Source organism: Nymphaea colorata, chromosome 11 (assembly GCF_008831285.2).
Source record: "Nymphaea colorata isolate Beijing-Zhang1983 chromosome 11, ASM883128v2, whole genome shotgun sequence".
Lineage (NCBI taxonomy): Eukaryota > Viridiplantae > Streptophyta > Magnoliopsida > Nymphaeales > Nymphaeaceae > Nymphaea > Nymphaea colorata.
Genome location: NC_045148.1, coordinates 8,735,428 through 8,807,226, shown reverse-complemented (window position 1 = coordinate 8,807,226; position 71,799 = coordinate 8,735,428). Strand labels below are relative to the sequence as shown.

The 71,799-nt window shown below is 38.9% G+C and overlaps 6 protein-coding genes across 6 annotated transcripts; 4 read left to right on the top strand and 2 right to left on the bottom strand.

Moving 5' to 3' along the window:
* The first annotated feature begins 16,153 nt into the window (after positions 1-16,153).
* LOC116265066 (indole-3-acetic acid-amido synthetase GH3.6-like) lies at positions 16,154-19,488 on the top strand. The gene is made up of 3 exons (XM_031645604.2): positions 16,154-16,628; positions 16,976-17,904; positions 18,304-19,488. Exons 1-3 carry the CDS (start codon positions 16,303-16,305, stop codon positions 18,885-18,887), a joined length of 1,839 nt encoding a protein of 612 aa, XP_031501464.1. The 5' UTR covers positions 16,154-16,302; the 3' UTR covers positions 18,888-19,488.
* Positions 19,489-42,345: 22,857 nt separating this feature from the next.
* On the bottom strand, positions 42,346-43,263 carry LOC116264533 (uncharacterized). Its single transcript, XM_031644823.2, has one exon. The coding sequence runs from the start codon at positions 43,191-43,193 to the stop codon at positions 42,468-42,470; it is 726 nt and encodes a 241-aa protein (XP_031500683.1). The 5' UTR covers positions 43,194-43,263; the 3' UTR covers positions 42,346-42,467.
* Positions 43,264-45,912: 2,649 nt separating this feature from the next.
* LOC116264626 (aspartic proteinase nepenthesin-1-like) lies at positions 45,913-48,611 on the bottom strand. Its single transcript, XM_031644954.2, has 2 exons — positions 47,564-48,611; positions 45,913-46,332 (listed from the first exon to the last, which is right to left on the bottom strand). Exons 1-2 carry the CDS (start codon positions 48,580-48,582, stop codon positions 46,008-46,010), a joined length of 1,344 nt encoding a protein of 447 aa, XP_031500814.1. The 5' UTR covers positions 48,583-48,611; the 3' UTR covers positions 45,913-46,007.
* Positions 48,612-50,730: 2,119 nt separating this feature from the next.
* Positions 50,731-51,405, top strand: LOC116263535 (calcium-binding protein KIC-like). Its single transcript, XM_031643274.2, has one exon. It carries the CDS (start codon positions 50,860-50,862, stop codon positions 51,235-51,237), a length of 378 nt encoding a protein of 125 aa, XP_031499134.2. The 5' UTR covers positions 50,731-50,859; the 3' UTR covers positions 51,238-51,405.
* Positions 51,406-58,719: 7,314 nt separating this feature from the next.
* Positions 58,720-59,796, top strand: LOC116264618 (calcium-binding protein KIC-like). Its single transcript, XM_031644944.2, has one exon. The coding sequence runs from the start codon at positions 59,289-59,291 to the stop codon at positions 59,631-59,633; it is 345 nt and encodes a 114-aa protein (XP_031500804.1). The 5' UTR covers positions 58,720-59,288; the 3' UTR covers positions 59,634-59,796.
* A 7,956-nt stretch (positions 59,797-67,752) lies between these two features.
* Positions 67,753-71,004, top strand: LOC116263505 (probable NAD(P)H dehydrogenase (quinone) FQR1-like 1). The gene is made up of 4 exons (XM_031643235.2): positions 67,753-67,841; positions 69,937-70,030; positions 70,114-70,376; positions 70,511-71,004. Exons 1-4 carry the CDS (start codon positions 67,819-67,821, stop codon positions 70,740-70,742), a joined length of 612 nt encoding a protein of 203 aa, XP_031499095.1. The 5' UTR covers positions 67,753-67,818; the 3' UTR covers positions 70,743-71,004.
* Positions 71,005-71,799: the final 795 nt, after the last annotated feature.

Genomic DNA, 71,799 nt, shown 5'->3' with positions numbered 1-71,799 from the left:
GGAATGACTAGAAAGTTCACTGCTTTGTACACTAGTTGAAAGTAAAATTTATTAAAAAAGAATAAAGTTATTATAGGTGAAACATTAAGCTAATAAAGTTATATGATATGATTATAAGAATGTATAGACTATTGCAAAGATTTTGAGGCAATCAGATGGTCCCTTAGTAAAATTTTTATTTGTTCCATTATTGGATCTAGGAGTTTGTGGGACAACTGTCTTTTTATGTGACATGTTTATGTGAAATCATATGCATCTATCCATCGGGTTTTACGTTGGGAACCTAATGCATATTATGTTGTGATTATCCTATCCAGCAATCTATTCTATTTGGAAAAGGTGTGAAAAGCACAGAGTAGCTGGTCTTATACTAAGTGTAGCTTCTATTTGGATGGTGGTGTTCTGGATTTCCTTTCTAGTAGTTACATTTATTTCTTGTCTCTTGCACTGTTGAGCGTTTGTACAGCAGGTTTATGCCAATGCCTTTAGCTTAGTCCCTTTTCTCCTGTTTGGAAACTGAAATTTTAGATTGGATGAGTCGTCCAACTTGTGCAAACATGAAGACATAGAAAGCATTAATTAACGTATTTCTAACCAGGTGAAGATTCTAGATGCAATTCGGTTGGAACTTTATGATAGACGTACTTTAATAGTTATGTCTTCTATTCTTAACTCACTGGACATTGTATGTGCAAAAATGCTTAGATCTTTTGTATCATCCTGTCATGCCTCAGAATTATGCCACCATAGACCAGGAAAACTTCTCATCTTTTAGCATGTCTTTCTCCCTAGCGGCTTCATAACCATTATAGTTATTCCTGAGTGGTCTGCATTGTTTTCTGTAGAAGCTAATTGAGGCTAATATGTTAGAATTACTTAGAAATGTGGAGATACACTTTTGCCCTTTATTTTTTAAGACAACATTTTAGTAAATCTTCTGAAGATAATACCAGGCCATGTGATTATATTCAATAAAGGGGAGAGCAGCATCTGTATCATTGTAAAACACAACAATTCATCAGCATTGGAAGTAAGATGATGCAAGTCATTACCTTCTTCTGTTACTGGGTTGAGATATTCTTTGGGCTAATATTGTTGTTGGATGCTCATGTTCTTTTGTGAATTTATGGCAACCTTGATTGTTCTTCAGCAGAATATATGCATAAGTCTGGAAGAAAACTATTATGTATTGATGTGGTTATCATTGTCTTCTTCCTTGCTTAGGCATGGGAATTTTGGACAAATATGTAGAGAATTACTGGTTTTTCACTAGGACTATTACTTCTAGAATTTTATATCTTTTTTTTACCTTTCTTGATAAAGATGGGCCTACATGCTAGGATCTTTTCAATCATCTTCTTTTAGTGAAGTCTACTACCTCATGCTATGCTACTCAAGCACATAGATATTCTGCATGTGCACGTGAAGAGAGAGAGAGAGAGAGAGAGAGAGATTAGTAACTGCAACCACATGGTTCCTTTCTGCATAGGGTGGCAGTTAGTACTTGGCTTCTCCATGCGTGGGAACCCTTGATTGTCTTGTAGCTTTATGCATTGGCTGGAAATTAGTATTCGTCTCCTCCATGCCTGGGATAGAATCTAGAACAAACCCTTGATTGTCTTGTAGCGTTATGCATTGGCTGGAAATTAGTACTGGGCTTCTCCATGCCTGGGATAGAATCTAGAACAAACCCTTGATTGTCTTGTAGCTTTACGATAAGAAATCTGCTAACATGTAAATGTGGGTCTACATACATAAAAGTCACTTGTTGATGTTGTTTGTACTTGTATTTGTTGCTGTTGATTGCTTGGACCAACAGTGCCTAAATTCTGATGGTCCTGGCATCCATTGCCTGTGTAGGGTCATGCAAAGCATGTCTACCCGTGCATGTGCATTTCGACTGTCAGTGCCACAGGCTTCTGTATGATATCACTAGAATGTATCTGGCTATTCTTGTACAAATCTTTGGCCACGTTAGCGTCCTTCATGGTCAAAACTTGCTCTTATTCATCAGTGAAAACGGTTCACTGTGCTGCTGCATTTATCTGGTATGGTACATCTCAATGAATGAAATACTGGTCATTAAGGCCTGAAAAGGCTGTACCATTGGGTCGTCAGTCACTAGGATTAATGAATAGATATATTTGCTGTTTATGTAACCAACATGTAGAGGATAGACTAGAGATGTCAAAATCCAAGATCCCGTTATTGTGAGAACTTGCACCAAATAATATAAATAATCTCTTTCTCAAGCATCACTCAGAAGACTTATGTGAGAACAGCAAACAGTATTATTCAAGATACATTGCCCCGTATCTGTTAATGCGAGTATTGGGCTAAAGCAACTTGAGCGTGAAACTTCACTAGGGAATGTGCCAATCGATGGAATCATCTTCTAAAACATGCTTTTTACATTCACTTCCAGTGCGTTTGATTTCACGTGATCCTTAAACTAAGCTTCTTGTTTTTTACTTTAATTCAAAGAAAACATCTGCAAGTGCATGCCTATGGCTATGTGCATCTTTAATCACTGAGACATAGCTTCCTAACGGTCAGTGGTGAGAATCCAATGTTGACAGGAGTGGAAGGTTCTTGGAGAAAGAATGACAATCTTCTGGTACGGTTTGTCTATAATATAGTCAATATAAAATGTTCACATGAGATATGCCCAGAAAATATGAAATTTATTATCCACAACATTTTCACACGTACTGAACAGGTGAAAAATGTTGATATGGGATGAACTGAACTTATTTCGACTATGAAAGGATAAAAAATGCAAACTTTTTCACATGCTTAAAAAAATCTATGATCAATGGATTTGCTTCTTACTTCTCAGAGTACGGATGAACAAGTATAAACGGCTGATATGGGATAATAGAACTCGTTTTGACAGTGAAAGGAGACTGATTTTCACTTGCTTGGAAAATTCTGTAATCAATTGAGTTGCTTCTCAGAGTTATATTGTTCTTTAGTCCACTTGTTCAAATGTTCCACCAGACCCTCAAGTAAAAGAAAAGCAAGCTGGTCTAATTGAGTCCCCATATCGATTATCTTCCAACAGTGTCCACTTGTCTGTTTTGGTCGGTTCTATCCTTTCACTTGGATAAGCAGACAAAGCCTGTGTAAAGTATACTTGTAAGGAAAAAGATGCTATCCTTTCACCTTTACTTTTTCATTTTTTCTCTTGTTTATTTTTTCGTTCTTCCGTTTAATCATGAGGAAGGGGTACAATGATGGCCGTCGATTGTTGCACGATCAAGGACATGGAGAATCAAAATTCAGATGAAATTGTACAGCAGCAATAATGGTGCTAGTCACCTCCTTTCCCATGTCCCCATTTGACAGTTTATCAAGGTTCTGCATGCCATGCACACTTTGGCTGGGCTGATAGAACTGTCCGTGCTCTTTTCAAAAGGAGAGCAAGATTATATAATGTGATATGATAAATCACATTCTGAAGGTCATATAATTTGGAAGTTCGACCATTTAATTTTTGTGATGAATGGTCACCATCATAAGTGTTAATGGTGCTTCTTTTTGGTGTGCTCCACCATGCGACTACTTGCGTAGACGCCACCACTTGTGTAGAGAAAAGAATGGTTCGGATGAGACCACTTGATCGTGAAAACAAAAGAAACTCTTTAAGATTGTGATTTTCCAGCTGGCGGAATTTGCTTCCAATTTTTTTGTTTTTTATGAAATTGGTTGAATTTGAACCCTCTTTGTTGAGTGTACCTTCTCAATTCCAGTGCAATAGAGGAGGGCTCACAAGGGAGGGGACTCTTTATCACATTGGCTTGTGAACAGCGTGGCAACTATGAGATTCGAACAAGAGCTCACCTTCACTAACTGCATCGGACCTTTAGAAGGACTTTAAGTAATCAGTTTCAGCTTTAACCAATTCTGCCATCACCTTAGGGTGGTCTCGACTAGTTATGCAAGTCCACTTCAAACACCAAAAACACAAGTTAGTTGGTGTACTTGTATGGATGTGATAATGCATGTTAACCCTTGTTGATACCGGTCATGCTGGAGAGAGAGAGAGAGAGAGGGTGGAAGGTTCCCATCTCTTTTGTTATTGAATGTCAAAAAGCATATGCGGCCATGGATTTCAAGAGATGAAAGTACATGAATTTTTTGCTTTTTATTTTTTACTGTTTGTCTCCTGGCTTGAATGAATGAAGCCATGCGTTGATTGGAAGTGATGAGCATGAAGCCTTTGTTAGTTGGTATCTAATCTTATGGACGGTCTTATTGTTTCATAGACTGTCTTAATTTCGTAATGCATCTCTCTTAACTGTTTCTAATTAGTATTCTGCACTACCATCTTTATAATTTATATTATGCACACTGAAATAGGTGTACGTCTGCCATGTTCCCGCCCACTGCTCCACTCCCTTTTTTGAGTTTCATAAAGCAATGTGTGTGTGTGAGTGAGAGAGAGAGAGAGATTAAGCTTTGTGCTTTTGGAGGACAGAGAGAGTACCAGAGAAGGACACAATAATGCTGCCCTTTCTGTGGTGAGGGTTGCGTGGAGACATGATGCATCGTTATCATGTTTTGTGTACCATTGGACACCACAGGGGCGTAAAACCTATGGTCAGTGCGAAGCCACAGTCCAAACTCGACACGTATTCAAACACTAGTCAAACCGCTCTGACGCAACCCCTAGGTTCTCACACACATCAGTGGTCCACACCCCCTAAAAACACTCCAAGAAATATATTGCCATTGGGAAGTAGGTTCATGATAGCCCCATGTAGAAGCAGGAGGCTGCTGTTCCTTTGCTCTTATTTTAATAAGGATCCTTACTGTTCACTCTCTATTATGTTTTCCCCCTTTTGAGAACACATTAGATGCCCCCACCAGCATTTGGTCTCTTGGCCCCCTTTCATCATATGGCCAAAAGCGAAAAAACAGAACGGGAGGCCCCTAAAAAATGCCAATCTTTTCTCATTCATATGCCTGGAATCATATCTGAATGAAAAGAATAAGGGAACAGAAAAATTTTGATCCTTCACAGCAGCGTGTGGCCAAGCATGTGGGTGATGCTAGGTGACCCACCATCTAACAGAACGGGGGACACCGCAGGATGGGCAACAGGGGTCTACCGCCCTGTCTCTGGTCATATCTCTCCCAACTCCACTCTCTTGTGTTGGCTCTGAACTCAACATCTGCAAATCATCACAGTGCAGCAGATTAAGCTGAACAGTAACCGTTTTCAAATTAAACTCCCAGTTACTATAACCACAAGGCCAAGCCAAAATATGAAGTCTTCACATTCTTATTAAGTCATCTTAGTCTTTTACTTTCACATCAGCTTAATTTCCTCTCAGTTGCTTGCTTCATCCTCGACTACAATAATGTCGAAATTAGGTTTGATCTATAACGAATCCTGGCCCGCTGTATGCAAGAGGGAAAATAGAAAAACTTTCGATAAGAATAGTGACGTACACAGCTCTTGGAATAAAGCAGATGTTGCCATGCTATGTACTGTCCTTCGTATGGAACTAGAGATTAATGACATATCAAGTGTTCCCTTGGCCACCATTATGTGTGGCTAGCTGACTCAGTAGTGCCGTGCAGTAGTCAAGTCATGTCAACTCTTCCCGTTTCTTTTGCTGGGTACTGAAAAGGACTAGTCTGAACCACAACTTCTGACCCACATATCTCAAAGTTAATATGTCAGCGGCATTTCTGATGCCTTGCAGGTAATTTAGAACAGCTACAGCCAGGTGGACGGAGTTCTTTTCGGCAATCAATTTGCAGTAAAGTCTGTTCATGTGATCACATGGAAGTGGAATCACTCCAAGAGTTGGGTGAATAATCTTTCTGTCGATAGGGATTTGACCACAATCTAATGCCTCCTGTATACAGTTTGAGTCACATGGTTAATCTGCAAGGCAAAACATGGGGCTCTATGGAGTTTGATTTAGTTGGTCATCCATGGAACCGTTTGCAGCTTGGAGGCAGCTACGTGCATGCATGACAAAGTAAAGATTTTGTTCATCAGCATGGTTTTCCCTTAATAACAGAAAAGTGCATTTGAATTGAGAAAAAGACTTGAGAAAAATTCCACATCTTAAATGAATAATCGCAAGTTATTGAAATGTTCGCCCACAGCTCTGCTTTACTTGACATACTCATGCGGTCTATACATGAAATTTGAACAACTTAAATTATATTATCACGTCCAAAGTAAAACCGTATTTAGAGAGGGTCCACATTATCTCTTTAATTTGAACAGCTTGTGATTGAGTTTGGCTTAAAAGTTTGCCATCAGCTAATTTGCACTATGCTTTAATTACTCTTTTTACTTATCATGATTCGCAGTTGCTACGAAAGAGACCTCATTTGAGATAATATACATCCCTTCATTTGAGATAATATGCATCTCTTATTGCCTTGTGCATGCAGGAATCAACGCTTGGGTCTTTTTACCGTCTTGATATCAACTAAATTTGAAAAATTACCAATGTAATTCCCAATGAATGCCCATCATTTCATTCCCACGCCTGTGCCCATGTAATTGTTCCGTTATCACTGCTTACAAGATGCTTAAATGGACAATTAAATGGATCTGTCTGAGGGAAGAAATAGAGCGGTAGTTCATAAGTACTTTAGGGGAGAACTTAACGTTCCTAACAGTAATAACATGACGATATCTATATCTATTCTAGTTCAACTGGTTGCCATAATGTAGTCTTTGTTAGAGCTGTCCATGCATCACCCAATCTATTGTCTATCTTTTGTAAACACATTCCGGTCTTTATTAAACTATTATGTCTGTCTTTTGTAAACACAGTTCGCTCTTTATTAAACTCTATTGTCTATCTTTTGTAAACACAGCTCGGTCTTTATTAAACTCTCTCGATAGCTACCCACTACAAGTGTTGTTCCTAAATCATTCTTGCAATGTCGGCATCGATCAGGAGCACATTTTGACATTTAAAAGCCATGAAGTCACAATTCATAAAAGTGAAAGAAAAAGAAGGAGATAAAATAAGCCATGTTAAAAGCGCTAGTGTGATAGACACAATAAGTCACTCTGAGCAAACGGGATCCACAGACAAGGACTCAAAAAAGTACTGCTTCTTTTTGAGACCACACATAAATTCTCTTATTCACATGAAAACATAGTGGGGCATCCTGAAGAATGAGTACCGCAAATCATGAAATTTGGATCTGTCTGTGGTTGCTATCGCCATAATTGGAAGAAATCCCAGACAACGTGCAGCCTAGGATACTGTTGGTGAACAGGAATGGTGAACAAGTAGAAGAAATTAAACAAAAGTTTTTCTGGGAGAGCTAGCTTAATCTTAAACCAAATTGGCTTCAATTACTTACCACAAGCATGATTTGGTTTCCAACGGTAAAATTAGTAAATTCTTCTGCTCTATACCAAATCAACGTGTAGCAACCTTATAACCAATGCATTATTTCAGAGTTTAATTAATAATAATGATACATAACGATAATAATAAGCAATAGGATTTCAACTCTGAATTAACTTAGAATGGTGCACTAAGGGTTGCAAGTACCCGAATGATTTGCATAATTCTATACTATGGTGTTGTGATCCGAACTACGAGCTAATCCTCAAATACAAGAACACTTGCACATGCATGTGGACATGTTTCAGTCATGCTTGTTATGGTGGATAAATGGATGATCAGTTGATCATGTTCTTCGATGATTTTATTACTCATGCCATGTTACATCAAAGATTTGAAAGATTTGATCTGATATGCAAAAAAATCTAGTGTCGAGAACCTTATCGGATGCCTATCATATCGGTCCATATCAAAAACTGATGTGTTGTCAGTGGGATCCATCATCATTGTACGTCATACCTATTCCCTATCTCATTTTGATGTTGGCCATGGAAGTTCATGATGTATATACTCTTGGTTTTTGAGATCAATAGTTCAGCTGCTCAATTTTATGGAAGACTTTGAAACATTACACACACGAATTCCTCACAAGTTAGTATCTAAATGGAGAGATTAAATAAGAACTGAAGAACTGCATTCTATGCTGGTTAATCCATGTTATTTTAATGTAGTCTAATAAGGTAACATAAGCCATATAGGCATATAGGATGTTAAGATGCAATGCATTCTGTTTGTTTTACAAAGAAAGAAAGTTCAATTTGAAATAAAACTCTTGCTTGGTTGTTGCACTAACAGTTTATAATTCTTTAGCAAAGATTCATAGTGTTTTTATCAACTGACTTTTAATTTTGGTCATCCGAGAACATCTAGCACACGACATGATAGAATTCTCCTCTCTCTCTCTCTCTCTCTCTCTCTCTCTCTCTATATATATATATATATATATATATATATATATATATATATATATATATATATATATATATATATATATATATATATATATATATATATATATATATATATATATGCAATGCATTCTGTTTGTTTTACAAAGAAAGAAAGTTCAATTTGAAATAAAACTCTTGCTTGGTTGTTGCAGTAACAGTTCGTAATTCTTTAGCAAAGATTCATAGTGCTTTTATCAACTGACTTTTAATTTTAGTCATTCGAGAACATCTCCCACACGACAAGATAGAATTCTCCTCTCTCTCTCTCTCTCTCTCTCTCTCTCTCTCTCTTTCTATATATATAATTAGAAACTGCTCATCGCATTGCCCTCCATATATGAAGCCAGTGCCAGAGCACTCAATTAAAGAAGCAACAAATCGACGAGAAGGAGGTAGGAAACGTAGACACTTAACAACAATTCCAAGCTACTGCGCTGATAGGTAATTGTGTGAAAATCAGGATTCTATTGTCCGTTCAAGATACATGCCTTAGTAACCACTTCTTTACAGCTTCCAGTTTTTATTGCCATGCGTTTCTTTGTCCTGACAGCAGCAACTGCTGCTGTCGCCGTACTCATTAAGTTTTACTATTATTTTAACTATTCCTTTTTCTTCAAAAGAAAAGGAGAAAATCCAAACTCCAAATTGATCACCCACGCTAAGAATTTATCGCCTTTATGCTCTCTTTTCAACACAAAAGTTGAAGACTCGAATCTCTTACTTAAAACCAAAGGTCTAGGAAAGTTAGCGCGCTTTCTCAATAGTTTGCTGTTTTCACATGATTGTTATCCCACTGTTCCATGATTTAGTCATGCAATGCCACTTTTAAAAATGTTTTCGGTCACCTTATAATATTAATATAAGCATTACCATAAGATTTTAAATTAAACAAAAGTAACTACGTTAAGCCTGAAAAATTTTCATGCCCCCTGATTGCACTCATTAGATGTAGCTCCAATAGAGCGTGCGTCCGCTTACTTTAATTAAAGTTACATTAAGCAAATCGATTGGATTAGAAACTTTATATATATATATATATATATATATATATATATATATATATATATATATATATATATATATATATAAGAGTTTTCGTGTTAGCTTCCTATTGAGAGAGTAATTAAGGGAGAAAAGAAACTTGATTAGAATGGAAAAGCATGCATGTGACATGTCTTTCGTACAGCTAAGAAAGACACAAGATGGCTTTCAGGTCATAATTAAACCAACTTAGAAAAGTTAATAAAGAAACGAGCGCGATCTTCATTATGCCATCCTCTTGCAGGATCTTACCTTTCTTCCTCTGAATATTTTATACCAATTCCTACATGTTGCCAGCAGGCAAAGCACCGTCTCCCATGATACACGCTGAGGTGACAATAAATATTCTTATCAAAACCATGGCGGAAGTTGCATGGTTCCAGCAGTGGCTACACTGGGTATTAACCCTCAAGGCAGTCTTGCTCCCCTTCCCAATCTTACTCTAATAAAATAACTAGGCCATGTTATTGTGAGCCAGTCTTTTTTTTTTTTTTGAAGTGCGATAATTTCTATGTTAAAAGGCTCTGCTTTACAAGCTCTCTATCTCTCTCTCTCCATATATATATATATATATATATATATATATATATATATATATAGCCCTAGGGAATGAGTCAAATGAACATAATTATACTACTTGTTCAGACTTGAATCATTTACTGACAAACCTAACAGGGCTCGGCTCATGGCCCATAATTTCTGCTTAAGCTTTTGAGGTTTAATATTGAACGCTGTAATGCGTTTTAACAGTAACAAGACCCTTCTTTTTCATGGCATATTGCTCTAGCTAATCATACAAAAGATGCTTTAAATTAGTAGCAGGTATTGTACTTAAAGTTTATCTTCGCATAATTCTCTTTTAGTGCTGAACTTGTTTGCGTTTCACGCGTTGGGGTTGCTCCGCTCGGCCACTATGCTAAAGAAAGAGAAAATGGCTGATTGATGGTGAGTGATCAAACAAAGTCGAGTTTCTGTGCTAGTCTGGTTGTTTCAGTACATATACAGTTACCAGTTGAAAAAAGATAGTTAAAACTTTATGATCCACCTGATCAGATGCTATAACACGACGAAGGACAAGGCAAAGAAAGATGTCAAAGAATAAAGGTACACTGAACAGGAGGAAAGAAATTATATATATGCATATTAATTGCAGCTTATGTAAGTACCAGTGAGGGAATTTCTGTGCTGAAACGGATGCTTAATGCAGTCCTTGGAAAAACAAAAAAACAATGACATATTAACTTAATAACAAAGCTCCTGCGAAAGAATGTCTATAATCTACTTGGCAAGTTTCACTGTGATCGAAGCTTCGCCCATTTGGGGACTCTGGAGAAGAGGGTCCGTGGGAAATGGAGAAAAAATGGTGCGATCTCTGCGCGGGGGCTGAGCCGCCAGAGGTAGCTGGAAGCATGGTTGCCTGATGGAGAGAGTGCCCACTAGAAAAAGCCAATTGTACAACATTGTTTAACGCATGATCTACAGTAATGAGTTGAGAGTATGGGGGACAGGAAGAGATAGAACGGATATGGCGGCAAGCCAATCCTTGGGTTTGAATCCTCGTTCTTGGTGGTCAACCCTCTTTTTTGTGTCCCCTTGTTCACAACTTTCTCTCTCTAAACAACTACAGCACCAAGCACAAGGCACCAACTTGGTGTTTTCTGTCCACCTCTCCCTATATTAAGGATAGCTTCACATTAAAGGCGACGATAAGGTTGGACACGTTGAAGGCATTCATGGACAAGTTGAAGACATTGAGGGGGCCTTTGATAGTCTCTAATTTAAGATCCTTAGTGTTTGAAAACCATGGATTTAAGATCAAACCCTTCCTCTTTCGAATCTTAAATCCATCATTTTATAAATGTAAAAAATAAAATGAGGATCTAAGTGTGGAACCTAAGTCTGACCTAAAATCTTTAGTTAATGATCCATGGGTTTTATCGTGAATCTTTTGGCACATCATACCATATCAATCCACAAATCTAAGGATATCAAATGTCCCATGAAGAAAAAGAATCCAGCTCAAAATGGAAAACATGCAACAGACACAAGTTTTTTTTGTGTAATTTCAAAATTTCAACAGGAGGTGAAATAGAATTTTTCAAATCTTTTATTAGATTAAACTAACATTTTTGAAATTTGTATATAGTTTTTTTATTTTTTATTTTAATTTGAGGGGAAACAAGGCTCTGCTCCATTTCTGGATAAGCTATAGGGGTGTTATTGCCAATATTAGCAAGCTAAATTTTAAGAAAGAAGATAATTGCTATAAACCTTACAATCCAAAGATAAGGAAACTAAAGGTTCTACAGGTGTCATTGCCAATATTAACAAGCACTTAAGAAAAGACATAATTGTTGAAAACCCACTCAATCCAAAAAAAAAAGGAAACTGAGTGAACAAATTGTGATACACAGATAAAATATAATGAAACCTCAAGCAAATTAACATAAAAACTGAGACAGAAAATTTATTCTAGTGGACATAGATAATCTCTCTCTTTCTCTCTTCTCTCTCTTTCTCATCAAACCACTTAATTTCTTTCCTATTTCTACATTCTCCTTTTATGGTATCAGAGCATAAGATTCTTGGACGCACATAGGTGTCCACAGAGCTTTCTTGCAATGGTATAAAACACCAACTCCAGGCGAACATAATGATTCAAACCCAATCTAGATTTTAGGTCAGGCTGAGGAAATGTTTATATGATTCAACCACAAGGATTGGTTGGTCATCATTAACCTCACTATGTGCAAGCTTCAAAATGTACAATGTTTGAGAAGGGAAAGTGGTCACATCCTCAATGTATTGCAGTGCCTCCTTGAGCCGATCAAACGGCTTAGGGACCATGGTTGGGTCGGGCTTAACCTTGGGTGCCTCCGGCATGGTTTCAGTCATTGTTACAAAAAATATGTTTTATTAAAAAAAAGCGTATAAAATGTGAAAAACAAGTCAGTCGTATAAAACATGTTTTTTTTAAAACGTCAAAAAACAAAAAACACTTATAATACCCATATAATACCGGTATTATATGTTTTTTTTGTTTTTTACCATTAATTTCCTTTTTTGCCTTTTTTTTATTAATTTTTATTTTTTATAATTTTTAATATTTATTAAATGTTTTAAAGTTTTTCGTTTTATTTTTAAAATATATAACTTTGCCGTATTATATCCGTCTTTTTCTCCACTGTCTAACACTCGTACACATTTTTTGTGACAATAGAGTTTTAGCCTTAAAACACTTCCTTACTACTAACGCCGTCGCCGGAAAATGACGATGACAAGGACTAAGAAGAAGAAAAATACAGACAAGGAAGCAAAAGAGCCGGAGCTGCCGGTGAGAGAGAGTTAAGGAAGTGAGAGAGGTGAGGAATGGATGGTGTTGGTGCGGTGTGAAAGGGGTATTATAGGGGTGTCCTTTGGACTCAAGGGTGCCTGTACTCCACTGGAACAAATGGCTCATTCAAAAATTCCTTTATTTTTGAAAATTCAAACGATCTTTTTTTCTTGAGCACCCTCAAGCTCCCCTTTCTCGGGCTGTGACTTTTTCCTTTTTTTTTTTCCCGGCAATCGTTTGGTTCCCCGGCGACTCGCCGGCCGAGCTCATTGGGTGCGTTCGAATACGACACCGTCCGGGGCGAACCCACCGGATGTGGGTCCGATCCGATCCGCTTCGGGACACGCGGCGGAGCTCCTGCCTCGTCTCCCTTTTGTCTTTAGCTAGCTGGCGTTGCATCTCCTCGAATTCCGCCATGCCACGTGGCAGGTGGCCGGGAGACGGACGGCCCGGATTCGGGTCGGCCTGAGCTGTCGCAGGAATCGTGGACACACGAGCCCCAGTCGCGCGTGTGATCGGCGAGTTTTGTGGCCGCTCCCCTGGTCCCGATTTTCCTCCGAGGAATTGTTTTTTCGTGTTCACAGGAAGGGAGAAGGGTATAATATTCGACGAATTAATTGAAGTAGACCTTAATATAAAAGTATGGTCTTGGATCTCGCCCATTCATTTGGTCAGTCGCGGCCATTTTTTTACAGGTCCGGAGTCGGTCGGGTTCGGTCCAAGCCACGCTGGTCCTAGAATGTACAGCCTGGTCCTATTGACGACCTTGTCCAAAATGTCACAATATTATATCTACCTAGTAAAACATCTTTATAATATTGTGGAATTCGTTCAAACCTTTGGTTTTGGCAATATCTGGCAATAACCTGATATTTTCATCGGGTCACCAATTGTTTAAAGTCTAAATGTTGTATTTGGATATCGAAACCTGTCGGGTTGGGTGGCATAGGATGACCACGGCCTAGTTCAAACCTGAATGGCTCTTATCTTGATGGTATTGAAGAGTGTTAAGTTTTGGTTGAGATATCATTGATAGTTTAATATGCATCGATCTTTGTCTCTCACCCCTTTTTTTTTTAGGACGTCTATTTTTACAGCCATTCAATGCTCCAGCTTCTTACACACTAGAGGGTGGCGAAATTGTAGGGGAAAAAGCAAAAGAAGATGTAGTTAGATTTTAAAATTATGAAAGAGAAGCATAGTGAAAATTATGAGTATTTTTCATCTTTGTATAGAAGAGTGTTTGCAAACCTCTTGGAGGTATGCTATTCTTGGTGAAAGTGTGCTACAAGCTACAAGGGCTTGCTTTTGGATTTGATTTTGATAGCTTGTGCAGCATGCTTCATGCATATAGTAGTCTTCATTTGTCGTGTAAGATATGTACATGAAGTTGCACCAGAGGTTTGTGTTAGCAAAGCCGGTTTCTCTTCCAAAGGCTCAATTAGGTGGTGGCCTCAATGTTTATTCCTCAAGTACTAAAAAAATGGCAGTTCTTGCTTTAAGCCAAGCTTGACATTAACAAGTTCCACGAGTACCTTCTAGCTCAGCGTCTTGGAGATGGCATGAGAGTCGGTGACCCCGTTGCTTTTGTGAAGGGGAAGGAACTCAAAGTAGGCCACGGTTGAGATCAGGGTGTAGGACACATCCTTGGGGTCACACAAAGGGCTGAGGTTCAGCCCAAAGTAGCACTCGGAAGAGGCATACATGGTGCAAACCAGAGGGAGGCCATTGCCATCGCAGTACATCCCAACACTTGATTTCTATGGCAATGGCAAAACCTCCCTCTGGTTTGCACCATGTATGCCTCTTCCGAGTGCTACTTTGGGCTGAACCTCAGCCCTTCGTGTGTCCTACACCCTGATCCCAACCATGGCCTACTTTGAGTTCCTTCCCCTTCACAGAAGCAACGGTGTCACTGACTCTCATGCCATCTCCAAGACGCCGAGCGAGAAGGAACAGAAGGAACTCGTGGAACTTGTTAATCTGAAGCTTGGCCATTTCAGCCTATCATCAGTCTTAAAGCAAGAACTGCCACCTTTTAGTACTTGAGGAATAAACTTTGAGGCCAAGAATCCACTTAATTGAGCCTTAGGAAGAGAAACCGTCTTTGCTAACACAAGCCTCTGGTGCAACTTCATGTACATATATTACACGACAAATGAAGACCACAATTAGTAGATGCACCAAGCATGCTGCACAAGCTATCAAAATCAAATCCCAAGCCCTTGTAGCACACTTTCACCAAGAATAGCATGCCTCCAAGAGGTTTGCAAACACTCTACAGTTTGCAAAGACTCTTCTATACAAAACTCGCCGATCACACGCGCGACCGGGGCTCGTGTGTCCATGATTCCTGAGCCAGCTCAGGCCGACCCGAATCCCGGCCGTCCGTCTCCCGGTCAGCTTTGACCGTCACCGGCCACGTGGCATGGCGTGCTTCCAGGAGATGCAACGCCAGCTAGCTAAAGACATGACGGAGATGAGGCAGGGGCTCCGCCGCGTGTCCCGAAGCGGATCGGATCGGACCCACCTCCGGTGGGTCCGCCCCGCACGCTGTCGTATTCGAACCCACCGAATGAGCTCGGCCGGCGAGTCGCCGGGGAACCAAAAGATCGCCGGGAAAAAAAAAAAGAAAACAAGAAAAAGTCATCGTCCCCCGCCGCCGCGTAACGACAACCGCCCTCACGCCGATCGCCTTGCCTCCTTCGCCCACCTTGCCGCGGTGGGCTCAGCCAATCTCCCTGTTCCAGGTGTTCCGGAACCGTGAACTCCTTGGACTACTGAATCGTGACCCTCGGACCGATCCGAACCTTTGTGGACTGCCGGGCGAGACGGTTTCACTGACTCGGTGAGGAATTCCGAGCTTCGGAAATTTATTTTGGGAGCGATGACAGGGACAGTGAAAGAGTTTCACTCGTACACGTGCCCTCAGTGCAGGCGGTTGGAGTGTGGGCCCCAGGGACAGCTCAGCCGAACCCCAAGCGTGGGGCGTGCTCTAACCACCCGAGCCGACGTTTCCGGGAAATGTGGTCGCCGGCCGGTGGTCGGTCCACCGGTACAGTTACGGCGACAGCCGGTGGAGATTCGGGTCGGATCTATGGAGTCGGTTGGACCCGAAAACTTAGTTGATCTCACTGACAGGGACTGTGGCATCCCCATGATGGGGCCAAACCCGCCGTTGGGGCCCACGATTTGCTTATGCTCTTGGGACTGTGTGCCCCGGTGTTCCGATCCCAGACGGGTTTGCCGGTTTCCTTGTACGACGAGCACAGCCCGAGAAAGGGGAGCTTAAGAAAAAAAAAGATCGTTTGATTTTTTTAAAAATAAAGGAATTTTTAAATGAGCCATTGGTTCGAGTGGAGTACAGGCACCCTTGAGTCCAAAGGACACCGCTATATATACCCCTTTCACACCGCACCAACACCATCCATTCCTCACCTCTCTCACTTCCTTAACTCTCTCTCACCGGCAACTCCGGCTCTTTTGCTTCCTTGTCTGTATTTTTCTTCTTCTTCGTCCTTGTCATCGTCATTTTCCGGCGACGGCGTTAGTAGTAAGGAAGTGTTTTAAGGCTGAAACCATGCCGGAGGCACCAAAGGTTAAGCACGACCAAGCCATGGTCCCTAAGCCGTTTGATCGGCTCAAGGAGGCACTGCAATACATTGAGGATGTGACCAGCAACGCGGACCAGGTGCAGGAGCGGGTGCTGGGGGAGATCCTCTCCCGCAATGCCCATGTCGAGTACCTCCGTCGCTACGGCCTCGACGGCCGGACCGACCGGGAGAGCTTCAAGAAGCTTCTTCCCGTCATCGGCTACGACGATATACAGCCCGACATACACAGGATCGCCAATGGCGACAAGTCACCGATCCTCTCGGCCGACCCCGTGTCGGAATTTCTTACTAGGTGAGCTCAACCGGCCGCGCTGTAGAACCGTGTTTGATAAGAGAGTCTGGTTGCCGGCGGAGCGGAGGGTTGTTGTGAGATGCAGGGTGACCTCTTTTTCAAAGAAAAAGAAGAGGCGGACAGTGGAGTACTCCACTGTTGCATTTCCATTTTCCAGAAAAGGAAAAAGAAAAAAACAAAATCCCTGTGAGCGATCGGTTTGGCGCAGTGCGGATTGCCAGTTGCAGTTCTTCATGTGAAGCACCTTCTGGCATCATTATCACGCCTGCCAACAAATGTTTGATGCTTTTCCTGCTTGGGTTTTTCCTGATTTTGATGGGTTCTTCCGTTGTTTTCTGGAAATGCAGTTCAGGAACTTCGGGAGGAGAGAGGAAGCTGATGCCCACCATTGAGCAGGAGCTAGGGAGGCGGTCCCTGCTCTACAGTCTGCTGATGCCTGTGATGGACCAGTTTGTGCCGGGGCTTGACAAGGGCAAGGGCATGTACTTCCTCTTTGTGAAGTCTGAGGCCAGGACGCCAGGAGGCCTGGTGGCCCGCCCGGTGCTCACCAGCTACTACAGGAGCAAGTACTTCACCAACAGGCCCTTTGACCCATACACCAACTACACCAGCCCAAACGAGACCATCCTGTGCCCGGACTCCTTCCAGAGCATGTACTCCCAGCTCCTCTGCGGCCTCATCCTGCACAGAGAGGTCCTCCGGGTGGGCGCCGTCTTCGCCTCCGGCTTCATCCGGGCGATCAAGTTCCTGGAACAAAACTGGCCTCAACTCGTCGACGACATCCGGACGGGGAAGCTTGATGACCGGATCACGGATCCCTCCGTCCGCGCCGCCGTGGCCGAACTTCTCAAGCCGGACCCCAAGCTCGCCGACTTCGTCGAGCGCGAGTGCCGCAAGAACTCGTGGCAAGGGATCATTCCCAGGCTGTGGCCTAACACCAAGTACATAGACGTTATTGTGACGGGCACCATGTCGCAGTACATCCCAACACTTGATTTCTATGGCAATGGCCTCCCTCTGGTTTGCACCATGTATGCCTCTTCCGAGTGCTATTTTGGGCTGAACCTCAGCCCTTTGTGTGACCCCAAGGATGTGTCCTACACCCTGATCCCAACCATGGCCTACTTTGAGTTCCTTCCCGTTCACAGAAGCAACGGTGTCACCGACTCTCATGCCATCTCCAAGACGCTGAGCGAGAAGGAACAGAAGGAACTTGTGGAACTTGTTAATGTGAAGCTTGGCCATGAGTATGAGCTTGTGGTTACCACTTATGCAGGTGAGAACTGTTCTGGTTTAGTTTTGAATTTGTTGTTGCTTCCTTCAACTGTCTTGACAATGCCACCGTTGAAGTGGTCTTGACTCTTTTAACTTTATTGGACAAAACTTCGATATTTCTTTGTGCATTCCTCTTGAAATTTGAATGTTTAAATCTTCTTTTTCTCCTAGTGGTATTTCTTGTTTCTTTTTCACTTGTTTGATATTATTTCTTGAAGGATAAGATCGTTTAGGAAATTGTGCTTTTAGCTTTTGTACATAAAGAAGCAACGGTTGCCATTTCTGGAAGTAGTAAATGAGTTTGATTGGTGCTTTTGACACGGTTTTTTTTTTGCATTTCTAGTGGTTGCTTATTACAATGGTAGTTGATTGAGATGTTGATTTGATCATGTCGTTACAGGTCTCTATCGCTACAGAGTTGGTGATCTCTTGAGGGTCTCCGGCTTCAAGAACAAGGCTCCCCAATTCCAGTTCGTCTGCCGGAAAAATGTGGTTCTCAGCATCGATTCCGACAAGACCGATGAGGTCGAGCTCCAAAACGCGGTCAAGAATGCCGTGCACCACCTCGAGCCATTTGATGCCACCCTCGCCGAGTACACCAGCCATGCAGACACCAGCGCCATACCGGGTCACTATGTGCTGTTCTGGGAGCTCAAACACGGTGCAACTCCAATCCCCCCATGTATCTTTGAAGATTGCTGCCTCACCATAGAAGAGTCACTCAACAGTGTCTACCGGCAAGGCCGCGTCTCCGACAAGTCGATCGGCCCGCTCGAGATCAAGATCGTCGAGGCCGGGACCTTCGACAAGCTCATGGACTATGCCCTCAGCAATGGGGCCTCCATTAACCAGTACAAGACCCCAAGGTGTGTGAAGTTCAAACCCATAATTGAGCTGCTCAACTCTAGAGTCCTCTCTAGCTACTTCAGTCCCAAGTGCCCCAAATGGGCACCTGGCCACAAGCAATGGAACAACCACAATTAGTCTCTTTCTTGTGTCAATGTGTGTTTGTACAACACAATTGGAGTACTTTAGAAAGAGAAAAAAGAAGTTGCTTGCTACATTTAGTTAGGATCCCCACTTGTTGCCCTTCCTTTCTTTCACTTTCTCCATTGTGGTATTAGAAAATACTCTCGAATAGCTGTCACTTAACATGTTTAGTTCCACTGAGATATTGGCCATGTACAAAGCAGTTCCTTCAAGTCAAGAAAGGAATTTCCACACCTTGGTGTTTGACGATTGACCACCTCCTTCCTCACTCTTTGAATGCATTCAACTCTCTTTTCCAACTCTCTAGATAGAGAAAATTATAGAGGAGACAGAAGAGAGAAATAATAAAAAAGCAGTGACCAATACCCAAATGGCTTCTCAATTTAATCAACTTGGCAGCAGCGGAATAACTCAAGCAAGAACCAAGAAGCATCGGAGAGAAATCTTTCGCCTTACGTGTTCTTCCCGGAAACCCTGAGCTAAAACTTATGAAGCAGATTTTTCTAATGGGTCGACGTTTTTGGTTTTTCTGTCACATGGGCTTAGCCATATTGGCCAGTTTTTAAGAGTTGTTTTCTGGTAGGCCTAATGACTTCTCAATAGAGAGATCTCTCAGAAGTTATAATATTGTGAAAAGCGTGCTCCTGTTCAATGCTTAAAGAATTGACTTTGGCTATAGTGATCTGTTTGTGATCAAGTAAAAGATCAGAAGATTCCAATCTGAAAGTTAGCAAGGAGCTGGCCAACATAGCCTGATAAAGTATGGTCCACTTGACTATTATAATACAAGTCTACATCAAGAGATAAATCCACATATTTTATATAACAATAGATTCGAACGCCAGTTTGATTGGTCAAATTCTAGTCATGATATTTGAGATCTGAAGATTACAGATGCACGTAACTTCTACTGTACCCCTCCTCTTCTCTTCCCTGAAGCATGAACAAGGGCGTCAATTGTTAGGATAAATAGTTTCAAGCCATGGCTTCCTTCTTTCTGATAATTAGGATCCCATTTCCCATATGCTTTACTGTTGCAAATTCAAGCCATTTTCTACCAAAAAAGAACTCGATACATAAATATGAATTCTAATGCACCTTCTCTCTCAATTTATTATGATGCTCTGGTGATTTCATGGCTCCGAAATCCCAGGGCATTCTAATGCATCTCAAAAAGATTGATTCAACTTCAAAGAAGGCATCGCATCTCGTTCTTATGCAAAACTGCTCTTTGGATTTGTGAAAAACATACTCATCAAAAGCAGCACGATAATGATAAAGAAAACGCGATATTTGGGAAAAACATGCAGCAAGATGCTTACTAAATCTCAAGTTGGTGGTCTTTTTTTCATTTTTCTTGACGGTTAAGAGCAAAAAAAAAAAAAAGCATTTTTTGTCATTTCGAGATTTGAAACGCGCATTCCCGTTTTTGGGGCTAACATATAATATGCTCTTGTGCTCCATCTCCTTTTGTGCCAACCAAAGCTTCGTGGGAGTTGGGGTATTTTAGACATTTTCAAAACAATTTTTTTTTAAAACTTTTAACTTTTTCACTAGGCTTTCCTTTTCCTAACAAAGGGTATTCTGATCATTACATCATCTACATGTTTTTTTTAATGCACCAGACAGTGCATATAACCAGCAGTTTGTGAACTGAGATGCTTATATGGATCCTGACCTGACCAGTAGTGGAGCCTACGTAAGCTGGTGTGGGCAGTTGCCCACCTTAGCAACAAAATTTGTCTTATAATTATTTAGTTATTTATGTATGTTGTGCCCCATAAAAAATGAGAATTTATTCATGTATGTTGCCCCATAAAAAATAAAAGTTTCTACAACAGTAGCCATTACCCATCAGCTAAAAATTTCTAATTCTGCTACTGATCCTGACCCGCTTCAACCTATGAATAGTCATGAAGCAAGAACTGCCATTTTTTTTTCCCCACTTGAGGAATAAACTTTGCCAAGAGTCCACATAATTGAGCCTTGAGAAGAGGAACCTACTTCACGAACACAAACCAATCATGCAACTTCATGTACCTATCTTGCACGACAAAGCAAGCCCACAATTATTAGACGCACCAAGCATACTACATAAGCTACCAAAATAAAATGGAAAGGCCACAAGCCCTTGTAGTTCTTAACACACTTTTACCAAGAGGTTTGCAAACATTCTACAGATTCCGCTGTACAAAGATGAAATTTTATAATTTTCATGTTGGTGATTAAGAAATTGAGATGCCCATGAGTAGTTCTATAATGGATCGGATTTGAATTGGATAAACTCTTCTCTGTATCCATTTTTTTCGGATGTTCATATATTTGAAATAAGATATATATTTCAAACTATATTAGAACCGAGTCTGAATTTAATAAGATATTTGACTAGATGCGAATCCATAACAGATTGAATATTGAAAATTTTTGCCATTTGTTACACAGGAAACCACATTCAGATGAAGAGAGGACATTGTTGTTCAATAAATGATATAAAATCCCCAAGCCAAAAATAGTGGACTTAGAAATTTATCTCAGAGAAAGGCAATGTATGTAATTTTGTAGTTGAAAGGAACACAAATCACATTTTTTATAGCCACAGCTGGAGGCGAGCCACCCTATTATGCCAACTCGAACTTGGGTGAGGGTATGGCGCTCACCGAATTCGAACCTGTAACTGGCGTCACACCATTTGCTGGCTTCACCAGTCATGACAAATCCCTTCATACTTTTTAGTTAGACTGAGTTGCCTCCGCCATTATGGGCACTCAACTTACGCAGTAAGAAGAGTATGGAGACATTTTAGTATTTTTTAAAAATGCCTTCTTATAGTTTTTTTATTTTTTTTTTAATTTTTATTTTTGTAAAATTTTGTGCACCAGTATAACACATACAACCAGTTAGGCATTTTAGCTGGTAAAAGTAGACATAGAATCTAAAGGTTAAAGCCAGGTATACTTTCTAAGGAACAAAGAGGACCTCAAAAGAAGCTGTATTCTAATAACAAAAGTAACTCGAATGCAATGTCCTTAAAAAAAACAAAACTTTCAATATATATATATATATATATATGTGAAAATTGAATGACACTGCATTTTCAGAGTTACCCAACTTTTAACTAGGGCAGTCTGATGTAATATGATGGTTGGTTAAAAGAAAAATAAAGAGAAAAATGTGAGCATTTTCATTATCTAATATTAATTCACATCTTTTTTTCATTGTAAATGACCTTGGTTAGATGGTTGCTCATATATATATATATATAGTGAATGATGACTTTGAACTCATTTATGAGGATGGTTCATATTGTGATAAATGGTTGAGAGGAAAATAAAGACAAAAATATGTGAATTAATACTAGACGACAAAAATGTATGTCACTTTTTTTTTACTTGTTTTTTTTTCTCATCCGTTTATCATGACGGTTCAAACAACTCTAAAATGAACTCGGTGCCCTTAAAAATGTATAGTTTAATTTTCAAGTAATATGTAGGTATAATACCCTTACAAGTAACAACCTTACTTAAGGTGGAAGATCGGTTAGCAATGATCTGAACCATTAATTTAACTCACATGGATGGATGAAGATGAAATAAAAAAAAAAAAAAAGTAACAGTGTTTTTAGTGATCTAATATTCATTCACATCTTTTTTCATTCTTCATTTTTAATGAAAAAATTAATAGCAAAAAACTCTCCTGATGAGTTTAGCACCTACCAATTTATGTCAAAAGAGCCATTTCAATTACTTTAGAATTGTTGAGATTATGGTCGCTTAGATAACAAATCCATGATGGTTAGGCAGCCTGAATGAAAGGCTTTGTGAAGAGCCAAAGCTATATAAGAATCTATACCCACCATATCACATCCAAGAGAGTGAGAGGATTACAACCCATTATCTAGAAATGGGTTCAAAGGCCCCTTGTTCTTGTTGCCTCAGAGTCAGGGGCAGCGACAAGGTAGGGTCCTCAAGGGCCACGGCCCTACTTCAAAAAAAAAATAAAAATAAAAATTTACAAGTAAAATTTTAAAAAATTTCATTTGTTCTATATAAAAATTTTTAAAAATAATATTTATGTCAAAATTTAAAAATTTAATTTTACTCCTAGTAAACAACTTTTTGCTCTGTCCCTACGAAGGAGTCATGCACTGTGACTCTCATTCTTACCTCGGAGGTCATGGGCTGTGCACCACCGGGTTCAGTCCGTAAAGATAAAAAGAATCTTTTTACGAGGGGGCAACGGCAGAGTCTTCGATGATGAAGAATAAAAAAGAGAGAGAGAGATCCAGACAGGAAAGGCGCCGGACAGAGAGATAAACGTAGCTGTGGGCAGAGGAGGCAGGGATGTGGACGACTCGGTCCAATCAAGGGCAGGGGCAGCCTTTCGTCGTGTGAGTCACCGACCCCCACGCTCCTCATCTCTGCGACATAACACAGACGACTCCGTCAGGATTGTGTCCGCCGATCCCGAAACCATGAGCATCTTCTCTCAAAAGAGGGAGAGATCGAAAAGTATCCTTCATCACATCCTTTTTATTAAGAACGAACTTGTAAATTTGTTCCGTTAGCTTCATCGAGGTGTGCCAATACGTAGCAAGCTAAATTAAATCATGCGGATTTACAAATGTATAATAAGTATTAGTTATTAGTCAGGTGCATGAAACTCTTGTTGTTATCTTTCGAAGAAGACTTGATATTAAAAAGGAAATAACTTGATGTTTTCACATAAGAAATCCGGGGCGGATTTTCTCCTATTAAGTTACATTTTTTGTGTTTCTTGAGAACATCAGACTGAATAAGTCCCTAGAAATATATGCAGATCGACATTTCTCACTGGTTCCTAAAAATGCCGAATAAATTTCTCTTCTTGATATTCACAGTATTCGTTCGGAGCAGGTCATTTGTTATGTAGCATTTCATGGAGCTGGTCCAGCTAGTATCACATTTACTTGATCACATTTAATTAATCCTTCCTGCCTGCCTTTTGATATGAAATTAAAGTTATTCTTTCCTATTGCATTTTTTTTTACCTTTATTGTCATTATTGTTGCTGTTATTATTATTACTTTTGGTCAATGACATGGAATACGGCTTGTTTATTCTATAATTAAGTGGTCCTGCTATGTAGGAGATGCCAGCAAAGTACCAGATGGAAACTGCAAACGGGTCCGGTCAAATCCAGGTCCAAACTCTAGCATCAATTGGTTGGTGTTCTGATAAAGGGTCCCAAAGGTGGAGGTTTGGATAATAAATTTGGTACCCGTAGCCCATTTTGATCAGGACATTATTATAGCGAATTCTTTTAACGCCGTATTCTTTTCAAATCCACACCGGCACAAAATGATCGAGTCATCAACAAAGTTTCCCTCTTTGAGACGACGAAAAAAGGTTGTTTACGTCAACTTATAAAATGCGAATTAATTCCCAGCCTTTTCAGCAAAAATTATATTTTTGAATTCAGTAAAAAAAGAAATCGTGAAAAATAATAAATTATGAAAAAAATGTGAAAAGTAAAACATTTAAATTCCCGCGAGATTTACATTTTGGTTGGCAGGACAGTTTTTGTAACACCTTAAAAGTTTAGCTTTATAAATGAGGTTGTTAAGTGGTTGGTTGTCCTGTGATACATATATATATATATATATAAAGTTGAAACTGAAACTGCTAGAGTTCGAACCTGACATGCGAATGAGTAAAAGGTTAATTTTTTCCTTTTCAAGAAAAAGATCAACATTCTGGCACTAGCTATAAGATCTGTCCTTAAGATCTACAGGACAGATCTTATTAGGACCCGATCCAATGTAATTAGTTATCCAGGATCCGAATAGTATGCATCTCCTAAGGCTGCACATGCTAGCTTCTCATACCAAGTGTCATAACTGGGTTTGAAGTCTGCCAATCTTGGGCACACTTGGTTGTCAGCAAAATTAAACACCTCCCCATGTGAAATTTTTGGATCAGGTAGAACATTTAGTGCAAGTTGCAGTCAGCTTTTGAGCAGGCCACACTATTCTGATAATCAATCATAGTTGACAGGTGAGGATGACTAATTTAAATAGTCGGGTCTTAAATTCTATGCTGACTCCTATTATATATACAATTCATGTGCTATTAAACCGACCATTTGCCTGTATTTTATTAGGAAGCATGTGTGGGTGCCCATGAAGAGAAAAATTTAATCCCCACCTAAATCTTCAGTATCAAAGAACGTTGAAAGATGAAAGAGAGAATTTATACTTGCAAAAAGAATGAGAATTGACATATGGGTCACTCAAGTACGGGGTGCAAATCTTCTTTCTTTATCACTTGAGCTAAAAAAGGCATCTAAAGAAATAATAACCAAAACAGTGGTTATAAGATTTGGATATTGATACGGGGTACGGTTTCTCCGCGTAAAAAAATTAAAAAGAGAAGGGCAAAAAAGAATGGATACCTATTCTCCAAGTACAGCAATATCAAGAGTTGCAAGGAGCAAGAGCATCTATCTATCTTAGAGAATATATCCAGGCAGCCGCATCTTAAAAGTCAAAGCAAAGATTTTTCTGCAGTAAATGCACCCTAGAAAAGACAGTTGGTGATCATGGCCCTTTCTTTTGTTTTGGATTCTTAAGAAGCTGCTATGAAGGACAGATAAAGCTAATATTTGTAACATGTGAACTGATCTTTGTAAATCCAGAAGCTATGGGCACACAGTCTGCATAAGAGATGTATATCTGATTAAGCGTTTTACTGTCTATCCTAACAGAGTTCGGATCAAGCCATATATAGAAGTGGGTGGGTGTGTGTAAGTTGAGAGATCGGCTCTTCATTCAATTGCTAATAAAAGAATTTAAGTTCGCCAATTATCTAGTTTACAGCCATTGATTTTATAGTTCTAACAAGACATTTTAGTTCAAACAATGGAGGGACAATATCACAGTCCCTGCTAAAAAGACCATGTAGATCATCATCCTTACAGTATCATCGATGAGTCTAAACAGCCAGCATCTATGAGTTCCAGCCAATTCATGTACGGTACATGTTCCGCCCAAAGACAACCAAACATCTCTGTGGGTGCAAAAGAAAGGATATTTTGGGGTTGACATTGAACGAAAGTGGTAATGCTTCGGATCCATTCATTACAGAGAGAGATATATGAAAAAGTACATGAAAGATATATGTCTTTCAAATGTCAATTCTTTGTAAGAAATGGAGTTGCATGTTATGAGTTAGCAGTGACTAGCATGTGATTGGAAACAACAAGAAAAGAAAGAGAATATAGCGTTTGCGGCCTCCACTAATTGAGTTCAACTGTTAACAATCAAATGAATGAAAAAGAAAGAGAGAGAGGTGACACAAAAATTTCAAGATAGTGGCCACATCGATTATCTCACCTTAAGAGAAGTAAAATCCTCAACATTGAAAAGAGAAAAGAACCGAGAATGAGTGGTAGACATTGTTGTCAAGGCCGCAAACATTATCATGAGTGTTGTCTTCCTGTGTGCACAACTCTGAATTGCATATGAATCATAACTTTTTCATGATCAAACAAGCAACGGCATAGCAGTTCCTATCATGATCATAAACATCAGGCTGCCGAATTTTCAAGCTGGTTTTCACTTTTCAAAAGTCAATATATACAAAACAATCATGATATTTTAAGAATACCGAGCACCTCCTAAGTCAACATCTTATTGAGTTTTTTCCCATTTCTGAATTGAAAATTTACTAACAGTTTCTCAAGGAACACTTCCAATTTTTTTATCATGAAAATTTTCCCCTTGCTGGGAATATCCTGACCATAAATTGCCTCCCTCTTTTCTGAAGTATCCCTTTACATTTTCTTCTGATTTCTGCAAAACCCACTTTGATCGCTGGCAGCATGCAGTATAAGAGTAGGTGAAATGCTAGTTTCTTCCATCAGATGACACAGGCCCCCAACTCATTTCCTATGAGTTTTTGCAACAGTTTATGCCCATCAGATCTTGTCCCTCTTCATACAACAGTTTCAAAGCCAACCTTTTGTCCAGGTGTACAGCACTCAAGTGAGCTTGTGTACTGATCAAAACAAAGACAGTCATTATTTAAAAGTGGCGATAAGGTCCTCTAGAAAACAGGCTTATTTAATAATTCTGCTCAAAGCTTTGATTCTTCCTCCAACTTCCCGCTGTTGAATTTAACACATTGAGTATTTTCTGGGCATTGTCCCCGCAGTTGTAAATCTTTTGTTTGGATAGTGAATGAGCCCATGAAAATGAAAGCAAGTTTTCTAGGGGAACAGGGAAATTCAAAAAATAGATTTGCTAGGAACCGAGTGACATTTATCTTATCTGGTTCCACCATGTCAATTTTCATGTGTCTAACTTAGATGTGGTGGACCAAATCGATTCAATTTAGAAGCCATTCTCGTATAAAGACGCCCCATGTGGACAAGGGGAAGAATACTAATCTGAGTTCCATCTTTGAAGTTAAAAGCACGAGCAGCGGATCTGGGGATCTATTTCTTAGACCAGCCATGTGCTCGTGGGCCTCACCGGTGGAACCCATCTGCTGAACTGGGCTCCCACAAGGGCATAGTACTCCAGGTACTCGACCGGCCGAGTAATGAATCCCCTTTCAAGAGAAGAGGGGACAAACATGCACCTCCCATATGGCTGGAAAACTCTGGCAATCCAGAAAATTTGATGGTTCCCCTTTCTTTCGCAGAAAAAATGTTGTACAGTCATAAAATGGCTGCACAAGAAAACAAATCATCAGTTCATCACCTAGTGACAAAAGGCCCATATCAACAGCTTTAAAGCTCCCATTAGCAGGAAGAAAAGCCATTGTTCATAATTAATTTGGTGACATTTCCACTCACTGCCAAAATGTCAATGTGCGTTTATTTTCAATAAATTCCACATTAAACACAACACATGCAATGTCACAGAACACTTAGTGAATGAAATAGATGCTCCAAAATCTGGTCTCGGTGAGGGGGGTGGTGGTGGATTTCTCACCCAAGCAGTCGTACATACAAGGCTAAATTCAACCCCACTATCATCATCTTTCTTTGTCTCTTGAGGGTAACATATCCCACCAAGTACAGACAGGAAAAAAAGCCTTGCAAACAGATCAAATTGAAACAAGAGAAATGCACAAAAGTTTGTTTTTAATTCACTTAATTACATGGAAAACCAAATATCCGTAAAGCCAAGAAAGGTATGGATTAGATCCACACAACTGCAACATTTTGCATTCTTAGTTCAATGTGCTACACTCAGAAAGTGCAACTGGGTTAAGAGTCTTAGCCACTCAGTCAAGATGGAAAAACCCCATGGTTAGAACCCCACTCACAGAACTTATCCATGCTTTGGCCTATGCACAGTGAAACTACAATTAGGCCAAAAGACTTGGTCATTCTGTCAGGTTTGCAAACGATGATGGCCAGTACCCCCCAACCACAAGGCTTATACATCTTTGGTTTGTACACAGAGCTGACACACATAAAACATGAAGTGCAGCGGTTCCTCTGATGGCCGAAGCTGGACTCCACTACACCAAACACCCTTTAGGCTTAAATCATTGCATTATAGGTGCATCATGTACTATTCGATTCACTTCTCTTCCAATTCAGAATCGCCAAACTGAGCCCAGTCAGACTCCTAGAGTATGGAGAACTCTAAAGAATTTTATATATTAAACATACGCAGACAAGATTTACCGAGGCTTTATCACAAAAAATGAGGAACATTAAGGATAAGTTGCCATTTTTTTCTAACCATGAAGCCAAAGAACACTTGTCAGCTCCTTTAATCCCTCGGCCCCTCACCCACTTCAGCAGCTTTTTTTCTTTTTGGAATTCCTAATTTTTTGCACAACTTATTTTCTGTCTCTCAATACCTCCTAGAAATGATAATTGGTCCTAAGGTCCCATAGTAGTAACTCTCTTTAAGTGATGCCAAAAAATAACCCATAAAAGTAAGCCATCTTGTTTAGAAAACCTTTTTTGCTCCCTTTGGTTTTGCGAAGGCAGGGGCTGATTCATACCTGGTTCCACCTAGTTGTGTAGACTATATGCACTTGTTGGAAACAGGTACAAGACATAATTGTATGCAAAGGCTTAAGATTAAGTTTTAGGTTCATGAGTTACATATCCAATCCTGTTCAGAAGAAAATATAGAAGCTTAAATTAAATACTTGTGTGGTCACTGCAAACTTGCATAGGTTTATAAAAATAATGTCAAATGTACATTTCCACAAAGATGCATATGAATGAAAAGCAGCTTAATGTGTTCATGAAGTTTATCAAATTTTTAACTGCAACTCCTACTGAAGACATGGTATTCTGGAATTGTCGAAAAAAGCTTGTTTGGTTCTTACCTCTAAGAATAATATAAATTTAAACAGTTTGTGCTAGAGATAGTACCAATTTTCCAAGTACTAGGAATGGGATTTTAAACTTATTTTTGGTACTCTTTAGTAGTTCGTGATCCTAACTGTGTACCAGTTTCAAGTACTGTACACTTGATGCGGGATAGTATGTAGACTTGATAGAGGACATACGCCTGGATATGGGCCACCAAGTCCATAATATATGGGCCACCAAGTCAATAATTATGATCTGACTAGCTTTAACAGGACTTGGAGAACGCCATGAACCTTCCGGAATTTGTCATGTTTTGCATCGGTATAGAACACATGGGCAGGTTGTATGCTGCCCAGTATAGGAGAGACTAAACCACTGATACATACATGATTCAGATGGTAGGGCCATGACAAGCAGTAGCTGCCAATCTCAGGGTGGGACCTCTGCATCATTTTCGCCTATCAAGAAAGCCAATTGTCTTCAGTGGGACACACTGTCCTGCCAGGTGTTGTCTTTTCACAATAACAAACAATGTTCCTACTGTTAGTGGGTTGGACTTTCATGGGTGCCATCAAAATGAAAGAAAACTGAATGGACTGCCATGCAAGAACGCTAGGAGTTACTGCCAACGTTAATCTGCGATGACGTTCAATTATATGGTGTAGCTCTTCGTTGCAGGAGCTTTGAATAGAAGCCTAGACAACTGCTTAAACACCAATGTGGCACATGTTCCGATGGGAAGGCATACTTCAGGTGCCACTGTCTTTTCATATGAAATCAAGAATATGCAGTCAGCAGAGACATAAAGCAATCAGAAACATACTATCAGTAAATCAAGTAGGTCATATTTGCAGGGCTTCATTAACACAAAGTCAAGAAATTCCTCGACAGAATCGATTTTACTGAAAGTAGCTAATCAATCAATCAGGCACGTCTTCGAGAAAATGCTTCAATCAATTTTGTTCGGAACCAGCCAAAAATTTAATGCGCATTTATATAACATTAAATGGTATGTAATGCATGTTCTCCTAGCAAACTTGGATCATGTGTTTTTTTTTTCGAGGAAAGATACAAATTCTTTTGAGTGTTATGTTCTAGGGCCTTGATCTTGACACCTCTTCAAAAGCATATATTCATCGAGTAATTTTGATTCTTGACAAATTTAATCGCATGGTTAGCATTCATATGGATACCCTTAAAGAAAAAAATGAAAAATAACTACATATCTCAGTTGACGTAACCTAATCCCTGTTTCTGTCTGTATTTTATAAACGGTGGAAGATGCAAGGAAGCAACATCAGCAGAAATCATAAAATAGGAAGAAATAGGAGGTGGGGATCACCGAGTCCAAAACCGAAGCCCTTTCACGTGAACAGCACCAGGACTGTGGTGGTCATGGTCTCCTCCTGTTCCTTCCTCTCTCCCTCCCTCCTCACAAAATTTAACTCGTTTTCATATTGGGGAAGAAACTGTGCCCACGTGCCAAACCTCGCACTCCATCACGAGGGTGTCCCGTCTGTATCATGCCAGGTGGCGCCACCACCCGTGGGAATGTCACACTCGGGACCCACCGTTTCCTCGTTTCTCTTCCCCTGTTCGTCTGGATAAGCTTTGATTAATTTTCTTTTCGTTATATTTTCATGTTTAAGTTTATGTCATGGCTGATCGAATAGGCAAGCTGGTGAACAGCATCAGTTTGATTCTCGTCAATATTATTGTTTTGACATGAAGTATTTTATTTTTTACGTAGGTCTCGAAGCACCTTGAAAATATGCTGTAGACGATGTTCTATCCTACAGCCTTCTTTTAGTGCGTGAAGGGATGCAATGGTGGAGTTAGAAAAATTTATATGTTTTTATATAAAAAAAAGGTACTTATATATATAACAAAATAAATATTAAACCATTTTAATGTAAAAATAATAAAAAAATTGAGAAGTGGGCAAACTGTCCACACCAACCTATATCTGACTCGGCCACTAGGGCAATGAGTTTTGAGGTTCTTGGTGGTGGTGTGAGCAGTGCTTTGAATCCCTTTCAACAGATCAAATCTGTTTAGGTTTGCTTAGTTTATTGGATAAACAAATCTGAACCAAACTCCTTCTGCCGTTCACAAGATTTTTAACTCAAGTGCAGACCCGATCCCAACGCTGTACATCGCCAACAAAGCGGATCCAGGTTGAAGTCTCCGTTTCTAAACCTAGCCCCGCTCCAATCACAAACTTAGATTTCTTATTGGAAATGGATTTGATCGATCAGCGATTATGCTTCAATTAGTGTTATCATGCACCATTCGACTTAGGTACCATGTTTCACTGAAAACGTAGATGCATAATGCCCATTGAAATCGAACTAGAAACCTACCTTTTTACAGCACTTTTGCATTAATCTATACAATGGCAAAGGATATTAAAACAGCTTACTTGATTAAGCATGAGTCTCATTCTATGACCACTCATCTAGACCCATTTAGAACCCTACCCCCCATAGAAATTAAGGGAAGAAAATAAATGCTACACGATTTTGTGGCTTTGAATGAGATGACAGTCCTAATCACTAGCGAACTTGTCGAAATTTTGATGCAAACATGAAAACGGATCATTATAATTGGTTCTGTGATTTTGTCACTTAGCAATTAATATTTCCCATTGTAAATCATCTGTTGGTGCAATACTGGTAAAGTATTTCCTAAAGAGGATCGGTTCTTGGAACAATGATAAATAATGTTGGTGTTTTATTAATGGTTAACAACCTGTTATAAGAGTGTAGTTCAATGAAAGCAACTGGACAAATAAAACTTAAAAACTTCAATAAGTGATACTTTTTATAAACAGATCTTAGCAAAAACATCTAGATTGGAAGTATAAAATTGTAGTTTTCTTAGGCACTTAAGTTTCCCACTTTCTGTATTATTTTGCAGAAGTTCAGTCTAGGACTGTCAAGAAAATAGGGCTGCAAATGGATCTGATCTAGGGCAACAAAATGCATTAGAGGTCAGATCAGAACAAGGCCCTATAAGTTGAAATTTGACAAGAGACTCTAACCAGACCTGGACCACTTGCGACGCTACTTGAACCCACTGCAGACTAAGCCATGCATACTTTGTCGGTTCCGTAGGCCGCCAACTATGGGGCGCCACTTGGCCTACTTACCAGAGCATTTAATACTTCAAAACCCTAAGTTAAAGAAGCACAGAGAAGCTTTTATATATCTTGTCATCTTTTGTTTATGACAATAGTAGGTCAGCAAATTCATAAAAAGCTGGCCCATATGCAGCAACCCCCCATTAGGGCCATGAATGAGGTTGTGGTCTTGTCTTCCCAAGGAACAGCCAAAAACACTCATTTGATAGACAAGTTTTGCTATTTTAATAACCAACCTAGTTTGGCAAGCTTGTCCCTTCAAATGGTATTGCAAGATGCTTGGACAAGGATATCCAACATGATTTAGATGTCTACAAGTAGCTCTCTCTCTCTCTCTCTGACAAAAAAAGAGAAAAAAATAGACAAGGAAGCATATGTTCAATAATTAAAAAATTATTATATCTTTTGACCAAGGACACCAAAATCCTCAAAACCAGGACCAGTGAGGCCAAGGAAGACACCAATGCCCATGTCCCATGAGGAACCCTAGAAAGGACAAATGATTATGTTTCAGAAATGGATGCTTAGCATTTATGGATTTTTTTTTTTTTCTCACAAGATATGTACAAAGATGAAGACAGAAACCGACTCAGCAAAAATACTTTTAATTCTCTTGAAGAAGTTGTCCGTGCACCAAGTTGCTCCACAAACGAATCACAGGTCCAAGGTGGGACAGTGTTTGATCAAGTTGAATACGCAACAGGTCCAGTGCATTATGACCATGTCTCTCCATGTTTGAAATTATATAGCCTCACCAAGTATATACGTATGTAAATTTGGACTTGGGTCGGGCCTCATTTGATTAAGTTTATAGATGTTGGCTAATTGAAGCAGAGACCAGGAATAACACAGCTATATTTACCTTATATGACAAGTTTTCGAGCTTACTCTACATTTGGCCTTAGAATGCGGCACATACATGATACAGGTACAGCTTGATTGAAAAGCAATATCAATTAGCAGTATCATCTTAGTTTACGTTAGAATGATTCTATATATTTGAATTCAAGTGTGATAATTATGAGTTGAGGATATTTTGTCTCTACCAAGTCCAGCTAATCAAGGTTGGGTTCACCTTAAAAATGAGATAAATCTAGCTGTATTGGCATCCCTGGGGTCAACAATTGATCCCGGCCAGCAAAACCAAGCAAGCCATCAATTAAATAGGTGAAAATAACATGAAGCTTCCTATCAAGAGAGAGATAAAAAAAAAAAAAGGAACGTAGAAGTAATCAAAGCTAGTCAATGCAAAGATCAGAAGCCAGTGAATTTGGTCTCCCTATGATAACAATTAAAATAAGTTCAATGTTATCTGTTTAAGCCGCCTTTTGGTTTTCTGATCGTTTTAAGTATGCTCCGTGATTAATGACTACAATATAGGAGCAATTCACATCCATGTTGGATTCTGTTGTTGCATTGTTGCCCATTAATATGAATGACAGAAACAGAAATTAAAAAAAAAAAAAGATTGCAGAATCCGATTCTGCTGCTTCTGCTCACACACACTCTCTCTCTCCCCTCAAAAAGAAACAAAAAATCCACTTTCAATTACGATAAGACAATTTCTCATTACTCAAACATACTGGCATGGCATCCATAACAGGTTGTTCTTGTCTATTGATTCTGCCCCAAAATCTGAAGTAGATTTATGAAACACTGTTACACACAGGGTTCTATAAATCTACCCAATTTTTAGGGCAGCTTTAGTAGACAGTTACGGGTTCCAAACAGCCTCTTTGGTACATATATAAACTTTGAGTACGTACCTAAGCTAGTGTTTGGATAACACCTTAAAAAAAACCCATTTTGTTAAAACCTGGTTTTGTCAAACTATTATTTTTAATGAATTTTTGAAATGATCATTTACATGTTTGGGTGGGCATGACAAAACCAGGTTTGAAGTGAATAACCTGGAGGAAGGGAGTTTTTTCTCACCCCCTTATGAAAACAGCCTTTTAAGATAACCAGGTTTCAACGTGCAAACATGTCCAAAACGGCATTTTGAAGGGAAAAGGTGTTTTGCTTTCAAAACGCCATTTTGGGCATGCATCCAAATGCCCCTTAAAGTTTGTGTGTGTGTATATATATATGCGTGTGCAAATTGAAAAGAACAAATTACCCTAATCCAGTTCATTACATTATGACTGTCTTTGGCTATTGATCATATATGCAACTTTTGAAGCAATGGTAGCCGTAGTTCAGTCAGATTCATATTTGGGAATAAAAAGTTTGAGCATGTAATACAAACTATCTTTTACCTTATGACTAGTCAGCATGGGCCTTAAATTCTTAATTGATGTCTACAGTCTTAACTTGAATCTAGGATGCCTTTATCATGTGATGCAGGTTTCTGAAACAAAAGGAATCATGAATCCCATGTCCGTGTGCGAGCATAAATCTATTGCGCAACATTGAAAAGTGCCTTGAAACTTGAATAATGAAACATGAGAGCCAAGCAGAAGCATTCTTCTTATCTACTGTCATCCATGTGCGAGTTCCAAGGTCATGTTTAAAAAGAAAAACGATATATATGAAATATGCTAAAACTATCGAATCACCAGCAATAAAAAATACTGGGTCTGAGTTGTGTTTTAGCAGAGAATTTGGGTCCATTGACTGGTTTAAGCGACTGCAGACCATAATATCTAAAAGTTCTTTTCATATTTATTCTTTCGTAGACTTCTCCAGTGTTCAGGCGCAGGGCACATGGGTTCACGTATTGCTCCAGGATCATAACAGTTGTGTTTTGACCACACTGAACCATAAGCAGATTAAAGAAAGAACATTGACGCAGATCTTGAGGTTCATTAGCTGTCTCCTGCTAGAAGTTTTGACCCAGTAAACTGATGACAAGAATCTAAAGATTCAAATCCTGTGCCACGCCCCACATGACAAACAATTGAACAGATCTGATGGCAGGGACCGACATGCTGCACTTGTAGCGAAGACAGAAACCAGAAGAAAATGGAAAAGCGGGCCTGCACTGCTCCAGGCTCACGCCAGCAAGAAAAACAGTTTCTGGGCAACAATTATTTGAAACATCTAACAAGTAGCTAGACAAGCAACGCAGAGAAATCTTATCGAGACAATAGAATAAACCAAACAAACAAGGCATAATTTAAGAAAGAGGACAGGAGCTATGACAGTTGCTCCAGGACATGTTCTTGACTGACCCAGTAACCACTGACCGGAAAAATAAAGATGGGACACCAAAGCCATTAACTATACAGTATTCAAAAGTATAAAATATTGGAGTCAAACTGACGCCTCGCCAACCATTATCGTCAATTCAAGCGTGGAAGCCACGGGTTTTGTGCAGATTCATGACAGGACAGTCCAAGATCATCTTACGAAACTGTTAAGCTTTCCATGTGTCATGAAGTGGAATATCGTCCTCACGTGACGCATCTGAACAGCTGGTCCTGGCAGAAGGAAGACCATGTTCCCTTAAGATGGAATTGATCATCAAGATTACTGGAGGGCATCGCAAAGACTAAGGATTTTGTAATAAACTAATACATCGGGAAGTTGAAGTTCCTTCCACGAAAATGAAAGTTAAAAAGATAGATTGTACTGGCTTTGATTTGGCATTTTGTTTTTGTTTGCCTACTGTCAAATTTTAGCATATTCTACAGTGTTCTTCTTAATTAAACATGCTCTCTGAGTCATTAGGACTCATGTTCGTTTTGATTGTTTATATTTAGTGGATAACTTATGAGTCTTGGATCAAGTTGGCTGATCTATGACAGCTTTGCTGGTGCTGCCATCCCAGTCTCACTAAAAACGTTAGCTAATTTGTGTTCTAGTTGACACGGTTACATTCAGCAACGTTTTTTCCGGCAATATGAAGGAATTTCATGCAGTGATATATGCAAGCATAAGAATGTGATTCTCTTAGGAAACCCAACCACTCATTATCAAGATGGCAATTAAAAAGAGTAGACACGAAAAACCTAAAGAATTCTCCTGCACTCATGACTCCTTTCACAAAACTAGCCAAAAGGAGAATGAATGATAAATGTTATGCCCAAATGGTAACTCCTTCCTAGATTTTGAGTATTTCCCTTTCTAGTTAAAAGGATCCGAGGCATTCGAATGCAAATAAAGATTTAGAGATTGTACTCTGCCACAGCCTCTTCTAGCTTCAATCAATAAACGGACATGAATTCGTTGGCACAGTGACACCAAAGGTTACCAAGGTCAATTTGCAAACAACCTAAAGAATGATCAAGTGAAAAAACAGAGAGACCAATAAGTACAGAACACTTACCATAAATCACCAAAACTGTCATAAATTCAATCCGTCGCACTCAATGAATCAAGTTGCACAATCAACAGGCAATTAATAAACCTCTATAGCGCTTAGTAGTTCTACAATTAATGATTCCCGTACCTGTGGTACTGTATCTTCAGTCGTATTCATGATTGTTGTCCACCACCCGCAAGTAACCAATAATGAGAGACGAGACAAATCATTTTATGGAATTTAGTGCTTGTTTCCGTACAATCGTCCAATTTAAAAGCAAAGCAGGAACTAAGAAAACGGCATTTTTTGTGGAATAATTTCATGAAAGTGGAGAGCCATTTGCCAATGGAAGGTAACTTCACAGTCGTTCTTTCTTCGATCATAGCCAGGAGAATCACTTAAATCTCTTCACTCTATAGGTTGATCTCTCGCGAATCTAAGTGTTAAATTGCTGTTTCTCTCATCAGAAGCATTTGTTTGTGAAGTAGCAGCGCCAGAGATCGAACTGATAAGCTTGCTCATAGGGCTGGCCATGCTGTCTGTTGCAAACTTTCTTTTGGAACAAAAGAGGATCAATGTCATAAGAGTTCACTGGAACTGATGGAACTATTATGGGGTATCCTTTCCACAATGTACTTACAATTATCCTAAGAGGGGTTGGTGAAATGGATTGGGTAGGAGCTGGTAGGTGGCAATATCCGTTTTCAGTTTTCAAAGCGTCAACTTATTGTGCTACAAACATGCCTACTGATATGCAAGTTAAAGAATGGTATATACCCTAGGATGATGGGAGGAAGGGTGAGGGTTTCGGCCTTTTTCTTGGGTGATAGAATCAAATACTCCTCCTACTCACTCGACACAGTATACCTATAACTAGCATGATTATCAGAACATTCAATTGTTAACTGAAACTGATTGAACTATTGTTATTTGTGGGGCATCCTTTTCACAGTGTACCTGTGACCAGCAGGACCATCAGAACATTCAGCTGTCAAGAGTGCTCTTCAATTTAAGATTCTAGTGACTTCAAAATTCCATGGGAATACATAACCAAACTCATCATGCATGTGGAACATAAAAATGCACAATAGGACGTGGAGGGTGAACAAAGACAATGCACTGGATTAGATTGGAAGATGCCTATCTCACCTACAGAAAAAGCCATGCATACTTGAACTACACACCGTTAACTGCTAACAGGATTTGTCAAGGCTACAACAGAAGATCATCTTAATTTTCCCCAATTTGAGTCAGTATACAAATTACATGCTAGGCAAGTGTGAGGTTTGCGTTCGTTTTCTCCAATTTGAGTCAAAGACATACAACAGCACACTCTGTAAATGTCAGGGGGACACTGGAGAAACACATACGTTAAAGAATGGGCGATACTCAAGCTGGCGAAATAGGGTTAAGATGAATTTCAAAGCCTGACTTGAAACTATTATCTTAAGTTGATTAATCAATAACAGCCTTCACGGACAAAAGAAAATCATCATTTTCTTAAATGGTCATCCTAGTATCCTACCCTTTCTTTCTTCGTCTGTATATAATATCATGCTTTCCAGAATAATGAATTGAAGATCACATATAATCATTTATCTTCTTGCCATTTACATTCTTGATATCAGACAGCACCAGAAATTCGCCGACAACATCAGAAATTCACGAAAAGTAAAGGAAGATGGCACAAACTAAAAACTTGTCCATATCTTCCTGAACTAATTGGATCCGGACATGTTGAACTTAAAACCTTGAATAACCTTTTTCTAACTTTCCCTCTTGCTTTAATGAGGAAGCTAATCTGATGTGGTGCTAAAATCCCTGATTTATAAAACAAATAATTTTCAAAAAACTTAAACTAAAATAAACACTATCAACTACCAGATGAGGTATCCATAGATTTCAAACCCAGAGAGAATTATATCCAAAGTCAGTATGAGGGTAAACAACAGCTGCGCCAATCTGAAATGAAATTATTAACAGACGAAATTCCTTTTATTGAACAATAGGTGGAAAGATTGCTGCTACCCGACTTTAACAAGGTCATATTATATCATGAAACTGTCAAAGCAACATAAAAAAAAAAAAAACTGCAGCTTGAGCATTTGGAAGTTTCAACCATAGCGAACCGGGGAAATCATTCTGAATGAAGGTTTTTATACAGAAGAGATCTATACAGATGGAAAAAATGAGCACATCAACAAAAGATTTAGTATACAATATTTCTACTGGTTCTATACAAATTTGTACAATGATGATGCTCAACTAAGTCATACAACTTCGGCATGGTTTAAAAAGCAATTACGAGTTCAATAACTTCTCAGCTCTCACAAATATTGAGATAACTGCCTAAGCTGCACAAAGCGAATTGTATTTGAAGTTTTCTATTAATTTAAAACTGAAGTTCAAACTGGTATTGTGCAATAACAACCAGTTTATCCCAGTTTGTCTATCCCAGTTTCATATTCACCTAGCAAATTATATTTGAAGTTCAAACTGGGATAGACATACCCACTTACAACTTATATTTGAAAAGCACCTAGCAAAAGAGCTGCAACACAGAACCAATAGAAACAACCAATAGAAACAGGGATCGTTCCAAATAGACGAATCCTCTCACGAAACGATATATCATATTCACAGCAATAACTAGGGAAGACGCAGAGATGAAAAATCTGCAAGAGGAGACTCAAACATGTCTCAACATGAAAGTTGTTTGACCTCTTGATCAGAAAACGACCATCAATTAGCCAAACGACGGATACTAAAATCGATAATAGACACAAAAACAAAAACTAGAACGGTCTGCAACAAATGTACAAAAAATTATAATAAGGAACAAAAATAGAAACTAAAATCATAATGAGGAACAAAGGGAACAGAAAAAACAGACGCCCCTACGCCATCTGCCATCGCCGGCGGCGAACGCAAGGGTGGAGCCGATGAAAAACCAATTGTAAAAAAAATGACAAAAGAAAAAAAAAATACCGTCGCCGATCGCCGTTCGGCCGCTACTGTCGCCGCCCCTGCCTTCATTGCCGGAGGTCGTTCGGTGAGAGGTGAGAAGAGAACAAACGAAAAGTCGAAAAAAGTTCTTAAGTTTTAAGGGTTTCGAACATTTGTTTTTAATGTTAAAATGGTTTTAAACTGTAAAATCAAATAATCGTTAAAATTAAAAAAGGACATATTTGAACTCGGTCAAATTTGACTATGTCCAATAAAAGATGGATACGGCCTCGGGTACCGGTGTCGTACCAGTACCGGCCGAGTACTCCTCCCCGTGTGACAGAGGATTTGGGACGTGAGACCAAACACAATGCCATTAGGTAATAAAAAAAAAACTTCTTTTCCAGGATGTGGTAATGAAACTGAAGTTAGTGTCTGACAGAATGACACCAACTGCAATCATGAGCTGAAATGCACTTTAGAAATAACATTCTAAGTCCCTGATGTCAGCAAATTGTATGATATGCCGAGAAAAAAAAATATCTTAATGTCAATCAACAATATGTACAAGGAACGATTAAAAATCAAAAGTAACATATAGACTTGCTACTTAGACAAAGCTTTTGGGTATGCATGTTCTTCCTGGCACATATGCATAGACAGGTTTTCAGGAAAAATGAACAAACATGATCAAGTCTTGAAACATTTCTGCATCATGAGTTCTGAGGATGAAAATATTGATAAGAAGCGCTTATACAATAGACAATAGTGTTTTTGTCACAAGCTTTGGCAATCCTTAGACTATCAGTCTAGACACAATGATAGCAAGATCTGGATCCTCTGCTAAATCCCAGAAGCATATTTCTGAGAACTAGTCAGCTGTTTCTAGATGGCAGCTCCTGTAAACAGACCTAGCATCAACTAGACAGTTTCTCCAGCACTCACTTCCTCACCATGTTTGTTCCAAGATCACTTTAATTAACATCATAATGAACTTTTCTTCCTTTTTCCTTCCTCAAAATTTAGCAAGGTGATGTTAGGCAAAACCAGATTATGCCAAGAAGTGTGCCCCAGGTACTGAGCTCTCAACCTTCTTCAACTTGAAGGTATTAAGTTTAACACCCAGATTGAGTGAATGGATCTCCTGTTGGCTAGTAATATAATAACCTTTCATACTAGCGGTAACTGCTAGATTATATCCCCATGGTTACAGCGAAACTGCCATCAGTGAGACAACTCCAAATTGTTCTATGTCAGTGCTGTGTGTCCAAATCAATCACACAGTATCAGACCTCCAAATCAACTGCATATTAAATCTGACTTATGAGTATTTGCTATGACATTGCTAGTTAGCACCCCTTCAACTAGTTGGAACTTCGAACTCATGCTAATGATCAAGAAAAGCAAGCAGGAAGCATTTTACAACAGTTCCAGAAAAATGTAAAACAATAACAAGCAAAGAAATGGGCCTACTCCCATGTTACATATAAATAGCATAACTTTGCAAATCCTTAGGCAAATATATATATATATTTGTTTTTAAATTTCCAATTTAGCTTTTTATGGCCTATACAGATCGACACAGGCTGATGCATGTTGGCAATATGAATCAGATTTTAAGGGTTCTGAATTTATCATACAGTATGGAACCTAGTATGTACAACATTGATCAGATTTGCATTTTAGCAAGCATAATTGAAGCTCATAGAAGCAGTTCAAAAGTCTTGTCTTAAATTTCACCAAAATTTTGAAATATGCAAACCTGTATTAGTTCATGATTCAGACCTAGCTATATTATGAATTTAGATAATTATGTGCACATATCTCAGACAGTTGACACAGACAATTAATGCAGAGAGATCCAGATACATCTCCAAGCATAGCTCAACACGTTTTTGTTACTCAATCCAAAGTTCCAAACACAGTATGTCATCGTCACTTATTCATTACGAGTGACCCTTTGGTTTGAAACTTTGAACCTTGAATAGACTTCACAAAAGAATTATGATCTTCTATCGCCAGGTTTCTAGCCTGCTATCAGCTGCTTACGGATCAAATAAGTATACCAGTGGTGGAAGAAGTAGAGTTGTTTCCGGGTGGACAGTTCAAACAGTGGTCCTCTACGCTAGCAAGTACCTTTCAATTGCCTGACAAGCACATATCACACATGAAAATTGTGTAAATTAACTCTCTCCCCGGAACAATTATAATGCCTGCAAGGTTATAAATCTGCAACATATGCATACACACACACACACAAACAAACACATATACAAGCAGATCTACATATAAACGAGAGAGAGAGAGAGATGACCACTGAGGTATATCACTATATCAGTTTATGGTCATTTGTACTTCTTTTGCAAAAGTGACCATATAAGATCGCTGTTATAAAAAACAACGTCATAAGAACCGCTTGATTAAAATACGCAGTACACGTTTTTATAGTGATTCAAGACCAATAGCCTATAATTTCCACAGCATTCTGGCATTAGAAAATCAAACTTTTTACCCAAAAAAAGAAACATGGTTTAACTGTTGAAATATCTACTCAAGGCAAATGGTTTTCATTTGAAAAGGTATATGTAGAATTACGATAAGACTCAGAAAGCGTAACTCTGTTTTTATGTGTGTGAATGTGTCTCTGCATTTTCACTGTTCGAAGAATGCATTCGTTTCAAAGAGGAATATGACTGAAATTCAAAGAGGAATATGACTGAAATCGATTAACCTATCACAGAATTTCGGATGACTTGCACGAATCAGGTCAATTTCACGTCCCATTAGAATATAGCTTCACAAAGAAAACCATTCCAATTGCACAAATTCGAACTAATTTTCTGTTTATGGAAATCAAATAATGAATAAGATGTACAAGGAATCGGAATGACGGATACAAACAGAAGTTCTTCCCATTTCAAGGATGCATCTTCTTCCTGAACACAATCTCCACCACGTCCACTCCGACCAACGTGGCATTAGTAATACTGACCACCTCCGATTTCCCAAAGAGCAGCTTGACAGCCCCCATCGTCTCTCCGGAGCATGGCCTCTCCAATGTCACGACGAGTACGCCACCGGGCCTGACCGTCCGCTCCATTTCCTTCACGAACCTGGCCGGGAAAAGCGCATCGGCAAGACGAGCGCTGAACGCGAAGTCGAAGACGGAATCGAAGAAGGGGAGGTTGTGAGGGTCGGCCCGGCTGACGAGGGGAGGTGAATCGACGATCTCGACGCCTGTTACGTCAGCGAGGCCTGTCCCCTCAGAGAGGGCGGCGACCTCGTGACCGGCACCGGCGGAGACGCAGAGGGCGCGGGAGCTATTGCGGAGTAGACCTCGGGAAGCGAGGGATCGAAAAAGCGAGGCGAGCGAATCAACGCGACGGCGCCATTCGCGCGTGGAGCGGAGACGCTCGGCGCGGCGGTCCGGGGAGAGGACGTCGCGGCGGCGGGCTTCGCAGGAGGAGCGGGGGAAACGGAGGAGACTGGAGCGGGAGGAAGCGGGGAGTCGGTGGTGGTGGTGCGGGGTACTGCAGAAGGTGCGAGGGTGGGTGGTAGAGAGGAAGATGAGGGCGACGGAGGTGGCGACGATTGCCGCACAGGAGAGCTTGTTCAGCAGGGCGTGGGAGACGCGGAACTCCATCCCATCACAGCGGCGCAGTCAGGGAGAGAGAGAGGGGTGAGGCATAGTTGGATCTGCAATGGTAAAAGGCTTCCTCAATCCGCACCACACTGAACGTGCCCATGTGACGAAACATAGAGAGAGAGTGTGTGTGTGCGCGCGCGTGTGTTGTGAAAAAGTACAAAAAATTCTAACTGTGAAATATGAAAAACACCACAAAAATTATGAAAAAATTATAAATTCCATACAAAAAATATAATTCTTAAAAAAAATTGTGTTGGAGTGGAGCTTGATCTATAATTGATACCCTTTCTTACTTTCTACTTTTTTTATAAGGACATTTATGTCATTTTCTATTTTGTAGGTTTTGTCCTAATCTCATGCTTACCCTCTCATGCTTACCACGGTGTTGTTTGACTTGTATTCTTTAATTTTTTCTAAATACCGAAAACTGTTTAGTATGGCAGTCGTGGGTGGAAAAGAACATTGTCTCTAAACCAAGTAAATCTTAGTATGTTCTTTTACTTTATTGTTCTTTTTTTTCTGTTCTTGGTGCATTAAGAGAGTGTGGTTTCTAATAGGTTGCTTGGAGGAATGCGACACTATTGTAGTTGAGATGAGAATTGTCCTACCATCTCAAGTAGGAGAGCGGACATCCTAAGTATGTACTTGGCTTTTGTAGTTAGATGACAGTAAATAGAATGCAGTTGGCATTCTTCACATTTATATGACATTTAAAGCCGGAATTGATTTGATGGCTGGAAGGGGCCACAACTGAACCTGATTATATGCACAAGTTCCTGTTCCTATACACCATGTCATTTACTCATAAAAGTGGGTTAGAGACCCAATGCAAGGGTCATAGGTAAAGTTGATATGCTTTAAAAGGTAAATCTTTTTCAACCTATCCGCTTACCTCCTTTGTTTTGAAAAGTTAATGCAAATGTGTCATAAGTATAGTAAGTATGTCTTAAAAGGTAAATCTTTTTCAACCTATCCACTTACCTCTTTCATTTTAAAAAGTCAAATTCATTATAATATTTTTAAAAACTCTAATTTGGTCTATGAAAGGTTTGAGAACTACAACAAGACAGCCCTACAAACAAAATTTTTAGTCAATCAGCCTTAGAAAGTAGTGGAAGCGATTCAAGTGAACTACTGAGTGATAGAATTAGCTACGGGAAAACCAAGTACTCAACCTAATTGGGCCCCCTTGTTCCGTTGTCATTATCATGATTTTCTATGTAGTTAGTAACCGGTAAAAATGGAAAATGGGTAGTGAAAGCCTTTTAAACAAAAATTTGTGCACTTATTATAGAAAATAGAATATTATTATTTCAACGTGCAAATCTTAATAAGTAAAATTTGACGTAAGCTTATATCAAATCTGACCCATTGACATCCTTAATGGTCTAATACTTTAACTTTGAGATGTCATTTTAGTAAGAACCATAGCTTTTGAAGTTTTAAACGGTAAAGTTTTTTTTTTTTTTGTGTAAGTTTGAAAAATACAAAAAAAAATGAAAAAGTGATATTTTTTGATAAATTAAAAAACTAAAAATATGAAAAAAATAAAATAAGTAAGAAAATAATAACACAAACATCAAAACATCAAAAGATAAGTAGATTTACAACAAATAAAAAATAAAAAATAAATTTGGCATTAAAAATGACAAAAATGAAAAAAGTGAAAAAAATCAAAAAATGTGTTAAAAACGCATTTTTTGTTTTCTACGGTTTTTTTCAAAAAAATGCTTTTCTTTAAGTTTTAAATGGCATTTCATTTTCTCATGTTTTTTTCACATTTTTCTTAAAATAATGCGTTTTTTTGTGACTATTGTAAGAACATTCTAAATGTTACATGAATGAGCTTCAAAAATTGGGACAAATTCATGTTACTAAAATAAATTTTTAGTAAATATGTCTTAACTTTTATGTCAGACACTCACAACAGGTTCCAAATACCAAATGATTCTTGAGAATTTAATTTTCATTTCTTAAGAAGTACAATCTGCATCCTCGGCAATAAGAAAATCCAATTTTGAGTGTCAATGCAAATGGGAAAGAGTTTCCCAGCTTCTCTGCTTGCACTTCTTCCAAATGAGGTTGAAGTTCGAACCCAAGTTTCCTGGGGTCCCGCTAATTAACAGGAACCAACCTGCTAAGTGGTATGGACGTGGCTTTGGAATCGGACCTGATCGGACCTGATCTTTCGATACAAATGGACAAGTTATTTAAATTACAATGGACAAGTTATTTAAAAAATTGTTAATATGGAAATCAATTTCCGTCGAGACTATGTGCAATTTTTCCGTGAAATCAAGCAAAAAAGAATTTTAAATTTTCTAATAAATCTACAAATGATGTTGAGGATTTAAACAATAGACAAGATATCTCAATTTTGATAACTTGTAGTTGTTGGCATATATATATATATATATATCTTTTGCCATACCAAATCCTACGACCACTAAATAAAATTTTTGAAAATTTTTAATAGGGGCTATTCCTATTTTTTCAAAAGTTTTATGTTGGTCAAATAAAAATTTTGAAATATTTAATAGGTAAAATTTAAATTTCCAAAACTTGAACAGGGGAGACATGGCCCCTGCTGGCTCCCTCCCCCTCAACGAGCGAGTCGTTATTAGTGACCCTTTCATTAACCTCACACTGATACATTCATAATTTCATAATGACACACACAGAGAAAGAGTATGAAGTTGAACAGTTATTGACTATATATTGGAGGAAGCACCTTTTGCTTATTATATTTATAGCATGTAATGTGTGGCAAAGTACACCATATGCAGAAAGAATTCATACATGGTGGGAACTTCACAATGTACTACATTGTGTAGGTGTGAAAGTGATCATGTTCCTCCCAAGATCAAAGCTGACAAGGAAGTTCTGCATTGTTGTGGCACCAATAAGGTTCACATTGGCTGGAGTTGGAAGAATGGCCAAACAAGACAACTGCTTTACTGAATCAACTGCAATATAGTTTTCTGCAGGCACTTGCAGATCGCCGCCCTCAAAATGAAATGTGAGAGTGGGGATGGAGATCGAGTCGGGTAAGCCTTGGAAGCAGGTCTCCATATCCAGGGACGTTGTATTCACAGATGGTTTACCAATTTCCTGGATGAACGCCGCCTTCAGAAGACTGTCATCAAGATCAAACATTATTAGCAATAACTATACATAATCAGGGATCTTACCAATATAAATAGTCTAATGATCAGCACCAGTTATTATTCACCGTGATGTACATGAGAAGCTTCCAATTATGAAACAACTGGCTGTTCGTTGCCTTTTATATTTCATGCAAATTCTCTTTTCTGAGTTAACTATATGAGAAGTGTCATGGCCAGCAGATGGTAGACAAGGATATTAAATATCTCGTGCTTTTGAGTTTGTGTCCGTTCTGTATTCATGCGTCTTCCTTGTTCTCTAGGTAAATTGGAATGCTATATCTTCGTAGTAGACAATTAATTCACTATGGCTTGATATTTTAAATAGTTTTTTTTTTCCAAGAAATGTCTTGATTTAGAAAACTCAAGCCAATGAGAATAAGGGTGAGAGAATTTCATCTCCAATAACAGCGGCATTATCATTTAGCTAGGTTGCAGAAGTAGTACGATATAGACGAAATTATTCGTCTGCATCTACGATACTGAAATTAATTAACAACTTCCATGTAAATTAATGACAATACCAAGCTGCAAAAAGTATAATAATTGAATTGAACTGCCTTCATGCAAATGAAAAACGCAGAATCCAAATAACTTTTCAAGATTTCGATTGCAAATTAAAGATAAAGCCCAAACCAATGCCAGCACATCTAGCCAACAGATTGAGCTTTCTTTACTAAATTTGCTTCATGGGAGTTAGACAAATTCAGGTCTGATATCTAACTTGTCGAGCAGATGAATAAAATCGGTAGGTAGGTTGGCAAGCTTGCTAAAAACTATTTTGAGGAGGAAAGATCCCCTCATTCTCTATGCACTTGATATCATATGTTCGCGTCCACTCAAACGGGAAGACTTTAATATCATTCCAATCTAATTTTATGTGCAGGAATTAGATAACTGCAAAAGCAATTAACTGGTATTTTCAGTCCAATTTAATCGTATCAAGAAAAGAGAAATGGTTTTACAAACGAGGGTGAAAAATAATATTAGAGAACCAAAAATACAGTATACATATAGGATCCTATTCAAGTTTTGTAGTAGGGATCGAAAGAAGATACTAGCTAGGATATTGGCTTTTCTGTCGTGGCACGCTCAATTGAGCTCATCGTATTCAAATGTGATCTCATCGAATTCCTAGGATGCAAGATCCTTTACTATGCAGAGGCCAAGGAAAGAAAGAAAGCCAAGGGAAGGGGTTCATACCTGTATGCCTCTTCAGCAAGGCCTGTAAAAGTTGAGCCTGAGTCAACAACAACTCCCCCGCTTCCATCAGAGCTGAACTGGAACACAGACTCTGGGATGGGGAGGCGCTTCCCGCCGACACTGATGCCATGCAAAGCGACATAATAGTGTTCAGGACTTGCAGGATTTACCAACAATTGAGTACTTGTTGAGGCATCCGATGTGATCGAGTGACTGCTGGGTCCAAGCTTGAGCTTGCTTTGGTTGGAAGCATTATACCCACCCAAGCAGTAGGAGAATTGGTGATCAATCAATGATCCCAACTGAGAGACGAGAGATAAGGGCCCTCTGTTGAACCCAACTACTGCAGCACCATAGCTGTCGAAGCCGTCAGCCCTAAAGCTACATCCAAATCCGATGTTATTAACTGTCAGGGAGCCGAAGGTGAGAGTCTCAAAACTGAGAGTTCCCATACTGGCTGATGAGTCTGCATACTGCGCCATGTAGGCACAATCGGTACCATTACAACCAGTAAAAACACTATTGATGTTGCAGAGTGAGTTGTTGCATGGAACTGTTGAATAGGAGGAGGAGCTTTCCGGATCAAAAATGGGCAGGTCTTGCGCGTCTGTTGGATGAAAGCACTTAGCCCATATAAGAGTACTGCCTGTATCCATGGCGGCCGAGAAGGAGGTTGGCGGAGTTCCGAGTGCTAGACTCATAAGGTACTCTCCATTGAGGCCGTGTAGTGGCGTGTCGAGAGTTGTTGCTTGTTGACGAAGTGGCACTTTCTTTCTGTTCTGCATGTGGTGGAGAGCCCGGTGATGGGTTCGGCGTATGGCCGCATGTATGTGTTGCTGGTAGGTTAAATTCATGTGGGCATCTACGTGCAAGAGCTCGATGACGAGGCCGGCTGTGGCGGAGATGGTGGTGGTGGTGGTGGTGGTGGCGGAGGAGGAGGAGAAGGGGAGAAGGTAGGTGGTGAGGAGGAGGATGAGGAGGAAAGATGGGAGGTGGGGCAGCCTTGGTGTAACTTCCATGGCGCTTTCTGCAATGGTGGATCAGCTGATGGTGGTGCTGATGCCGAGAAAGGACGCAATGAGGGAGACTTTATAGGCACAGGAAGAGTGATGAATGTTGGAATGGTGGCAGTTCATTCCTATAATTAGAATGACAACTGCATGTTGCTATGAGTTCGTGTGGCATGAATTGGTTTGGACACAACAAATGCTCGTTGCCTTGCGATAAGTGCTTTCTTTAGGCGTTTCAATCAACAAGAAAACATTCAGAAACAATCTTAAGTTTGGAATGTTTACCCAAAGAACTTGGGGTTGGACCCATCTCAACCCGCCCGACCCGAGAAAGGGAGGCTCGAGCCACCAAGGGTGGGTGTCCGGCCGGGCCGCTGTCGGGTCGGCCTGACCCGATTGGGCCGCCACCGGCCCGGCCGGGCCCAACCCGATTGGGCCTGGGCCTGGGCCCGAAAAAACCCGGCTCGACTCGTTTAAATTTAAAAAATATTTTTTTAATTTTTTTGTTTTAATAATATATATTTATTATTAATAAATATATTTTATATTTAAAAAATTATTTTATAATTAAAAAATTATTTTTAGATTTTAAATTGGCCAAAACCGAGCCGAGACCCGGGCTCACCAGCCCTACGCCCACCCTTAACCAAAATGGGCACTCAAATTCCAATCTTTAGCTTAATCGGTCATGAGTCTCGAAGAAAGGTACTCTTAAGCTCATTTTTTCTCTTAAGCTCATTTTTTTGTATGAAAAATTCTACTAAGTTGTCATAAATACAAAACTTCGAAAATTCATAAAAATGACAGTTGCCAGCCTTTACATCCCACCAATCTAGCACACAACTCTTGTACGCCTTAAAAGTATATGGGACTTTTTTGGTAATTTTAAAAGATGTTTTTTATAAACTTTTTTTTAACTTTTTTTTATTTTCATTTTTGTCTTTACAAAATGGGTTTTTTAAAGTGTGAACTAAATTGGGTTTTTTGCAGAGAATCTTGTGAAGTGACAATGTTACTCACCATGACAATATAACAAAATTTGGTTTTTGCATATAATCTTGTAAAATGACATATTCAAATAATCGGATGAATCGAATCACAGTTAACCTTAGGTGAAAACCAATAAAATGTTGATATTGTGTATATTTTTTGAAAATATGAATGCAAACCATTTAAAGAATAAAAACATTTAAAAAGGTTGAGCAAGAATAATTAAAATACGACGTGTGAAATTACGAGATGATTGAGTGAAACTGAATGAATTTACCATCAGTTCTGCACGGAACACTTCATGGGTACTCTCTTTACCAATCATCTTAGTTCAGGTGCCTTTGCACTTGTTCTACCAATAACTATGGTACTATATATATTTTTTTAATTTACCTTGGTTTAAGTTCTTATGAGAAGCATAATTCTTTTTTACAATGTAATTTATGAAATTTATTTCCCGTTCCACCATAGCATTGTTTGGCAGCTGAGAAATTTGTTATTGTTCTTTGCCTGACAAACTCGTCATATACTTGAATTTCAACATTACAAGATGGTCTGAGAAATTGAAAAAAAAAAAAAAAACTCATACTTTATTTGACTAAATCTCTCTACATTTTGTTACAAACTGAAAATCTAGCTGACAGACATGTGGCATACGTGGTCAACACAGCATTATTCATTAATTTCTTTTTATAAGTTCACTTCATAATTTTTTTGTCTACCTGTGTGCTTTTCTTTCTAAATTTATTATTTTTATATTATGTTCGAAATTTCATCCTAGATCATAAGAAGTTACCCATATGAAGGTGAGATGAAGAATTTGAGTATTATAATGAATCACTTCCCATATTGAACGTTACCGGAGCCGAATCGGTCTTGAACATGAAGTTTTGACAATAAAATAAATCGAAAGAGAGATTGAACTGTTGAACATATGGTTCGACTCGGTTCGCAGTCCTTTTACTCAACTTCAATCATATAGCAAAGAGGGGATGCCACGTCGTTTGGAAATGACATGTTTCCCCCTTGGTGAAGGTTGGTATCTTGGAATTTTGGAAGACGCAGCTTCAGAGAAGCAAGTGAGAGAGAGGCAGAGCCTGAAGATGTGAATTCAAATGGAAGCCAGCAACCGTCCACCGACTCCTTCCCATCTGTAATTTGGTTGGCATTAATAAACTCGGTTTCTTCCTTCCTAGAAACCAGTCTTTCAGATCACAGCTTCTATATTAGATCGCCACTCTCTTCCCCTTTCAATCCCATATTCGTGATCTCTTAATTGAATCCCTCCATTTTGCAATGCAGAACAGAGAGAGTTCCAGGAACATGGTTGAAGAACAGACGTTCCAGGATTTCTTGCCCCACATGGCGGAAAAGCTGGGGGCAGACGGTCTGATAAGCGAGCTCTGCAACGGCTTCAGGCTGATAATGGATCCGACGCGCGGGTTGATCACTTGGGAGAGCCTGAAGAGGAAGGCGGAGGCGCTGGGGATGGAAGGGATGACGGAGGAGGAGGCGAGGGAGATGGTGAGGGAGGGAGACTTGGACGGCGACGGCGCTCTCGACCAGATGGAGTTCTGCGTCCTCATGGTCAGGTTGAGCCCGGGGTTGATGGAGCGGCTGTGGAGATCCGTGGACGATTCTCTCTCAAGGCAAATCATCGATCTGAATCGATAGTTTTCTTTCTTCTTCCGGTCGATTGTTGACAGAGACATCTCTCTCTCCGTCTTTCGTGCTGTCTTTCTTACGCCAATTTTTGTCCTTTTGACGTGCTCTTTGCATGCCGGGAGAGACACATTCATGTTCATATTATATTACCAATAGTGCGTCATATTTGTTTCTTCTCATCGTTTTCGATCACAATGGCTACCGATTCGTCATTATGAAGAGTATTTCATCTTTTACAAAGAGTTCTATCGATTCAAAATCGCTTATCAAACCTTGTCCTACGATTGTGTTTATGTTTGATAATATGAGATCTGTCGATGTTGATTTTAAATCTCCGTTATAGAGATTAGATTTACAGGTTAAATAAACAGTGGATCTTTCAATTGAGGATCCCAAATCTGTATTATTTTGTAAAAACAACAGATTTATGGTATGAGGGCGACTGCCTGATCACAAGTCCATGGTTTTGAAATATGTGAGAGTCTGGGATCTCAAAAAAGGTTATGAAACATTTAGGAGTCGTTTGACATTCAGAATAACATGTGAGTGTTTCATGAATCTGTCATAAAATTGAGGTAGATTCAAAACACTAGTTCAAGTGTTTTATGAAACTTTAGTTTGAAAGTAGATTCATGAAACACAAATGTTATGTTTCTAATGTTTGCGGCTTTTTTGTCTAATCTGGTTGTGACTGTTTTAGTGACCTTCCTATTCTTCCACGGGAAGAACGCCTGCGGGTGTAAATGGGTTGGATATATCAAGTTAGAGATTTGATTTTATATTCGTTTAGCCAGATTCGATAAAAAAACAATTTGGATCTTATTGGATACAGTTGCGAAATCGAATATGAATTCAGATATGATATCTGACTGGAATGTGATAAAGATCTGAATCAATTCCATGTCAATGTCAGATCAGATCTTATATTAGTCCAATCTAAATTCGGCCTTAAAATAATATGATTAGGATCCAGTTATGTAAACTCATAATTGAATTTGTTATAGACTGAATCCGATCAAAATCTGTAAGCCATTTACATCCCCAAATCCATCCCAAGTAGGGAGACTTGGCCACTTAAGTGTAAACTCGTGGGCGATTCCTTGGCTGGCTTTAGGTAAGAAAATGAATGGATGGTGTTCAAGTAGTTGAGTCCAATCAAGGCGAAGTCAGAAATTTTTTGTGAGGAGGGCTGAATTAAAGTTTACAAATTTTGACACGGGCCGAAATATTAATTTTTAAAATTTTTATAAAAGACAAAAGAAAATCTAAATTTTTTTTTTAAAAAAAATTGTCGACTTGATAACGCCTAGAATAGGGGACCGTCGTAGAGAGGCAGGCACTCTTTTGCAAACCTGTTTCTTAACTGAGGGCCATTTATAATTATTTAAACGTTAAGCGGCCTTTTGTAAATCATTCAATTGTTAAGCGGCCGTACATTTACAATGTATTCGGAAACTTATACGGGGAAGCCACTGTGAGTTGGAAAATATTCAAAAACACATCCCATAATGATAATTAAAGAAGATCCCACCCCCACTTTCCAATATTCTTAAAAGGACACCTGAGTTTTTTCCTTCATATTTGAAAAGGTCAACATACAAGTTTATTTTTATCAACTCCGCCGTTAAACACGTAATATGACATATATGCTTATCTTCTGTAGTGTTGGATTTCTCTATGAGACAGAAAGACATTCACGTATATTGCTCTTGGCTAATTTTTTAACATTGATAAAAGAAGAAGAGGACATCGATCGGTTGACTAATTTTGATTAAAAAAAAAAGAACTTCTGGTCAGCAACATAAAAGTTCCAGCTCGTTGTTTGTTCTTTTCCTTTAAATTACCATGCTTTCTAGATGAGGGGTCACTACAATAGTATATGCAACAACCAGAACTGACCCTCTGACGCAAATTTAAGAATATAGAGTTCCATGAATTTGCATCATTCTTTCGGGCAAATATTACTATTCTTTATACCAAACAATCCCGAGGAATGTTGGGGGTAGGGTGTATAGTTACTCCATTCAAATTTGAGAGTAGGGGGTAGGGTGTATAGTTACTCCATTCAAATTTGAGAGTAATGTACCAATTGTTTGTAGTCCAGAGAAATAGTGCCCACAAGAATGAAACTGATGATCAGCTTTCATCAGCCTGACCCCTAAGAGTGGACAATAGGTAGAGCAAGTAAAAGTGCCGCATTTGATTAGAAAGACATTGTGTTTTTGTGACACATGATCATTAGTTGAATACATGTTTAAAGAACACCATGATCTTGCTTCAAGAAACACCATGTGACTATGCATGTTTTATTAAATAAGAACATTACATTTTTGAAGCACGTATTTTAGGAATGTAATGTCCTTCTTAGAATCATATAAGCTCAGATTGAGCTCCCAAATTCATGCACTAACGAAATTCTTTCTTAAGCTCAATAAGAAGCAAAAATGATTCTAAACATGATGAGAGCGTTTGTACACCAGCTGCCTAATACGAAACGTCCCCATCACGTGATATGTATTCAAAGAGTCTTGCTTGGGATGTGGTTTAAGACTTCAATTTCCTTAGCTGACATTTGGTCCTTAAAGATGGCTGCCGTCTCCATTCAGTCTATGGTGCATATAAATAAGAAACTTTCATATGAAGAAGATAGCATATTGTGACCAATTTTTGAACGTAAACAACAAGTGGACGCTAGCTCTAGGTAACTCAATTTATGAATAGCAAAAGGGTGTTATTGGCAACCCATTTCTCACCTCTAGGCAATAATGAAATTTATGGCGACCTCTCTCTCTATTTTTCCTACTACCTTGTTTACATTTGCCTCATGTTATCGTACTACTTTTTGTTGGTGTATGAAACTTGATCCATACTGGACATTCTTATGTAAGGGCATTTATGTTATTTTGTACAAATGCGAGTTTTCCTAATCCTTATGTTGTGAGGGGGGGCGCCGTTTCTTTTTTGTCTTCTCTTTGAGAGTGTCTATGTTCATCTGAGAGTGAATAATGAAAGATCTGTGCGACCGTAGATGTAGGAGATTATTGCTCCGAACCACGTAAATCTTTGTCTTCTTCCTTGTTGCTTCTAACCCCCTCTTGAGAGTGCGAGAGGAGAGTTTTGTGTGTTGTTCCTAACACTTTTAGGCCAGCTGTTCCATGGCTCCTTTATCGTGCCCTTTGGTTCTCAGGCCCTTCACTTCGTGCCATGGTTTTTCAGTGTCTTCTTTGTTTCTTTATTGTGGAGTCAAGGTACCATCTTTTTGTTCACTGTCGTTTCTTTTGTCAATTACAGCCCCCGCCTGGTCTTCCCTCCCTCATACACTCCTATCTCCCTTCTCTATGATTTCTTTTCACATTCACCTTTAGTCAGCCGTGGTTGGCATTTTACCAGTGGTTTTGACTCATTTGTTGTTGGTGGCCGGTTTGGGAAGAGCGTAACAATATCATGTTCGTTGGATGTATTGTGAAGGCAGATGTTCACATTGGCCTTCGCATTGGTCACAGGATGACTTCCGCCTTTGACTCACTTAGTGTGTCTTCCTCGTCTTGTTTTTTGATTCATATGTTCTGATTTCTGTTTCTCCATGTTTTTTGCATTTGCTTTCTTTGTTAGTTTTCTTTTTTGCTACTTTTACCTTTCTCTTTTTTTTTTACTTTTTGTTTGGTGACGCCTTGTCACTGTTTTTGTCTTGAATGAATTCCCGTTTTGTTGCCCTCTCTTTTTCTTTCTGTCTATCTCTCTAAACTCAGTATTTATTAGATAAGATTTTATATCTCGTTTTTTCTAACAAAGTTAGTTAATTTAAGGGTGCAGAAGATGAGTATGAAAATTAAAGTAAAAAACTAAGAAAAATAAAAAATAGAGAGAAGGAAAGGGAAGAAAGAGATAGTAGGTACGTATTGTAGCTGTTAGACAATGTTTTTTTTCTAGTTTATTATATATACATGTTTGGTTTTAATTTGTTTACGCAGCAAAATAATGCACTCATGTCCTCCAGACATTAGACCAAATATGGATCGCCAGTTATCTAACAGCATAAAATAATAAGGCGTGCCTGTAGTTTGATAGATGAGAAAAAACAGCGGACAAGCATTATTAATTTATTATATATGAATATCATTATTGTAATTAAATAAAACTGCAATTGGTCTGAACTAAGAGGCTTTCACCAATTCTGATGTTCATATTCCAACCAAAATAGCTACAAATACAATCAGTTGTTCTGATCCTTATTCGAAATATTTACAGCTCCAATTAGGTAGAAAAGTGGAAACTCTTTTCCGCGACAAAAGTTTATCCGCGAGTTAAGAATTCCTATACCACCGCAATCAAACACAAGCTAAATTTCCACCTTCAAAATTTATCTCTATTCTAATCGATATGATGAATCTATGTTTACCCTCGAACCGGAAATAAGTTACCAAAGTAAATAATTGCCCGTGGGAAGTTTCATCTGCAACCAAACACCCTTCCTGGGTTGAAAAAATTAAGACCAAGAAGACTACTTAAAGAGAAGCAATAGAAAATGCTCTGTAAAACTGAAATTTTCAGAAAAACTTTTCCCGTCCTCTGATAATAGGATGCAGGGGTGAGATAATCTTTCCCTCAGAAATATCCGACGTTCATAATTCAACGATCGCCAGGCTGATGTCATTTTGTTCATACGGAAGATGACATGATCATCTTATTTCTGATCCCAAAAGCCAATAATAATATGAAGTTTAATGAGTTACATTTAAACACATTTGATGTCGTACTTTCTTCAACCTCCTAATTCATATCTAATCCAAAGACCGTCGTGTTTGATTACTTGGTCTAAGAAATTCTGGGTAACCTGAAAATGATCTTGGATATGCTTAACAATTGGTTCTCCAAAGATTTTCCTACAATTTTTTCAGTTTTTTAATTGATTTTTTTATTTGTAAAAACGAAAAAGACAAGGGTTAGATAATTAGTCCCGTCAGCATGTTGGTCTGCATCTTCCAGGAAGGATACCAGCATTTAGTGGCATCAGGTTTTGGGCCGGTCAATTAAAACCAAAAAATTAAATTAATAAATATGGAAAATTCAAGTTTCGGTCCTACTTTTTTTCTTAATAATCTAATGGAGGGCTTCAATTCCTTGATTGCTTGATACAAGCGTCTTATTTAATGCAATTGGCAATATAAAATAAGAAAAAACTCATTTTATAAGCCATTCTAACATTTAAACTTTAGGTTACGAAAAGAAGTAGTCAAAATTCGGATGGCCACTTGAAATGGTTCGAAAATCTTGTTGGGTAGTTGAACATATTCAAAATTCAACTGCAGGTAAGTTGATTCAAAAAATTGCCATAAACTTTTCATTTTCTTATGAGTAGACTTTGCCTTTTCCAATCTGAAACAAAGAGAAAGATAGAATCTGAAAACATGAAAGAAGAAAAAGAAAGGAAAAGTTCAACTCTTTCCAGATTTTGACTGTCAAACCCGATTTCTTCGTGGAGCAGCATTCAGAAAACATGTGCTCTTATCCGGAAATTCAGAAAAATTTCCGTTGAAGTTCTGTTCTTTTCTACTTTATTCCATTTTCATATGTGAAATGAAAATTCCCAAAGAAATTACGTTGGAACCTTCCAACCGGCAAGGAAAGCGTCTTTGATCTCATAATTTAATTGAAGCTGGACAAGAGTCCGAAATCCAGATCCAGAATTAAGAAAGGGCAATAAATGGTCGTAAACCTTTCGTTCTCGCCGAGATCAAGTAACGGGACTTGAATCGTACACTTCTTGGTATCCAAGTATCGTTTTAGCTTTTGGATATTAAAGTAATATCAAATCCTTGACGGATCGGATTTAACCCGATTATGCGGGTCGCCCCAATTTTTTACCCAAGCTTGCAGGGTGAAATTTGGCAAGAAGTGATGCTTTTCAACAGAGACGTTTGACGAATGAAAGTATCCAAAGGTCAAGCTCCGGTAGCCAGATGATGATCCCACTTCAGTGTGAATGTGGGGAAATACAGTTTATTGTGGTGTGAGAACTTGACTGATTACTTTAGAATGAGCAAACTTTACTTAAAGAAAGACCCAAAGGTTTTTCTGTTTTTTATGCTTTGGGATCTTTCGTTACATTGCGACACCTTTCAACTCGGATGTCGTGATCTCTCCTTTTACAATACAAGGGAGTAGCACCCACAAAAATTACACGGGTGAATTGTCTTTTATACGCCCACCTGTCCGATATCTAATGGTGAAAAAAATATGATCACAACATCACCTGTTCCTACATTGGAAAAAAAAAATATCACCCTACAATCTTCGTTTTGAAGATGTCAAAAACCAAGGGGTAGAGCCAAGGTGGGGCCCGCATGGGCCCTTGCCCCACCTCAATTTTTTCTTTTAAAATTTACATGTAAATTTTAGAAATTTTCATTTTACTATATAAAAATTTTTTGAAAAATGATATTTCGGCCCTAACCAAAATTTAAAAACTTTAATTTAGTACATTTCATGAAAAATTACTTAGAACCCCTCTCACAAACCTGAAATCTTGCTTAAGGCATATGAATAAATTTTTGGACCTTGGAACATAATTGGCAAACCGTGACTTGAACTTGGATCAGCTGACAGTTAGGTCACCAGCTCAGTGAGTTGATTCGGCGACTCAGCAGGCTAGGTCATAAAATCATAAAAGCTTTTTTTTTTCTATAAATGGATGAAGGTAAGTTTGTTGGGGGCTTCATGTTTGAATTCTTCCTCATCAAACTAAATAACATGAAATACGAGCCTTTGTGTGTACATTTAGTAAAATTAGGAATTAAATGTCTAACAGGACAATAACTCCGCGTGAATCCAACCTAAATGTGCACTTATTTCCCAATGTTTTTATTACCAAATTATTGAGAAAAAACCTAAATACAAGTTTACAACAGACAAAACCACTTTCAAACCATAAGATTTGGATGTATATTTCACAATTTTTAAAATAACAAACTTTTCATCAACACGAGTAGAGTAAAAAAAAACATGAAATTAATTGATAACCTGCCAAGTCAGGTGATTCCTAAATGGGACCTAGAAAATAAACTATCATAGTCAATTTTAAGGGTGGGCATTGGGCCGGGCCTGTCGGGCGTGTGAGCCTGGCCCGATAGCCCAGGTCTTGGCCTGGGCTCGGCCTGGGCCAAATCCGATTGGGCCGGCCCGACCCGGGGGTGGCCCGGCCTGACCCGGCGGCGCCGGGCCCGCCGCCCAGGCCTAGTCAATTCGGATGACTCACGAGTCCGATGGACGAGTTTGCCAACTATGCTGGTTGGGTTCTTTCGGGCGACCAGTTATGTCTTGGCTCAGTTGAATCCAGTCATCATCCCCTTAACAGTCAAATTCAAAGCCGTGTGGCGTGTACAATGCAAACTGGAACACGCTGATCACCTGCGATTGGTAAAGCAAGGTTGGTCTACAGAAGATGTAATTTTACACCTCCACGGAAAAGTTCCGATCTATCCACATCAAAGCACCTTCTGTGAGCTCTAAGTGAAACTACTTGAAAAGAATTCAAGTTGAACAACATCAGAGTTGAGTACTCATGGTGTTCATTCCTTGTGAAACAGGCCACTCCATTCTAGGTCGTACTGTAATAAGTTTTCCATGGAAAAGCAGGTGCTGCCGTATCAGAGGCACTCTAAATTTTTTCCTTTTCGAACAAGAGTATCCCTCCGACTGCCCATTTGTTTATGCCCCAAGGAAGAAATGGTCAATGGCAGCACGTCAATCTCTGACAAAGACTCTTCGGCCCAATGGAAATTTCTCTTCGCCTTGCTGCCGTCAAGGAAAATCCCTTTCTCGTATAAACATTGCGTTTAAGAATTGTGGAAGTCGTCAATTGCCGACTTCTTCCTCTTCTCTCTTTCTCTGTGTAGTTTCCTTGGAATCATCACCAATGGATGCAGTTTCCTTCTACCATCGATTCGTTTCTGTCTTTCCTCCTTCCTCTATAAGAGTCGAGCAGGGTTGATGCCTTCTCCTTCCCAACAGAAACCACAAGAATCTCCCCTCTTCAGAACGAGAGGCGTCTTAATCCCAAAATGGTTCAAGATTTTGAGGATTTCCTGCCTCGGCTGGCGGAGAAGTTGGGGGCAGAGGGCCTGATGAGCGAGCTCTGCAACGGCTTCAGGATGCTTATGGATCCAACGACAATGCTGATCACCTGCGACAGCCTGAAGAGGAATGCGGCGGCGCTGGGGCTGACGGGGATGAGCGATGAGGAGGCGGCGGCGATGGTGAGGGTGGGGGACTTGGACGGCGATGGTGCTCTCAATCAGATGGAGTTCTGCGTGCTCATGGTCAGATTGAGCCCAGGGTTGATGGAGCGGTCGTGGAGCTTCTTACAGGAATCGCTGAGCTCGAGATCGGATCAGTTTCAGAAGTAGCTCTCTCTGTATCTCTCTGTTTTTGTGCCTGTGGATACTCTCACGATTCCTTCCCTTCTCTTCTACCATCACATTTCTCTTCTACCATTACATTAGTTTCGTTTCACATTCTATTGAGTTAAAAAAAAATATATAATAATAATAATAGTGATTTCCTTTTTAATTTTTCTTTTTTCTCCTATCTCCTGCCCAGCGCACATTAAAACCCCAAGGCCATTTCCTTGCCCTCAGTCTAGGGTAGGGGTGAACAAAGGAGCTTGATTCGTTCTCGTTAACGAGTTTGAGCCGAGTCATTTGCTTAATGAGTCGAGTTTGAGTTCATGAGTCGACTTGTTAAAATAATCAAGTTGAGTTCGAGCTATCCTCGACCTGAGTCAATATATTCAAACGAGTTTGTAGAGCCTTAATCAAGTCGATATATTCAAACGAGTTTACTAGTTTGTCGAGCTCAACACGTAACGATGAATATCAATTATATTCAAATGAGTTTGTCGAGCCTTAATCGAGCTCGAACTCCAACTCAACACATAAAGATTAATATTAGTTCTATTTAAATGAGTTTGTCGAGCCTTAATAGAGTTGAAGTCGAGCTCATCATGTAACTGCCGAGTCGAGCTTGAACTGCTTTTGTCAAGCTATTCTCGAGCGAGCTCAAGGTTTCATCAGTCGAGCCAAGCTCGAGCCGACTAAACTCGGGCTCGACTCGACTCTGTATTCACCCCTAGCCCTCACTATGCCCCTCTAGAGGGAAAGTGATTGGGTTTAGTGTTATTATTACCACAGTCTATCCAATCGATAGATATGTGGCATCCAACGGAATTGGTGCATATGTCATGACACGGGTTTTCCTTTCAAATGCATCAACTTTTTGTGCTGCAAAAAAAAAAAAAAAAAAGTTACTGATCTGCTTCTTAAAATACAGCAAAAGCGACACTCTGAAGCACCAAAAGCAGACCTTTTACTTTACCGAGACAAGTTGTTAGAAAGCTTCAACTTTTTAGGGTGGTCGCAGAAACGATATTAGGGTGATAATGGTTTTTCTTTTCAAATTAATCTAAGTTAGTCTTGGTTCATCCCTTGGGTACTGTGAGATGCATTCCCAGAAGGCAGTAGAAATTGGATCTGAATCGGGTTTGGTGGATTAGAAATTCGGAAGTAATCAAACCAGTTTCAAACCAAAAGGCATTAGAAGTCAGATCCGAATCGGGGGTTTGGTAGTTGATATCAATCTGCAAAACCAATTGGAGGCCGACACCGATACTGACCCGATCGAGCTGTCAGACTGATTAATTAGAATTTGGACAATAATAGGTTTTAATGTTGAAATTTCACTATGAAATGATAAGTTTTATTGCTTCTCCTCAGGGGTTAATTCAAGTCCTGGATCTCCCGGTTTACTTGTGTAAGAGATGCTGGGTTCAGAAATTGATACTAAGATCCAAATACGCATATAAATGGTTTGGACTCCATATTTGAATTTGGATGTCGTCCTGGTTCAAACTGAATACTAATCAATTAGATTTTAGATTTGGCTTTATTTTGTATAACATGTCAAAATCAGATACGGCTAAAATTGATTAAAGTGCATCTAGGGATGTCAAGAGATCGGATTCGGAGCAGATATATCATTAATCATATCCATTTTTTCGGATATTCACATGTTTGGATTCATATTTGAATTTGAATAAAGAAAAGTCATGTCTGAATCAGAATCCAAAACCCAAATTTACAATCCAAATCCGATCCGAATCTGAATTTTGAACCAGATTTTACCAATTTTAAAAATTTAATAGCATTATATACTAGATATTTGTCTAAAAATGAATCCAATCTGAATATGTATCTAAATCCAATGGGATATTTATGTATATCCGATCTGATCGGATGTCATTTATTAAATCTAAATCCGATCTGATTTCTTAATCAAATATTAATTTTTTTCATATATGATTTTTTCGTCAAATATCTGATTCAAATCAGATACATTGACATTCGTAAGTGCAACCTTTTAAATAACATATTTTTTAGTAATTTATTTATTGGATTCACTGCTAAGATTGGATTCCTATGTGTATGATACTGTGGGCACTTAGACCGGTGAGCTACTTCCTTACTGCCATCTTAGTCAAAAGCTAGAACTACTATCAGCCTTTTCCAAAGGCAGCACCATCACAATATTGGCCTTTTTATTGAGTAGTAAGATGAAATACTCATCGAAGAAGAAATTTAATTTCTTACATATGCATATGGAAAACAACATCGCGAAGCCTTGTGTTTAAATGAAATGCTTTGGATACTGATTCAACGACCTAGCTGAATCGACTCAGAATAAGCAAAGAAACTTAGGAACTTATTTCTTTAAAAAAATGCATGGAAAACATATAAAAAGTCAAATTAAAAGTAAAAGAATTGTCAAAATATTGATAAAAGCTTTTTAAAAACAACAGATTGCATTCCTTAATTTTCCATTGGATAAGACTGGTTTCTGCGAATTCAATTCGAGTCGAATTGGCTCATGGAGGCCCAATCATGCAAATTATGCCAAAATTGGCCTTAGACCATTTGGATGTCACATTCTCGAGTTAGGAACTACTCATCCTTAAAAAGAAAAAAAAAAAAAAAAACCCGAGGGATGGTAGTGTACTGGACGCAAGGTGGTCCACCCTTTATAGGGACTCATGTTCAAATCCTAAAATGATCAATGTCAGTCCCGGTGTGATTTTCCACTTAAGCAATAAGAAACCTGCTTTTAATATTTTTGTTTTTAATGCTGAATTTGAGTAATCTAAACAGGTGTTAAAGCACATTCTTAAGTATAAATTGGAAAACATCAATTTATCCTGATCATGCAAAAACAATGTCAAGGCCCGTCTCAGTTTCACACCTACTTTGAACTAGTGTTTGAATGTTAGTAAAAGAGGGTAAATTAACTTCAATACAGTTGCCGTGGTGAACCTACCTAATGGTTTGATGATCCAATACGAACGATTTGTGATGAATCGGGTTCGAATTTAAGTATGAGTGTGAGGAGACAGTGTTGTATAATATATGTTGTTATAATATTTTCCTATGCAATACAATTATTCAAGTATGTTGTATACATTATTAACTAAATTCTAATAATAATATATACATGCCTATTATGTTATATATATAACAAATTAAAAATAATAATAATAAAATACCCTCGCTGCACCGCCGCACCTAAATTTTTTGGAATGTGCCGCTCCGTCAGACACCCCTGGTGACATAGGTGAGGAGAGAGTGTTGCTTTGTACATTTCATGGGGTTTGTCCTTGGTTTGCTTTAAACTTTGCCTAAAAAATAATATCAAAAACTCAAAAAGCCAAAGATATGCAAACATGACTGGTGTACCTGTCAAATGACATTGCGTTCCACATGCTCTAACAGGAAATATAATAAAGCATCAGATAATGACAACATCATCAATAACTGAACTTCCATATCTTTTGCTTGATAAGCAACTCATGGCACTTCGTATAAGAGTCTAAAAGAGCAGAAAATATGTCAAATGAATATGCTGATATGCAAAAATTTAGGATACAAGAGTCTAAAAGAGCAGAAAATATGTCAAATGAATATACTGATATGCAAAAATTTAGGATATAAGAGTCTGAAAGAGCAGAAAATATGTCAAATGAATATGTTGATATGCAAACATTTAGGATATAAGAGTCTGAAAGAACAGAAAATATGTCAAATGAATATGTTGATATGCAAAAACTTAGGATATAAGAGTCTAAAAGAGCAGAAAATATGTCAAATGAATATGTTGATATGCAAAAACTTAGGATATAAGAGTCTAAAAGAGCAGAAAATATGTCAAATGAATATGTTGATATGCAAAAATATAGGATATTTTCATCTTATGCATGATTTTAGACATAAAGAAACATCCGAAATGCGGCTGGGAATGACAGCTGCATTGACAGCCTTCAACCCCTTGGCTAGGTGGTTAAAGGTCTTGTCCAAGAATTATTAAACCCGTGATTGTAGACAAGATAAGAAATACAATTTACTACAAACGAATGAGAGGAATGCCTCCATAGGCAACAAAACTAGCAAACATCACTGGATTACCAAACCCATATTTCGTTTACTTTTGGAAACATGGCTTTCCTTTCCAGTGGCAAGACTAATGATGACTGCATTATGAAGAGAATCATTAAAAAAAAAAAAAGAGTATGTAGGGATATTAATATATTTGATTTGAATTGCATATTTGGTCGAATCTTTTTGTGAAAAAACAGATAGGAGAAAAAAAGTATAATATCTGACTTATAAATCTCATTGAATTTAGATTTAAAAAATGACATCTGACTCGAATCCGGATGCACATAAATATCTAGTGGAACCCTACGTCCATCACCCTATGTTTTGAAAATAGTTTGGATTCAGTTCAAAATTTTTGTTGGGATTCAAATGCGAATGTAAAAATTACATTACAATTGGATTTGAATTCCGATTTAATTTTTATTAATTTATATTCGAATCTGAATTGAAATCCTAGTATACTAGTATATGAATATCTAAAAAAGTGTATACGATTAAGAATATATTTATTCGAATCTGATCTATTGACATCCCTTGAAACTTTAGAATAAAAGGAGAATCTTTGAGGGTCAAAAATCGGCTGTCCTTGCCCGTTGTCTTGATCGGTAACACTTGGCCCATATAAGAGTACTGCTTGTATCAATTAGTGCTAAGGAGGTTGGTAGAGTTTCGACTGCTAACCTCATGAAACCTGTGCTAGCTTGTCAAAACCAAGGATTTGTGATACAAAGACGAAGGCATGTGACAACAGACCCACTCTTCCATTCAAACACTGGATTCTGGGGAAAGAAATAACAAAACAAATCAACAATAGCAATAAATCACAATCATACAAGGATAAAAAAAAATGAACTCTTTTATTATCATTAGCAACCACTTAAAGTTGGATTAAAACACTAATTCAAATAGAGCCAACTCAAGCTTGACTCCAACTTGATCTTGTAAGCTCGACTCGTTTTTTTTTTTAAAGTCGAACTCGATATTGGGTTAACACTTGAGTAATAAACTAATTAAAGTTCGAGGTACATGAGCTCGGCTTGTTTAAACTCGACCTCACTGTGTCTTCCTTGTTTGCTAATTTTTATGGATAATATTGGTAATTTTTTATGATTTTAACATTTGTTTTGTGTTTTTAAAATAATATGAATCAAGGAACGCAGGGTTAAAACTCGAGTTCAAACTGGGTTTATCGAGTCAAGCGCCTCCCCATCAAACTGGAGTTGAGCTTGAACCCAACAATACCTGACTTCAGGTTTAGCTCATTCTGACTGACTGTGGTCGTTGTACATCCCTATCAGTGTTCCAATCCATGATGTGACAATTGACAAGTTAAAGTCATGTAAATGTTCGTCCTTCCCTTTGTTTCAAACTGATAGGAAGGATTTGGTCGGTCGCCCATCCACAGTCTGAATGCGTGGTTGGGAAGATCCACGAGTCGGCTCGCGACTCGGCCAACTGGGCTCGGTTTGACTTTTAATGATTGGATGTGTTGTATAGACCAGCTCCATTAGACCCAAGTCACCACTGCCTCAATGTCTAAAAAATCGTTACTTATATATTTAATGCATCATACACAAAACATATGTAACTCTAAAAAATTCTTTTGCTAATTAGAAGTAACAGCTCCTTTTTGTTTTGTTTTTATAAATATACAAACATATGTAGCTGGTTGGGCAGAGAGGCAGTGGAAGATCGCATCCTTGTTTCGATTCCTGTAAACGTTATGTTCTTGGGGTTATATGAAATATACCAATTTGCACTCAAACTCGATGCATGCGAGAAAAACTTGGAGGGGAACGGGTTTTGTACTTCTCATCATTTCTGCTAAGAAACTTGTTTAAAGAAAAATGTTAATTAATAAAAAAAAAGAAAAAAAACCTTTCTCTTGCTATATTAAGACTTAAGACTTAAGTGAACTTATGATTACTCTATTCAATTCAACTCATTCAAAGTAGTACACATCACTCTTTTTGTAGTTAAAGCACTGATAGTGTTAGTAGAAAACCAACTGATTCAAACCTCACCAACTATACAAAACCTTTAAAGTAAAAAAGAAAAAAAAAAAAAAAAACTTTCTAACATTAAAGAGTGATTGAATAGTGAACCTTTTAACACTTTTTGCCCAGGGGAGGGCAGGCCGACAGTTTAGCTTTTAGATTTTGGTAGAACTAAATTAAATTTAAATCCAAAAAATACACGACGTAATTAAAAAATTATATTTTTTTTAATATAAATCTTTTTTTATTGACCATGGTGGCCATGGCTAAGCGGCCCCCTCTATACGTGCCCTACTTGGTTAAGTCTTATCTTAGCCGTCTCCTGAATATTCTGATTCGGGAAATTTCTCCATTATCAAAAGTCCGGCCGGCCTTTGCTTACGTACATCGCTTTCTCTCTTAAATTTCAAAGGTCAGACTATCGCAAGGCACGGTCGTCACGCTTAGCTCAACTCGACGTCAATGCCTGAGCTGAATCGAACGGCTCAAAAGTTCGCCTTCGCCGTGTCCGGATCAAGATGAACGACTCAGAAAAGTCCGAACCTTGAGCGCCGGCCTTTGAAGCCAAGACAAGTCAGGCTCGCCCCACCCAGAATCCGTTGGGACAAACAAACCTTGGACAAGTCGTGTTCTGAAGTTTATTCTGGATCGCGGATTCATGCGGTGACGTGTAGGTTCAAACACGGCGTGAGGATGGGACAAAAACCGGGAATTCAAACTTGTAAATGCGAACATGGATTTGACGGTTCAAATCTAAATTTGAAAAGTCGAACGATGTGGTTCCGCAAACTATTCGGTCCGCTAGAGAAACAAGATTCCGTTAATAATTACTTTCAAATTAATGCGGCTTAGAATTACGTATGTAAATCCCATAGACATCCGATTTTAATGGATATTTGGACTGCAACGCTGTAGCAATTGGGTCCTTATAAAGAAATTAGATTTGCTCAATGGTTAACGCATGCATTGATGGTCGCTCTGTCAGAACCCCTTATAATTTTTTATCTTTGATTTTTTCGATATTAATCGTTAAAAAAGAAACAAGGAGCGAAAGTTGTGATATTAATATTAAACAACTAAAATGTCATTTTTTTTCCTTTTTATCAACAATTCATGTGCATTACTTCAGTATTCTAGATTGTTCCTCGTAAATCTAACACTAACAGATATATATATAAGACCTAACATATTGCTAATTATGTTAAGAAATCAGTTATTCAACTCGTAACCTTGTTTATTTGGGAGGTATTAAAAGGAAATATCGGATGGAGCTCTCCTGCAAGAATGTACCAGAGGGGCATAAGCCCCCTTGATATTCAAAAGATTGAAGAGTACATGTATAACTCTTTTAATATTTGTACAAAACTTGATTAGGTTTTCTAAGGGAGTGTTTATTTCACAGGGCATATCCGAGATCCATGGTGATATGAGATTCCCTGGAGTTAAAAAGGTTGAACACCCCTCCCTCCTTGTCCTCAAATCCACAGTTTTTTTTTATATGTAAGGTGAATTTTAAACTAAGAATCTTTCAAAACACACATTTACATTTTAATGCAGCATCGAATGTAATATTTGAGACTATCAAACACAACCTAACCAAAAATTTCTAATTTTATTTTTTAGTTCAGCTGGTGCCCACTTTATTTTGATGATGGATTATTTATTCTGATTGTTATGCATTGGCAATATAATTTTTCTTTTCAAATATAAGTTCGAATTTGAATTTAAATTCATTTAAGTAATTTCCAATTAGTTGAATATGGATGATAGCTGAAAGTCCAAGTTGTTAGACGGCCGTAGATAATTACTGGACGTAGTGGTTGGGCTTACTTTTATCATATTTGATGTAACTTATCGGGAAAAAAACGTTAAGCGACAGAAATTGATAAAGAGATGACGCGATCCTCAGAGAGAGGTTACGAAGTAATGGCGTCATTAAACGAGCAAATGACGAAGATAGCCTCAGGCTTTAAGCAAATGCAGGTCAGAGCGTGCAGGCTGATGGTTGGTTATAAATGTCCCTTCCTCCCTCCCTCCCTCCCATCGCACGGTACTTGCTTTCGCTCTCACTTGGTTTTGGACGAGAAGAAGAAGGAGCCCTCACACGTCCTCCAATGGCGACGAAGGTTTACATTGTGTAAGCGTTTCAGTTGCTCTTCCTCTTCGTGCTTCGTCATCATAATCGTCTTCTGCTTTCTCTTCTCGCCCGTTCGGGTAGCTTCGGACGAGCTTTCGGCTGAGTTTTGCTGGGTTTTTGTGGACTACTTGAGGAGTTTTCGGAGATTTTCAATCTGACGCTCCGAGATGTAGATTTTCAGGGATTCTATTGTTTTCGGACGAGTTTCAATGGTTTTTCGTTTAGTAGCGAACGTTTCAGAACATTTCTTAACGAGTGGGATTCTTTTCGTTCAAGATTCCCTACATATTTCCATTTCTCTCGTTTGAATTTGGTTTTCCTATCTGATCCTTTTGCAATCAAACTTTTTTGAGCTCTTTCTTGAGTTCTTGTTCCCAGTCCGTGTGGGGTGGACCTTGACAGCCCTTTTTTCGTTGAGGAATGATCTTCCCTAACCTGTTCATCTGTGAAGCTTTTGTTAGTTGAATGCTTTGAATCCTAAGACGCGCCTAATAGGAAGAGGGGCATCTCGATTGCAGTTCGAAACCAATGTTTGCCGTGTTCTTTGGACGCCTCTATCTTCTCGTTTTTCCTGGTCGTAATTCTGAATTGCATCCCAACCAGTGCTACTCCCTCGCCTTCGTTGCTTCATTTAACTAAATAATTGAGAAGCTGTACCTTTCCGACTTGTTGGCATTCCACTTATTGGTTTGCCAAATGTCTTTCCAGAATTCTTGGTGAAAATTGGACACATATGCTTTTATGGTTCTTTCAGCTTTCGCATCACATGTAGCTTTGTCTTCTTTTCCAATGATAACTAATCTGCTGACGTCAATTTCATGGAGGGATTAAAGGCTGTATAAACAGTGCTCTTCTTTTTTGCTTTTTCTTTATTATGTCTTCTCCTTCCCGTATGTTCATTTGAATTTGACTAATATCAATACTGGAGGGGAGGGTAGCCGATTCACTTTTCTCTGTTTTCCTTTTCTGGCTTCTGTCTTCTCCTTTCGGGTGGGAATCGAGAAGTCCACTGTTTTTTTTTTTTTTTTTTCAGCGTTGACCGTTTTTGGCCACTGTAGAAAATATTTTGTCTTCCTGCAAGAAAAACAGAATTTATGTTTTTTTCATCCACATGCGTGAGAAGTGTGGATATAGCTTGGCCCCATCTATCATCTATCAGCTTGCCTTTTGTGGTCCGTCTAAGCGTATGATTTAAGCTTATACTTTAAAAATACAGATCTCATGAGTCTGAATTCGTTGAACCGGCGACTGATCCCCTATAGCATTTCCCCTGCTTTTTCTCGTCCATGTCTCTTGAAAGCTTTTAGGTCCCTTTTCAAACTTATCGTCTCCGCAACCTCAATTTGGAAATCGTAGCTGCACTGCTATGAAGTGACTGGAGGGCGGAGTCTTATTGACACGCCTAAGTCGCATGATCTTCAAAGCTTATCGGATCGTAAAACGTCTGTATATCATATCAAGTGTAAACGAGAAAATATACAGAACATGTTCACTTTTCCGCTATTTTTTTATTATGGAGATTACTCATATCAATAGAGCCATTGGCTGTCTTGTTTTCTTTACAAAGGAAGTCTTGTTTTCTTTACAAAGGAAGCAATTTCGTGACTGGCTCTTTGCCTCACATGTTCAGCTTCATGATAGCTACTAGCAGTGGCATGTTTCAACATAAGTTGGACTGATTTTGCATGCAGGGATAAGTTTCATGTCATCCGAGCACACTAGGTTTGCCGTGAAACTCAATAGATCATGTCTGCTCCTTCCCTCGAGGCTTCTACCATATGATGACGTAGTGAATTTTCCTTCTATACTTCAAGTTTATGGCAAAGATTGGCTATACACTTTGTGGTCCCACTGAAAGTTGGTTGCTGTAAAAGGTTTCTTGAGGAACTTAGCTGGTACTAATTCTTAGATGGAGATAGGCAGATAGCTGAAGCTATTGTGCTACGAATTTTTGCCTATACCCAATGATTTAATGGAAAATGTTGAATTGCAAGCAAGTTGCCCATGGATCCTAGTGGCTGAACTCAAGCCCTTGATAGTTATCAACAAGCTACTCAAAGGCACTGTGATGATGTGCTGTGTTATTGTCGTGTAGGTACTATTCTATGTATGGACATGTTCAGAAGCTTGCTGAAGAGATAAATAAGGGAGCTTCATCCGTAGAAGATGTGGAAGCCAAATTGTGGCAGGTACCTTCTTGTAGTCCAGAGTGAGGGTATGATTAATGTTGAGCAACTCGTTGTGACTAAATTGATCATTATTGTGTTTTCAGGTTCCAGAGACGCTTTCAGATGATATTCTTGCAAAAATGGGTGCACCGCCTAAAGGTGATGCGCCGATCATCACCCCCAAGGAACTTGCAGATGCTGATGCTCTCATATTCGGCTTCCCAACTAGATTTGGGATGATGGCAGCCCAATTCAAAGCTTTTCTTGATGCAACTGGCGGGCTATGGAGGACCCAGGAACTTGCAGGAAAGCCAGCAGGCATTTTCTTCAGCACCGGATCCCAGGGTGGTGGGCAAGAGACTACTGCGTACGTAGCATTTTTTCTGTTAAGCCGAACCCTCTTTACTTTTAGTGAAATGCTAATTTGAGTGATGCATGTCCTGGCGCTAACTTATTCGTTCAGCTGGCTTTCTTTTACATACTTTTGCCTTGATTATGCAGATTGACGGCCATAACGCAACTAGTCCACCATGGGATGTTATATGTCCCCATTGGATACACATTTGGAGCTGGCATGTTTGAGATGGAAAAGGTTAAAGGTGGCAGCCCTTATGGTGCAGGAACCTATGCTGGTGATGGTTCTAGGCAACCATCAGAGCTCGAACTAGAGCAGGCTTTTCACCAGGGCAAGTACATTGCTGGCATCGCAAAGAAGCTCAAGGCAGCTGCTTGATGTTCTCCCTGTTTGGAACTCCAAACATCTATTATTTGTTTCTTCATTCTGTGAAGGGCTATAGCTATTTTTCAAGGAATAAGATGACTTCCATTAGGGGTCTGTAACCCGGCATTGTCATCTGCGTAAAGAAGATAGTTTGCATTTTTAGTTGACAAATAAATGTTTGCTTTTTAGTGTGCTTGCCTTCCATGTGGGCCCAGTTGTATTTGCGAAAATGAAAGATGTTAAGGAATACAAGATTTATGTGGAGTATACCTAATGGATTGTGGAGAGTGGACTTTTGAGAATTGTATGTAAAAAGACAGGGCACTCACAGACAACATACAATAGCATCTACCCCAACTATGAGTGTGAGGGAATAGAAAAGGGACTCAAGGAAGGAAGAGCTCAAACGGAGGAGTTGATGTAAAGAATTTAACAATCATCATCTCTGGACTTAAATTTTAGAGAACTATAACGTATTCAAAGCCAAAAAAGAAAAAAAAATGTCGATGTTTGACGATTCCTGGTTAAGATCCTGATCCAAAAACCAAATAAGCATAAAAAATTCTAAATGTAAACCAATTGTCTCAAACAAAACCAAATTAGATCTGAATTAATCCGTATCAATGTCATTGCTTCTTCCTCTTCTTCTTCGTCTCAGATGCATGACAGATTTAAATGCAGCTCTGCATCGATGGATGCCAAAAATGAAAATTATCCAATTTTTCTGGATGGATGAAATCGGTTTGCTTCTCCCTGTTTCCATGGTTACCTTTTGTTCAACCAGAACAGAAAGATCACCTGACAAGTCCCTGCAATTGCCATTATCTGTCCCGCATTTAAATATCAAATTTCTATGTACTAAGTTCCAATAAACGGTTGTTAGTGGGAGATAGGCTCCCCACCTTCTTTTGCCAGTAAGTTGGAGAGAATTTACAAGAGACCAAAAAACAAGGGTTGCAGAGGATGAAAAACATCAGCCATCCACATCTGCTCATCATCTTACGCATCCATCTTCAGGGAGAATCCTTCATACTAATTCTATCCCATCAATTCCTAGTCCCTCCCACTG

Bases quoted from the DNA above. Each gene is read 5' to 3' on its own strand.
- LOC116265066 (XM_031645604.2), top strand. From the start codon at position 16,303: ATGCCGGAGGCACCAAAGGTTAAGCACGACCAAGCCATGGTCCCTAAG. The intron at 16,629-16,975 runs GTGAGCTCAACC...CTGGAAATGCAG, and splicing joins GTGTCGGAATTTCTTACTAG to TTCAGGAACTTCGGGAGGAG. The intron at 17,905-18,303 runs GTGAGAACTGTT...ATGTCGTTACAG, and splicing joins TGTGGTTACCACTTATGCAG to GTCTCTATCGCTACAGAGTT.
- LOC116264533 (XM_031644823.2), bottom strand. From the start codon at position 43,193: ATGGAGTTCCGCGTCTCCCACGCCCTGCTGAACAAGCTCTCCTGTGCG.
- LOC116264626 (XM_031644954.2), bottom strand. From the start codon at position 48,582: ATGGAAGTTACACCAAGGCTGCCCCACCTCCCATCTTTCCTCCTCATC. The intron at 46,333-47,563 runs GTATGAACCCCT...TCTTGATGACAG, and splicing joins CTTGCTGAAGAGGCATACAG to TCTTCTGAAGGCGGCGTTCA.
- LOC116263535 (XM_031643274.2), top strand. From the start codon at position 50,860: ATGCAGAACAGAGAGAGTTCCAGGAACATGGTTGAAGAACAGACGTTC.
- LOC116264618 (XM_031644944.2), top strand. From the start codon at position 59,289: ATGGTTCAAGATTTTGAGGATTTCCTGCCTCGGCTGGCGGAGAAGTTG.
- LOC116263505 (XM_031643235.2), top strand. From the start codon at position 67,819: ATGGCGACGAAGGTTTACATTGT. The intron at 67,842-69,936 runs GTAAGCGTTTCA...ATTGTCGTGTAG, and splicing joins GCGACGAAGGTTTACATTGT to GTACTATTCTATGTATGGAC. The intron at 70,377-70,510 runs GTACGTAGCATT...TTGATTATGCAG, and splicing joins GGTGGGCAAGAGACTACTGC to ATTGACGGCCATAACGCAAC.